At 47.2% G+C, this 71,866-nt stretch overlaps 1 protein-coding gene across 1 annotated transcript; it reads left to right on the top strand.

Moving 5' to 3' along the window:
• The first annotated feature begins 54,758 nt into the window (after nucleotides 1–54,758).
• Nucleotides 54,759–71,076, top strand: E2F8 (E2F transcription factor 8). Its single transcript, XM_037040371.1, has 13 exons — nucleotides 54,759–54,984; nucleotides 56,180–56,307; nucleotides 58,325–58,603; nucleotides 58,956–59,112; nucleotides 60,694–61,008; nucleotides 61,207–61,368; nucleotides 63,065–63,202; nucleotides 64,646–64,849; nucleotides 65,166–65,253; nucleotides 65,530–66,061; nucleotides 69,670–69,802; nucleotides 69,920–70,314; nucleotides 70,699–71,076. Exons 2-13 carry the CDS (start codon nucleotides 56,293–56,295, stop codon nucleotides 70,879–70,881), a joined length of 2,601 nt encoding a protein of 866 aa, XP_036896266.1. The 5' UTR covers nucleotides 54,759–54,984; nucleotides 56,180–56,292; the 3' UTR covers nucleotides 70,882–71,076.
• Nucleotides 71,077–71,866: the final 790 nt, after the last annotated feature.

Raw genomic sequence — 71,866 nt, 5'->3', positions numbered from 1 at the left:
AGCAGAAACTGCACATGCAAAAGCCTTCGGTACATGGCCTAAGAGAAGCCACCAGCAGCCACAGTGCTGGGACTGGGGGTTGGGGGTGCAGCCAGAGGCCGCAGATGAGGTTGGATGTAGGGGCAGCACCAGATCAGTCAAACACCTGTGTGCCATGTCAACAGACCTTATCTTTGGCCTGGCCCAGGGGCTTCCACTTTTCCAAAGAAATGTCGTCAGGCCAAAGGGTCCCTCATGAACAGAGAGTGCATTGTGTGAAAAGGTGACTCAAGTCCAGAAAAATCTCAGCATTCACCCATTTAGTCATTCAGAGACTCCGCTGAGCCGTGTTGTAGGTGTTGGGGACTCAGCCCCACCCTCCTGGAGCACATCAGAATCGTGCCTGGACAGGAAGCTCCCTGACACCTGACGTTTCCTTTCCTTCACTGGCACTGAGTGTGGGCTGTGGGCCAGGAACTGTGTTAGGTGCTGCATTGAAAGGTCTGGTTTGCATTTTAATTGACAAATCAAAATCACCAGTAGACTTCCTGGTCACCAAAATAAATGTCTCTTAATGATTTCAACAGCCACTTAATAGTTCACAGGATTTGGAACATTTCTTAAGAAGCTAGCATAGGATAAATCATTTTCGGTGGTTCCATAAAGTGAACTTTGCTAATAGAATCTAGGGAGATGAAATGAATGTCTGCAGACCTATAATTCATTCTGCATAACATTTATATACTGCATTCCGCTGAAGTCTTGTTAAACGACTTGAGTTGGCAAAGCTGAGCCTACAGAGGAGGTGTAGAACAGACAGATGAGTTCAAAGGGCCTTCAGAGAGCCTGTTCAGAATCTGTCTTCACTGCCTCTTGTTTTTTCGTTTTTTCTATGAAGTGGCATCACTGTGCGGATACCACTGACACCGTGACATCTTGGTCTCTCAGTGCACACCTGTTAAAAACTAAGCCCTCTCCTTTGTCTGTACGGCCTCACAGCACTTGGTCCCCCACTTGAGATACCATACTTCCTCCTCGCTCCCTTCTCCAAGCCACCCTTCTTTGTGCAACTCAAGTAAGCCAAGTTCATTGCCACCGCACAGCCTTTCTGTTGCTGTTTCCACACCGGAAGTGCTCTTCCCTCGGGTTCTGACATGGGTGGCTCCTCGTTGTTTGTCACTGATGTCACAACTCTAGGCCACCTCCTCAGAGAGGTCTTCACTGATCACCTGAAGATTCCCTACCTTGAACGCTTATCCACTCTTTAAAATTATCTTGCTTTTTAAATGTATGTCCTTGTTTTTACTTTAGTCCATCTCCCCCTACTGAAATAAAAGCACCAGTTAGAGGGAGGAGCATGTCTCAGCCACCATCCGTGGAGCAGACCGACCTGTGTGTGCGGTGCCTGGGTCCCTGCATGGCTGCCTGCAGGAGGGCTGCCAGGTGGTCAGGAGTAACCACACCGGGCTTCACGTGGGATGTGGGCTTGTTCCTGTTAGGTCAGACAGCACTTCCTTAATTCATCCAAAACAGGGAGACCGTTTTCTGTCAGGCTATTGGCACTCTTCTCATTGATTGGTTGAAGTCTTTCCTATCCTAGATAGAAATCCTCTCTGTTATGCAAGTGGCAAGTATTTTTCTCATGGTCTATCACTCATCTTTCACCTTTGTTCATGGTTATCCTTTGTGGTACAGACATCTAAGCTTTAGTCAAATCTCTTCTTCTTTTATACCATATTAGAGACTCCATTATTTGCTAAGAAAAGTTTCTTATATACCAGAATTATAAAAATTACTCTCCAATAGTCCTCCTGGTTTTTTTATTTTCAGTGGGTAGTTCATTGCCACAATGATAGGTAAGCTAACAATTATGGTCACTGTGGACTTAAAATGAGAGTTTTATTGTTTGTCTAATTCCTACGTGTCCTCGGTTCCGTCCCACCGGCACGGCCCCGCCTGCCCCCGGAGCGGACTGTGTGAACCACGGGAGCTTCACAGGGTGTGAGTGTGTGGTGACACACGTGTCTGCACATGGTGCTCTCTTTCCTCGACGTTTCTCAGCTGCTCTTTTACATGTATTGCTCCTGATTAATTCTAGAGTGAAATGATCTGATTTCACCAAAAATATCCCTTTGGGCTTTTCATACTAGATTTCACTTTTGTACTAATTTGAGAACTCCTATCGTTACAATGTTGGTCCCTCCCATGCATTACTATGGTATGTTTTTGTCATTTACTAAACTCTTCTCTGGCGCACATAAGGTTTATAATTTTCTTTATATAATTATTCCTATTTATTTTATTCTTTTTTTAAGATTCTATGTATTTATTTTAGAGAGATGGGGAAGGGAGGGACAAAGAGAGGGAGTGAAACATCAATGTATGGTTGCCTCTAGCACACCCCATTCTGGGGATATGGCCTGCAACCCAGGCATGTGCCCTGACTGGGAATTGAACCGCAATCCTTTGGTTCACAGACCCACGCTCAGTCCACTGAGCTACACCAGCCAGGAGATACTCCTATTTATTTTATAGCTATTGTTATAAGTGAGAACCTTTCCTATTGTGTTCCCTAACTAGATGTTAAGATAGGAAGGCTGCTATAGGTTTGCATATTTCTCTTGTATCCAGTGCCTCCACTAAATATTCTCAATTCTTGATCTTCTTAGATAGTTCAGCAGCATGATCTTGTCATCTTCAAATAATTATGTCTCTTTTCCTCCAGTATTTGCACTTCTTATTTCTTTCCTTATCCCATTGGTTTGGCTCAGGCTCCGGTACCATCTTCACTAATTCCAGGAATAGAAGGATCCTTGTATTGTCTTTGTCTTTGCTAGAGAGGCCTGTTATCATTCCATTAAATGTGATGTTTATCGTTCACTTCCTTAATTTTTTAAATATGCTTATTGATTTTAGAGGGGAAAGGAGAGAGAGAAGCATTGATGTGAGAGAAAAACATTGACTGGTTGCCTCTCATATGTGCCCCGACCAGGGATCGAACCTGCAATCTTCCGGCGTAAGGGATGATGCTGCTACCAACTGAGCCACACCAGCCAGGGCTGCTGCTCACTTCCTACGTTCTTACCGCTTTAAGACTTTCCTCCTCTTCAGCACTTACCATAAGTTTGAATGAGGAAAACACATTAAATTTCCTGAAATGTATTCCAATACTAATGAAGAAAATCATATGGTTTTTCTCCTTTAATCTATTAGTAAAATGAATTCATTAACAGATTTCCCAGTGTTGAGCCATATTGCCTCTCCTCTCTCATGGAAATTTGCACTTTTACTACTTTTCTGGATTTGATTTGCTAACATTGTATATAGAATTATTTGCATCTACGTACTTAATTATATACAGCCATTTGGGTCCAGTTCTCTGGGATATTAGAAAAACATGATATGGAAAATTGTGCATCCTCCTGAATTTGCGGGTTTACTGAAAGGACAAATGGCAGAAGGTAACATGATTAGTAGGCGAACCTGAGACCGGTGGTGAGGCTCTCCGCCAGGACAAGCTACCCTCGGCTTTGGAGGGATTACCCTGTCCTGGGATTGGGAAAGAACACTGGGGCACGCGAGACATGTGAAGTCTGGTGAACTTCACTGTGGAGGTGCTGAAGTGGTGTTCAACCATGTCAGTAAAAGGCAATAGAGGCTTAAGTGGCAAAAAAGGGAAGAAAAGAAACCCAGATGGCATCCAAGTACCTGAGAAGGGGCAGAAAAAGAAACCGTAGAGGAGGAAATCGTGGACATCTTTCCTTTGGGATTCTACATGCAGACGGAACTTCATCTTCAAATTTAACTTCTCAGCAGGATCTTAATAACAGGAGACAGTTCATGTTCAGATCTGAAATGCTCATGTTACTTTAATTTGGTTCACCATAGTAGACAGTATCATCGGGCCTGATTTGGAATAAAAATAGAATGTAAATGAAAAGTTGGATACTGTACAATTACCTGAAGTTTTCCTAAGAAAGAGTGGTCTGGAGTTAAGCAATGCTCAAAGCATGACTGGACCTGGCACCAGAAGAGCACAGAGGGGCAGGTCCCAGGTGAGTGGCTGTGCAAAGGTGAGGTGGGGCCCTCCTGATGAGCACAGCCTGGCTGCCCCTGAGCTGGGCCACACAAAGCAAGGGGACGCTGGGCCCTCCACGTCCATGATTCCAAGCTCTGCCCACTCCCACATCAGCCTCACCACTACCAAAAGGACTGTGGATTGGTGACCCCATGGGGCAGACCAGAATATTCAGTGGGAAATTTCTTGATAAAGTTACTTTTCTTTAAAGGTTAATAGCTATTCACAGAGTGCTCACTTCTGGTTCTCACCTCCAGTTGGGGCTTTCTATCCTCGGGGAAATCTGACCATAGCCTTCTTAGTCTCTATCTTCTCTGCACTTGAAATCAAACAATTAGAACATATTGATGGCTGCAGCTATCTCGATGGATGGATGGACCAACACATAGATCTCCACCCTCCAGCATAATTGGGCCTTTGAGCCTGCTAGTCTCAAGATTTACATCTAAACTGGAGAGGAACGTGGAAAAACCCCACTTCTAAACCTAAGCCAGACTACAATCCAGCTCTTGCCAGAAGACCCTGTCTGTGCCCAGCACTTGCACAAACGTCAATAAGGTTATGATTTCCTTCTCATTCCTCTGTTTCTGGGTGGCACACATGTTCTCAGTTGCACAAGCAGAGACCAGGAGGCAGCCACTGTCTGAAACACCAACCATCACATGGACCAAACATCCCCAACTGCAACAGGACAAGAGCCAGGATTTGAACCCAGGCTTGCCTCCCCACTGAGCCTGCTCTCCATCGCTGCGTCACACCATAGATATCCATGCTTCGTGGGTTTTGTCGCTCACCCCTCCTTCCCGTACACTTGCCCTCCTCTTTGTTGAATGCCTTGTGCTAATTCTTCTTCTGGTTAGCCAAAGACCTTCCTTAAGATGTTATTTTTAAGGTTATACAAGTAGCATACTTTCTCATTTCGATGTCATTTGACACACCATTTCCACCCCCACTGTGAGTCATTCCCCTGTCCAGGCTCAACCATCCTTGGGCCAGACTTCAAGGCTCAGCTTAAATATCACCGCAAAGGAGAACTCCTCTGCCCCCTCCTGTGTGCCTCCACAGCTTAATTATCTCAGGCTCGTGGTGGGCTCTAAACCACGGTATAAGTGAGCAAGTTTACAAATAAATGAATCCCTACTAAACTGTGATCCCAAGGGAGGAATCACATCTCCTTCAAGTTCACATCTCTGGTGGGAGTGGCACCTGGTACAGAACAGCCAAATAGTGTGGAACTGAACTGAACAACATGTGGGTATTATTACCCCCATGAGGGTATTTCCATGTTACTGTCAGACTCTACATCCAAAGTTCCTAAAATGGTGGAATCTCAGCACCATAAGCCCCCTCGGAGTCAGGAAAGGGAATGAAAGGAAATTCATTTTTATATGCCAGGCATTAGGGCTGGTGTTCTAATCATCTCCAAAGGGGAGCTGACAAGGACAATGGGGACAGACTCATAGATGGAGGGCAGAATGACAGCTAGTGGGGGGGATCAGGGGGTGGATTAAGCAAAAAGGAAAAAGGACTCATGGACACGGACAGCAGTATGGTGAATGCTGAGGGGAAGCAGTATAAGGGGACTAAATGGTAATGGAAAAAACACAATGAAGAGTAAATTTAAAAAAGAGGAGCTAGTATTTATTATTTACATATTGTCAAACAATGTTGTGAGTATTTTACATGTGGTACATCTTTGACTGCATGATGAGAAGGATATCATTGTCCTCACTTTTCACTGGAGTAAATCAAACCAAGAAGTGATGTAGTACGTTGTTCAAAACCCCACTTAGTGTGCACACCAGCACTGGTCGGTACTACTCTGCTCTCCCATTGCAGAGACCAGGGGACTGAGGCTCACAGAACATCCAATTGACATTCACAGGAGACCGAGGTTAGACACTGGCCCAGGGTGGGCAGCTAGGTCTGCCCAACTGCCAAGCCCACGCTGCCTCCCTTTCTGCCTCCCGGAAGTGCAGGGGCAGAGGGCAGCCCCCTGACTGAGCATCACACCACAATCCCCACGAGCATTCCAGGACATGGTGCCAGGAAAGCCAGGGTGCCAGTGACACCCCGCATCTTGGGAGTCCTGGCACATGGATGGGGACCTGGGCACACGGACACTTAGAGATACCAGTGAGCCCAAGACTTACAAGTTGACATTACAATGGCTTCTGTTTACTAAGCGCTGACTAGGGCCCCGAGACTTTACTTCTGGCTTCTCTCAATCCTTTCTATGGTCCCATAACACAGTTGTTATCCCCATTTCACAGATAAAACGGGTTGGGAAGCAGTTGGGGAGGTCACTTGGCCAGAGAATAAAAGAACTGGGGTTTTGATCCCAGGTGTGCCTGACACCAAGGGCCGTGATCATGACCAAGAAGTCTGTCCCCCTCCCTGCGTCCTTCCTGGAAGGGCACCAACACATGGAGGCCTGGGCCGACAAGAGTCCAAATTTCAGATTTGCACCCCAGCCACCCTCCGCCCCTAGTCATATAACCTTGGGCAAGTCACCTGACCACTCTGGGTCCATGTTTTCTCGTCTGCAGCGTAGGGTCCACCTCCCTTGAGTAGTCTTGGAGAGGATGGAAGAAAGGAGCATTCACAGGGGGCCGGCACCTGACGGGGTCTGGACTGAGTATTAACGGTTGCTCTCACTCTCTCCTATTCTTTCTCTTCCTTCCCATTTCCAACAAAGGCTTTTCTCCACCTGAAACCCAAAGAAAGTCTCCCTCCTTCCGGCCTTCCTTGCTGGGCTCTTGGACCACATCACTTGTGTGGACAAAAGTCTCAACAGGGTGAGTCCTCAAGGATTCACTTTCCAGGGTGGGTAGAAGATGGGAAGAGTTTTTCTGCTCTCAGGCTGCCCAGGCTCTGCTCTGCTCTCTGCTGCCCCCTGTTGGTTCATAGCCTAAAGAGCCAGTTGCCCACTTAGCCCATAAGGTTACACCTTCTATGGTGGTGATGATGATAGAAAGACAAATCCAAACAGTTAAAAAAACAAAATGAAGTTAACAAAGAAAAGAACCTTGGGGATTTGTAGACACGTGTCCCAGAGCCAGCCCTTTCCTGCCATGCTTGGCCGCTTTTGGTGCTAACGGCTCAGGTGCCCCTGTGACCTGAGGCTTTGACATACAGGGGAAACTAGGCTTTTCCTTTATCACTTGGGGGATCTTCACTACATTTCCCAGAGAGGATGAGTGTGAACAAGTTCTGGAAGAACCCAGCAGGCATGTTGCCCTTTCCTCCATTCTCATGCCTACATCTGGCATTGCCAATCAATCACTTTGTTTCTTTACTGCTGAGCACAGACTCAGCCTCGGGATCCTTCTTAACACAGCTGCACTCCACCACTGATCAAAGCTGATGCAGGAGATGAAACCTGTTTTGTACCTGGGAGTTTGGAGCTCAAAAGCTGGGCCTGCAGCCAGCCAGAGGATGCGCATCAAAACTTCTGGCCCTGGCCCTGACAGAACACAGTGTGCCCACTAATCTTATTATTTGCTACTACTAATAAAGGGGTGTATGTCAGACAGGCTCCATATACCAATACCAAATATTGGACATTTACCACAGGCATTCTGCTGTGCCCTCCTGGGTGGGGGAGGAAAGGTGGGGTCACAGCCAAGGCTTTGGGAGCAGCATGTCACAGAACACTAAAAAGCGCTGACATTCAAAATCAGACCCAACAGAACAGTGCTGGAGGCCACTTCAGGGCCAAGCATGACTCCTTCAGTTGCTGGATGGTGAAGAAGACCTAGGGGATTCCGGGGTAAAAGGGCAAAGGGCCAAGGTGGGGGAGGAGAAGTGGGGCCTCCAGGGTCCCAGGACACCAGCCCTTTAAGCAACCAATGTTAAAACTCTTTCACTCTTTTCACAGCCAGTATGGCCTCACCAGTGTGAGCTGGCTGGTCCCCTGCCCTGGCCACATCCACGGGAGCATCCTGTGCGTGTGAGCACCAGTGTCACGAGGCTGGACCCACCAGGTGACAGCAGCAGGTACAGGGGCTTGTTAGGCTGCCCCTTGGGTAGGTGTTCAGCATGGGTACTAGGTAAATGAAGAGCACAGGTTCAAATTGAGGTGGTACAGATGTCGGTCTGAATAAGTACCTTGAAATCAGCCTACCTGTCCCCTTAGTGCAGGGCCAGCACCCAGTCTGAATAAGCCCCTAGAAATGGGGCTTTGTCCTAGGCCCACCGTCAACCACTTGACCTTAGCCCACCTCTGGGGCTCTTGGATTCTGCAGTCCCCAAACCCTCCAGTGGCCTAATGCCCTGGGGGCTTCACTGGTGGAGCCTTACCTTCTACACGTCGGTTTCCATTTGCAATTGTCCCTTGAGTCGCATAGACTCCTGGAGAAATGACCCAGTCCAAAATAGTCAATCGGTCTTACCTTTTACATCAACTCACACTGGTTGATAATAAATAGGTCTTATCTTCTGTGTCAACTTACACTCACTGACAGTGCTTACCTGGAATTCAGTGTTTGGAAGGTGGCCAACCAGGGCAGTGGAGGGAGGATCATTTAGCACTGTCTGCCCCGGGGTCAGAACACAGAGGACGTGATAAGCGTGTGTGGTATGTTGGTTCTCTCGGCCTGGGATCCATCTGTGGGAGAATTGGACACATGGATAATTAAGAAGAACGAAGGGACAGAATTAAGCTCTAAGGGGCCCACGTTGTCACCAGAGATGGGTTCACCAAAATCTGGAAGCGATCACCTGAGCCTCGTTGGAGACCATTAACCATGTACCAGGCACAGCCTGGGATGCCTGTCTAGCCCCACCAGTCCTCAACGGGAGGCTGATGAAACTTCCCAGCTGGCCTGGAGCTGCTCGGTCTGAGCACTGAAAATCCTGCATCCCAGGAAACTCCCCAGTTCCAGCTGGTTGGTCACCCCACCAACAGGAGCTATGAAAGCCTTACCCCCACCCCTTCGTCTCCCTCTCCCTGGGAGCCCAGAGCTCATCCTGCAGCCTAAAAACCAGGAGAGCACCACCTCTCTTTAGAAGACAGCCGTAGGCCCTGGCTGGCGTAGCTCAGTGGATTTAGAAGATAGCCCTGAAGAGCCCATCTCAGGGCATACCCAGGGCCTCTTATATAGAATGTTTACCCGAGATCCTACGGACCTTTATTCATTCCCCTGATACTTTCCTGTGCGTGAGGAGGAAGTACGGGGACTGTGCAGAGACGGCCATCGGAGCCAGTGCACTCAGCAGCCCTTAGCTTCTGCAGGAAATAAAAGCTATGAGATGGCGTCCACTCAGCGCATGGGCTGCTGATGAATCGCAGAGAAAGCACAGATAAAACGCCAGATGCCCTGGCCGTGGGTCTGCGCAAGCATCTCTCCCCTACGGGGGAAGACACTCTTGGAGTCAGACTAGCTTCACTCACCCACTCCTTCCTCCTCCAGCGCTGCAGATCAATATGAGACCTCCCAACCCCTTAAATTCCCAAGTGCTCTCGCCCAATAAGCCAGAGGCAATTAACAAGAATCTTTCTCAGGTGCTCAAAAGACCTCTTCCCGTGGCAACCAGGAAAAAACACATTCTTTCTTGCTTCTCTCTGGGAAAAAAAAATTTTTCAAAGCCAAAAGGGCAGGAAAGGGGAAGAAAGCAGGATACAGAGTAAAATCATTTGCATTGGTCAAATGTTCAAAATAACCACCCAAAGGAAAGGAGAAAATTGAAAATTAACTACAGCTCCCTGGTTCGTGTCCCTGATGTCCCAGCTTACTAAGAACCATCCCTGATTGCACTCTGCTGTGCCTGCCCATGGTGACATCTGTCAAGTTGGGAGTTTAATTGTCGGTAATAGTATTTCCCTGTTATTGAGACACCACGCAAATAGCATAAATATGATTTAACCACCCTTGCCAGAAATCACAAATTTGCATCGTGCATGCTGAATGCTAAAGCTGATTAGCACAAAATTTAATTTGGTTTAATATCAGCCCAAGACAAGTAGAGCATGAAATTAACCTGATGTGTTAATATTGTGCTTCATAGTTCCAATTGTATCCTGTCAATGTTCTCACTGGAGGCAGGTGTCGCTCTGCCTGGGGAGGAACTCTGGCAGTCAGCACTGCCTCTGGGACAGCAGGAGCCGGCCCAGGGGGCGGGGCTCCCCGCAGCTGCTGGAGTTCAAGAAGGCATTGGATGACAACTGGATAGTATGTTGGGAACTAAGAACTAGCAGCCTCTGTGGTCCTTTTCAATGCTGGGGTCCTGGAACTTTAAATCTTAAGAAAACTTCCACAGGTCAGCTGCTATCATCTAAGACAGGAGTTAGCAAACTCCATGTCACACGATAAATCCAGCCCATTGCCTGCTTTTGCATGACCGGTGAGCTAAGAACAGTTTTTACATCTTTAAAAAGTTGAAAAAATCAAAAGAAGAATAAGACATCAAGATGTGAAAATTCTATGCAATTCAAAGTTGCATCTATAAATAAAGTTTGATTGGAACTCAGCCATGCCAGTCATGTTCATATTATTTACTGCCATGTCTGGTAAATCTAAATAGTTGCAATGGAAACCACGGGGGGCTGGCATCCTTAAATATTTACTATCCTGCTTATGACTGGGAAAGTTTCCCAACTCTGGGCCTGAGACAGTAATAATTTCCAAGTGGGCTGCTTGGAGAGGGGACCAAGCACACCAGGAAAAGAAGTGGGGCTCCAGGCTTCAGCTCTTCATCAGTTACACACAGCGAGCTTTCGACTGAAAAAGGGGATTGTAGCTAAAGAAAGGTTCAAGATACACATGAAAGTTCAAAAACGGTTTCCCTTTGGAGACCCTTCGGAGAGGCCCGTGAATGGTGGGCTGCCAGGGGGCTCCAGCTCTCCAGAAGACCCCAGCCCAGGCCCAAGTGTACCTGAAACAAAAGTTGGGTGTGTGCATGAGTGTGTGTGCACTTTGTGCACAAATGCACGCGCTCCTCCACCCAAGGGGTTGGGGTTGGGGGCAAGTACCCAGTTAAACATAAATATTATAATCCTCGTGGAGCATACTGCAGGAATTCCACACACACCTTCCTCTCCCCTTGTGCCGGCAAACACCTGCTTATTCATTTTAACAAAATGGTTTATGTGATTAATTCAATTAAACCATTTGGGGGAGGCCAATGTCTACATCAAATCCCGGGAAACTGTGAATGTGACCTCGTTTGGGTAAAAGGCCTTGAGAATGTGATTGACTTAAGGATCTTGAGACGAGATAGCCCTAGATTATCTGGGTGAACCCTAAATGCCAACCGAGTACCCTCATAAAAGAGGGAAAGGCAATGTGACAACAGAGACAGAGATTGAAATGACGTGGCCCCAAGCCCAAGATGCCAGGGCAGCCACCAGAAATTGGAAAAAGCAAAGAATAGGTTCTTCTCAAGAACCTGACAGGTTTCAGACGTCTGACCTCCAAAATTGTTAGAGGATTATTTTTTGTCGATGTACTAGACCAAAATTTGCACTATGTGACCCCATCTTCCTTCCTGGCCAATAGTGGCCAGACACAAGCATTTGGCCAAAGCCAGGTAAACCATAGGCCAGCTACCAACTGAGACCCCCTTGCATAGATTCCCCTCTCTCAGAAATGAAAGCAACAAAACAAAGAGAACGGCACAGTCCTCAATAGGAGCAAATAATGAAAAGCTGGAACGGCTATGATGAATCAATACAAAACAAAAATACGAGAAATTAAGAAAATGGAAGCTATAACAGAGGGGCAACATGGGGTAAGGTGGGAAAAAGCCAGCTGAGACCAGAAAAGAAAGAAGTGGATCCCATTAGAATAGCAGTGAACCAGAGCATAGAGCTCAAGGCCACATCCTAAGGTCAATAAAATGACCTTGGATCTAGAACCACCCTCCAGTTTCCAGCTCCATTAGGCACTGGAGTAACGCCTGCTCTTGAATCTCCATGATAGTCTATCTCCCTTTTCTTGCAACAAATACCATTAGCATAAACTCCTCTTCATTTTAGTTGAACTAACCTGAGTGAGCTTCTGCTTTCTGCAACCCAAAACACCCAACTATCATTCTTGGTACGCAGTATCAGTGGGTGTGCAGGTAGATGCTTAGCAACCAACTCTCTGGGCATGAAAAGCCCTGATCTGAAGTGCTTGCTGATATCTGTGGTGTAAATATTCTACCAAGGTCAATTCCCAGCTGCCAGTGTGACATCACTGAACACAGATGGGGAACAGCTCACCAGTATATACTATTTTCGCCACCCATTTATTGCAATAAATGTAAATACCCTGAAAAGCATAAATAGCAGGACAATAATTAGTTGAGTATTTATATCCAATGTGAGTATAATGGAGTATTTATTACCTGTGTTTTTAATGTAATTTACTTAGCTGTAAGTCTATATAATTTAAGTATTTATAATGGTGGTGTTTATTAACTAGCTTATAAAATTCCTGAAAATTTAACACCACTAAAGTAGATGCTCACTAAATGCTCACCAAGTATTTGAATCCTTTCCTGTCTTCTGTGCAAACTGCACCACCGCACATTCCTCACTGGCTCCAAAGCCGGGGACACATGCAAATATAAGCAAAACAAATCATGTGATCGAAGTGTTGTACTAGATTTTCCACTGGAGATTTCCGCCGGAGATATTATAAACCATGGAAATAGACATGTCATGGCTATATTTACCCAGACAAAAGCTCACAGCTTTTTGGTTTAGGAGTCTGGTTGGTTTGGTTTGGCTTGGTTTTGTCTAACAGCGGAACACAGGCATGTATGTTAGGTGGTCCCAGGAAACTCGGATGCACTGAAGTGGTCTCTGGTCAAAAATGCAGCAAATACCAGAACTCCTTCCCCATGCCTACCACTGTGCTGGGCACTGTGGGCACATAAGTGCAGTAAAGGCTATAGGCTTTGCCTTTCAGGGGCTTTCAACAATAATGATGCTGACGATGAGAGCTGACATTTATTAAGCGCTTACTCTATACAAGATTCTCCTGGCTGGTGTAGCTCAGTGGATTAGGCATGGGCTTGCAAACCAGAAGATTGCAGGTTCAATTCCCAGTCAGGGCACATGCCTGGGTTTTAAGCCAGGTCCCTGCCGGGGGGGCTCACAAGAGGCAACCACACAATGATATTTCTCTCCCTCTCTTTCTCCTTCCCTTTTCTTCTCTCTAAAAAATAAGTAAGATCTCTAAAAAAAAAAAAAAAGATTCTTTCCAAGCACTTTACATGCATAAACTCAATTAATCCTCAGAACAACCCATCCTGGTACTATACTATCTTCCCAATCTTACAGGTAAGGAAACTGAGGCATAAAGAGGTTATGTAGGAGCCTAAGGTTAAATATAGAAATCCAAGTATCCAAACTCAGACTGTGCTGCTAACCACTGGACAACCTCTCCTCAGGGCAGGAAGGAACCAGGGTTGTACTAGTAAATACAGAAGACACAGAGAGACTTTGTCTTAGTACATTAGAATCAGAGAAGGACGTGGCAAGCGTGCGCTGGATCATTCTTAAAGGATGACTTGAAAGGTCCTGTGAGCCATTTGACAGGTTAACAAAGGACAGACTTAAACGCTGGGCAGGATTTGGGCAGACCAGAAAGATGAGGTGGGTAGCTCTGAGTGGGGTGAAGTAAAAAGCAGAAATGAGCACCACGTAGTACAGGGACAAAGGAGGAAGCTGCGGGTGTGCCCAGAGTGGTGGGAGAGCAAGCTGTGGCCGGATGACAGGGAAGGATCACAGGGGAGCATGAGGACGTTTTTAGGGTGATGGCGATGTGCTCTATCTTGATTGTGGTGATGATGTCACAAGTGTACAATGGATTAAGACATTCAAATGTACACTTTAAGAATGTACAGTATATTGTATGTCAATTCCACCTCAGTGGTGCTGTTTTTAAACTGAAAAATAAAGGCCGTATGCTACACGATTCAGCTTGTATGTCTGGAAAAGGCCAATAGAGGCCACACAATGCCAGCAGTTGCTGGGGGCTGGGAATGGGACAAAGGGTCGGGTCGATGACAAAGGAGAATGAAGGAATTGGGGAGGGAGAGGAATGGAAAGGTTCTATGTCTTATGTTCTATATCTTGGCTGTGGTAATGATTACATGATTATATTCTGTGGCCAAAACTCATAGACCTGTTATGCCTAAAAAGGGTAATTTCACTGCATGTAAATATTTGTCAATAGACTTTTTTTAAAAAAGAAAACTACACCTGGCTGGTGTAGCTCAGTGGATTGAGCTTGGGCCTGTGAACCAAAGGGTCGAGATTCGATCCCCAGTCAGGGCACGTGCCTGGGGTGTGGCCAGTTCCCAGCAGGGGACATATGAGAGGCAATCACACATTCATATTTCTCTCCCTCTCTCCTTCTCTTCCCCTCTAAAGATAAATAAATAAAATCTTTAAAAAGAAAGAAAGAAAACTGCACACACACATACCTCTACATTTGTTTGTTTGTTAACAGAGGTCAATAGTTATGTCTTCCTCCTCTTACCTGAGAGGCTGGAAAACCCAGTGCGGCTGCCTCCCCACCCATGTCTGCCCTTTACTGGTTTTTTTTCATATCCAATATGTCATTTGATCTGGTTGCCAACCCCAGGAGGAAGGCGGCAGGAGGGATCCTGCACAGACTAGAGAATGAGGAAACTGGGAACAGAGAGGTTGAAAGTCCCTCACTCATCATCACACAATCCAGAGGTGACTTCTAGTCTGGAGCTCTTCCCACACATGCCTGCCCCCCACCGCCAGCTCTGCCAGTCCGTCCGCATCAGCAGTCCATGGTCTGGCAGCCCCAGAGGGAAGGACCCCAAATCCAGAGGCCCGGCTGGAGGGGGTTCCTCAGGGCCTTCAAAACCAGGGTGGAACCAGTGCTTTGTCACGCGCCGGCATGGGGGCACATCACTCAGGACGTGGTGATGAGCTGCCAGAGGTGGGGGCTGGGTGGGCAAAAAGGGTGAAGGGGCTCAAAAGAAACAATATTCTAGTCGTAAAACAAGTCATGGAGATTTAATGTACAGCATGACTCTACTTAATGATGGTGTAGTGAGAGTAGATCTTGAAAGTCCTCGTCAGAAGAAAAAAAATTCTGTGCCTATGTACGGTTTCGGATGTCATCATTTCACAACATTTGCAAATGTCAAATCATTATGCTATACACCAGAAATAAGTTTATAAACATACAAGTCCATAGGTTAATTATACCCCAGGGAAAAAAGTTTTTAAAGGATGTGATCAGAAGAACACTTTGCCTCAGTGGTCTTCCTCCCCGCAAAACTCATAACCCCAGTCTCCGCATGAGAAAGGCATCAGACAGAACCGAAATGAGGAATGTTCTATTAAACACCCCGTTGGTGCCCCTCAGAACTATCAAGGTCATCAAAAACAGCGACAGACTGAGACATTGTCACAGATCCTAAGAAACAGGAGAGACTACACTGAATACGGTATCCCTCACGGAACTCTGGAACAGAAGAGGGACATCAGTGAGAACCTGATGAGGTCTGAAATGCGGGCTGGGGCTTCGTTAACAACAGTAACGTGCCTCCGTGGGCAGGTGCCTTCGTGTGGACAAGTGTGCCCTGGTGATGTAAGACAGTGACAATAGGGAAATCTGAGACAGCACATGGAAATTGTCTGCACTATACTTGCAACTTTTCTATGAAGCTGAAATTATTCCAAAATTAAAACTTTACTTTAAAAAAAATCACTTGCAATAGATGCTTTTGTTCTTCTTATGGAATCTTTTCCCCAGATGTAAAGAGTATATTTTATTCCTTTAGCCAAGAATTAATTTGCAAGCCAAGGACAGGAGTTTCTCAGCTTTAACTCATAAAACTACCAGGGCAGCCTCGTGGTGGGAGTGGTCCAACTCTTTTCCTGCCCACCAAAACCCCTCTGCCTTTTCCCATCCTCGGAGGCACCTGGCTCTTTGGACTCAATAGAGGCATCCTAGTCACCCTGGGAGCCAAGGGTCAGAGAGCAATGTCAGCCTCATGTGCTGCTCTCTTGAAGCCCTACCGGTCAGATCTGCTCTGGGCAGGACCCCTGCTGGGGATGGGGGAGGGAGGTCCCATCTGAGGACAGGGATTCAGGTGATTGCCAGGGCTCCCTCTGAATAAAGGGGGGGGGGAGGTGAGAGAGAGACAGACAGACAGACAGAGAGTCGGAAGAAACTGAGCCCTGAGGAAGGTTATGGTGAGCGACCTGAAACAGGCCCCTGGAAATAATCTCTCAGCAGAGGAGCAGTGAATCCTTTTGGAAACCAACAAAGCAGGAAAGTGATGTTGGCCCACCTATTGTGCAGGCGTTTACTACGTGTAAATAAAGGAGAGGCTGACCTGTCCCCTGCTTCTCCCCACCCCCACCCTCCATCAGCCCTTGGTGACTGGTTTTCCACCTGGCATCTGCCATGGACACCCCCCTCACAGACCCTTCTCTTCCCAACTGGAGCAGTCACCACCGCTCTCCTGCTTTCTCTTCTAGACTTACCCCCTTCCCCTTCCTTCTCCTCTCCGCATGTCCTAGAGGATTATTCTGCTCTTCAAACGTGGCCACTCACACTGAAGCCTTAGCGCTGCCTGCCCCATCCCCCACCCCCCCAGCAGCCCTGGCCCTCAAAGCACAGCCATGCCCTGTGGCCCCGAGTGTCCAGCCACCAGGTGGCCCACTTCCCGGGCGCTTCTGCAGAGTGTGCACAGCGAGGGCATCAAGACAAAGGCCTGACATCCTCCGTTCAGAGCAACATCGGCACCTTCACCACAAAATGTGTCCTTTTCAGCGAACTTCTCAGGGAAAGTGAAGTCTGGGTTCTCAGAGAGGGTCCATTCAGAAAGCAAAAACCACGTCAGTTATTTTAACAGACAATTTAGTGTAAAAAAATGGCCACAGCTCATTGTGGTAACCAATACATACATTACACATGTCGATAATGTTGACATATAGTGGAATATTTCAATAGCTACATAAAACTGGGGGCAGGTGGGGGGGGGGGCAGTTGTTCGTTGGGGATTAGAGAACTGAAAAGGCAAACAGGGGGTACTGAAGTCTCCCTGAGACGACTGCAGGAAGCAGTGGCGGCCCCCATGGCCGGAGGAGCAACGGGAAGAGTGTGAGGCTGCTAGGACCTACGTGCGTGAAGGCGGTCCCCCCACAGAAGGAGCCCAGGCCTTCAAGGAAAGCAAACCGATTGGCCAGGGCTGGAGTCCCCCAGGAGGGACAATGAGACTGGTTTGGGGAGAGTGAGAAAAATAAAAACCAGCGTTACCTGCTCTATCGAAATAGTCAACTGCCACTGTGAAGGTAAGTAGGGGTGATGCTGCCAGGACCCAGGAGCAAACCTCTTCCCTCCTGCTGCCTTCCAGTCTTTATCTAGCACCCCCTGCTGGCAGAGCCTATTTTTGATCCAGCTGGCAAAAAAAGACGGGTTTACAGAGCCCCAGCCCAGAATCACAGAGCAGAGTATAAAAAGTAGGTTTGAATTTGGGACACACTAGTGCAATAACAAGCAAGAGCCAATAGAAACATAAGGCTAAAGAGGTATAAACTTAAATTTATCAAATTACTATTGCATAGACAAACTGTGTGTGAATGTATACACATGTGTGAGTGTGTGATGCGTGTCTCTGAACAGTAATGCATCATGTTTCATGGTAGCTCCCTATTTATAAAAACAGTATCTAATACATACTAAGAGGCTGCCAAATAAAAGGCAAGTACCAAACTCTTCATATCAATGATGTAATTCAACACTCGCAAGAACTCAAGGAGGTAAATACTAGAAGAATTTTAATTCGGAAGCACAACTACACAACCACAAAAACCAAAGGAGAAGCAGGAGTGCTCACAGACCCATACGATAGCACAATATGCAGGCAGTAAAAGGATGATGTAGAAATACAGGTACTGACATGAGAAAATAGTAACATTTAAGGAGAGGTTCCCAGGGGCTGTCTTATGGGCTTTCAGATTAATATGTTTAATCCTCAGTCCAATGTTGCAGACTCCATCATTAATATGCGCATTTCACAGATAATGACACTGAGGAACAAGAGGCCATACAGTGTGCCCGCAGTCACAGAGCAGGAACTGATGGCATCGGTATGTGACACGAGGCAGTCAGGGTTCAGGGCACACAATGCTGACACCACACCATCCTGACACCAGGAGGGTGTAAGAACTTTTGTGACATGCTATTCAGTTAAAAAGAAATCAAGTTACAGAATGAATAGTGTGGGTAGTGTTTCTCCATGTTTGAGATAAATATATGATTTTTTTTTGTCCATAAAGGAAAGTTTGGAAGGATTTATGATAAAATATTAACAATTGGTATCTCAGAGTGGTGGCTTCATTTTTTTTTTTTGCTTTCTTAATTTTAAATAACTGTATGCTCTGGTTTTTCGACAATAAAATGATTTCTAAAATAAAAAATGTTAAGATTTATTTCTAAAGAAATGAGTGTCATCTCAGGGGAAATGATCTAGCAATTTGAACAGCTCCTAATATTGGGGGTGGATGAGAAGAGGGCCCTTGTGTTGCCAATACACGCGTACAACAGAAAAGAGAGTCACAAGCCCCTACTTCATCCTGGCAGGGCCGTCGAACCCTCCCTGACAATCATCCCCACACACGAATACGCCAAATCCCAGCGTTGTTTTCAGCAGGTCCCCTTTTCCACTGCCTCTAAGAAGGGTTTGCAAATTACTGCGTGTGAGCGTGAGGATCCCACTTTGAAACTCATGCCACCTCAGTTCTAATCAGGATGACTCGGCTCCTCGGAACACCTGGCAGTTGCGTGCTGGATAGCATCATCGTGGTTGCCGCGATGTTATCCCTCTGCACCAAGACTGTTCTCTCCAATTTCCCCAAGCCATGTGTTGCCTTGGAAACATCATGATTCTCATAGAGATCTAAGCAAAGGGAAATAATAAAAATAATAAAATCTTACAGTTGAAGTCTATCTTTCATGCCACCAAGGCGCGTTGCTAAACCCTTCTTCTAGATGAAAAGACAGGCAGGCAGAGTGCCTCGTACCCTGTGTCATCCCGATAATTAACAATTACAGAAAACACATTGATCTCTGTTCTCTGGATAATTCAGGTCAAAGTCGCTTTCCACCTGAATTAAGAGGGTTGCCAAGGCCAACAATTTCATGAACGGGAAGATTCAGGCCCATGTCTTAAAACACTGGCATGAAAGAGGCCTCTGATCTGGGGCGCAACAAAGCCATCACAGCATCAGCTCCGCTGCTGTAGGGTGCGAGCAGCCGTAGATAAAATGGAAAGGAATGAGCACAGCCGTGTTCCAATAAAATATTTTGCATAGAAACAAGCGGAGGGGTAAGTTAGGCCCATGGACCATAGTTTTCAAACCCGCACTCCAGAGAATTTACTGAGGCCCCTTGAGGCGTGTCTACCACTGTGAAGGATTATCCTCGGAGAACTTCAACGCTGGCAGCCCTGTTCTCATTCACGTCTTCAGAGAGTGCATGTGGCACTCCTCTAGGGGGCCAGGCTCCAGCTGAAGTGCTGCGAATCAGGAGTAGGGAAGCAGATGCAGTCCCCAGCGTCTACACTTGATGGAGGAGGAGGCAGAGGAGGACATACCGAGCAAGTAAACAGACAAACACAAGAGACGTTCTGGTCATGATGAGTGACAGACGACAAATAGAGGTAATGGGTTACGTGGTGGGAGAGGGGAAGGTCCAGTCAGAATGAGGTGGGCAGAGAAGACCTCCTGGGGAGAAAATTTTGAGCTTACCTCAGAGTGGGGAGAAAGAGCTCAACCGAAAGGATCTGAGCAAAGAGCAGGCTTCAAGGCAGAAAGAACGCCAACAGGGAGAGCCCGGTGGTAGGTCAGACCAGGCAGGTATGAGGATATCACGAACAAGGGGAGTATGGTCTGAGAGCAGGCTGCAGAGGTGGGGTTGCAGCAGGCAGGGCCCTCCTGGACATAGGGCCCCTCCCTGCCTTTCTTTGCCATGGTCCTGCGGCTCTGGCTGCCACTGTAACCTCCATGGACACTCCCAGGCTCTGCACCTTCCTCACTGTGGGCAGAAGCAGACGGAAACACCTGCTTCCATCAACTGTGGTGAGTCTTGGGGGTGTTCTAGAAACACTGAGAGGGAACAGGTTCCCCCACCAAGGAAAACACACTTCTTTTCATTGGAGCCACTGGAAGACAGACAAAAGTAAAACAAATTAATGCAGTAGTAAGATTTCAGGCATCTGGTTAAATGTGTTCTATCTCCCTTTCTTAAAATCAATGATTAGATCAAGAAGAATAAGGAAGAAACTAGCTGAGTGCTTCAGGGCCATGTTCACAAATTTTTAAAAAAAGGGAAAAAAGGAAGAAAGAAAGAGTACTTAATTCCTTTAGCTCTGTCGATGACAATAGTCTTTAAACTAGAAAGCATAGAATAAACATGTTTAGGAAGACATTGAAGCACAAGGTAGAGAACTAGTAAGACAGTCTCAAGCTGTGTTCTTTTTTCATTTAAATTACATTTTATTGTTTATGCTATAACAGTTGTCCCAATTTTTCTCCCTTTGCCCCCCCTCCACTCAGTCCCCACCCACCGCCACCCCCTCAGGCAATCCCCATACTGTCGTCCATGTCCATGGGTCAGGCATATAAGCTCTTTGGCTACTTAAGAACCAGATCATAAATACAGAGAACATTTTGATGGTTGCGGGATGCAAGGGGCCGAGGAGGTGGGTGGAAAAGGTGAAGGGATTAATCTGTTTTAAACGAGTCGGGCCACCCATACCCAGCAACCCAGGGCAGGAGGCGTCTCCTGTGCCAGTATGACAGCGAACCAGGGTCTGTGAGACCAGGAGAGGAGCCAGAAAGGGCAACGTCCATCTTTTCAGAAAAGGTTGACTGGCAGATTACAAAAGCCATGACCTATGAATGGAATATCACTCCCTAAAAAGGACCTATCTGGGAATCACTAAACAATAACATTTCACGAGCCAGAGGGAAGTGGTGACAGTGTGACCAGCATGGGTTGCTAGGAACAAACGCCACAGAAGCAGCTCATTTCTTCCTTTGATATGATGGTTACATTAAACAGATGTTTATTATACCACTCTTACACTGGGGGTCGACGCGACATATGAGCAAGGCAGACAGTGTCTGTCTACACCACTGGGCTCTCTCCTGGAGTCTGTCTTGTTCAAAATCCTTATCAGTAAGTTGTATGAAGATATGGAAGGCATGACTGTCAACCATTGCATCACCAGACGGAGTCCAAAATAGTCTGAAATTAATGAAAAGAAGTTGAATATGAGCAAATATTCAATCTTGCACAAGTTAACCTTAGAGTACAGGGTGCAGTCTTCTAGTTTAAAGTAGTCCATTGATCACAGGCAGAGAGTGGGAAAGGGGACATGAGTGGATTGGAGATTTGAACAAATTTTGGAGGAGAAAAATTAGTCAAGTGATGGATGATGTAGAGGGTACAGAAAGGCATGCATTACAATGTTTACAGAGGAGCCCCGGCTGGCATAGCTCAGTGGATTGAGCACAGGGCTTCAAACCAAAGGGTCGTAGGTTTGATTCCCAGCCAGGGCACATGCCTGGGTGGCAGGCCAGGTCCCCAGTGGGGGCTGTGAGAGAGGCAACCACACATTGATGTTTCTCTCCCTTCCCTCTCTTTCTCCCTTCCTTCCCTTCTCTAAAAATAAATAAATAGCCCTGGCTAATGCTCCCTCTCTCCTTCCCTTCCCCTCTATAGATAAATAAATTAAATCTTTAAATAAATAAATAAATAAAAATTTTAAAACAGAGGAGAATAAGGCAAAACCATTGCTCGTCTGCCCCATGGAACCTTGGAGATGCCCAAGATGTGAGCAGGATTGCCGTGGAGGGCAGGGCCTGGGCCGAGCTGAGGGCCATCTGTGTGTGGACCCTGGAAGCCCTAGCCCTTTCGCTGGTCATGTTTCTACTGGAAGCACCAGCAGCTGGACATGCTCGTCACCGTCGCCCATCACCACCCCCCCTGGACCCCCAGGGTGGCAGGGGGAGATCAGGACAGTCTTCTGAGAAAATGGAAACAGTCTCAGAGAAAAGATTGTTACACACACTGTTACTGAGGTTCCTTCCAGTGCTCGTCTCCCATCAGGTCACCTAAGAGTCGAGTCTTCCTACTGACATCCGCCATTTCCATAGCCACACACAGAGCTATCTATCCATCGGCCCTGTAATGTTGCTGTATTGTTAGACAGGGACAGACCACCAAGATCTTTGACAAGAGTCATCAATGTAAAGAGAGGCTAAACGCAGTCTGTAGGAAAAAGGAAACATTGAAACAGAGGGCCCTTACCACTTTGATTAAATTCAGCTTTAAATCCTAGCTCTAGAAATGTCTTTCTCTCCCCTCCCCGCCCACGCCCCAACCAGAGACCTAGCCTTCCCCTGGATAATCAGCAGTCCCCGAGGCAGCAAATGATAGTAGCCCATATCTGACTAATGATCACAAGGTCTAGACCTCAGGCAGGCTGAAGATTACATCTCGGCCTAAGTTATGTTTCAGCTCCTGAGCCCCAAGGTGGAACAGACTCCCTGGTTACTCTCCCATGAAACCAGATGGAGGGACTCTGGAGAAGAAATGATTACCATTACCTCACCTCCGACCAATCAGCTCCCATAACCTATAGTGTCTTGCGATTTTGCCGTAGATAATCTGTAACCTCTATGCCCTCAGGGAGTTTGGGCTTTTGAGCATTAGCTTTCTATTCTCCTGGGTGGAGTCACTCACAATAAAATAGCCAATATTTCTCCACTGCAATTCTTGGGGGTTACTCTTTGGCTCTGCTAGTGCCAGGGGACAACTCTGTTTGATAATGTCATGAAGGAAGTAGACTTAACAAAGAAAAGTACATCTGATCAGTTTCTTCGGGGGGGCACAAAAAACTGACACTTACCTACCCCCTACCCCCCCAAAAGAACATTATGAAAAAGAGATCATCGAATAATAAGAGCTTTTGAAATTAAAAAATATGATAGTATATATAACTGAAAATGATAGACTACATAAGCAGATGAAATACTGGGAAGAAAAAGTTGAAGAATCTCACAAGAAGTAAAACAAAGAGACTGTCGATATGGGGACAGAATAAAAGATTTGACGTGTGAAGCAGGAGCCCCAATATCCGTCTCATGAGAATTCCAGGAAAACAGAGCAGAGCAAAAGGAGCAGGAAGAGAGCTGTGTGAAGCAGCGAGTCTCCGGATGGAAGGGCGCGTTGCAGGCCCCGCACAACGCGTGCTCCCGCGGAGACTCCTCACAGCGAAACCCCGAACCCTGGGGATAAAGACAAACCCTGAAAGTATCAGAGAGGAAACCGGGCTGCTCCCAAAATACCAAGATCAGACTGACAGAGGACTCCTCAAGAACGCAGCGCTCCGGAGCTTTGTTTTCAGCCTGGCGCTGACTGCTGCTTTTAGGAAATAGAGGACAGAAGAATTACTAGGAAAATTTTTTAAAAGACATATAAAAGCCCAAATTTTATTATCTGCTTCAATAGACACAAAAGTGACACAAATGAGTGTAAACGTTTGGAAACGCTTACTTTCGATTTCTGTACTTGACCTCCTCGCAGATGGGAGGCACATAGTTTGCAGGTGGACAGCGGCCCCTGGACCACACTTTGAGTAGCAAGGTGGTGGCAGAAATGCCTTCAAGATTCTAGTTCTCAGCCCAGAATTCTATAACCAAACTATCGATCGCGATGACAGCAGAATAATGGAATACTGAGACTTGCAAAAATGGAGACAGTGTATCTCCATGAATGCTTTCCTAGAAAGCTACTAGGAGGTGCTAAAACAAAATGAAGGAATAAATCTAGAAAGTGTAAGACAAGTCCAGGGGATAGGAAGTAGCCCTGGGGTCCTCCTGTCTCTCCGTTCCACCCTGGACGGCTGGCATAAGCCTGCCCCCTGCCGGCTGCTCCGGTCCCTGCCCGGCAGCACGCAACCCCTGCACCCTCCAAGGTTAACCCGCAGGTGCGAACGGCTGGTGGGGCTGTACAGGAGCCTGCGGCAGAGAGGAACTACCACAACCAGGCAAAGCAAGTGCCAGAGAAAGGAGGGCCTTGATTTCGCCTGTGCCTTTGCCGGACCTTTCTTGTCTGTGTGAGTCAACCCAGTGAGCCTTTGGGCTCCCACCCTCGCACGGAAATCCAGGTTGCAGTCTTGAGATCGCTGCTCTTTGAGGTTGTCAGAGGCAAGCGCAGGAAGTGACGGCGAGGCTCCCGGGTTGGTGTCGCTCTCTCCAGAGGTCCACGGAGGCTTACTTCATTCTTGTCTGTCCACTCTGGCGGTCCTGCAGAACAATACAAAATCTAAAATAACTTGCATTCCGTTTGAGCTAATACCACATTTTCTGAAATTATCCCCACTGCTAAAATCATTTTCTTGTGTGCATTCTGAGCAAGAAGGGAGGGGCAGGAGGATACATTTAATTCCTTGGCAACAAAAATCTAATTAATCAAAAACTGTTCTTTGTCACTCAGAACCTCTTCAGCCCATGAAAACAGCAGCCAAAGGGAGTGGGAACAGTTAGCTTGGTAGTCCCTCCAAAAACGGGGGGGGGGGGGGGGAATCGGGTGGTTCTTTACACAGCAGCTCCCCTGAATGTGCAAGCCAGAGGCGAGGTGGTACAGGAACCTGAGCAGGGGCTTTGGGGTCCCTCTGAGCTGCGTCTGGGTCCCAGCTCTGCTGTTTCCTGTGGCATAACATTGAGCAAGTCACTCTGTCCCTTCAGTCTTGTCTTCCCATCTGTAAAATGGGGATAATAATACTCGCTGGTAAGATCAGAAGAGAGATTGAAACGATATCGCTGAAACCTTCACAACTTTTCTCACATTAACAACCTGAAGCACTGAGGAGGAAGGAGCATCCCGGAGCATGGTTGCCATTGCAGGAAGTGTAAACTTTCAGAGGGCAGTTTTTGCAGATTCTTCAAAGCTGTTTAACATAGCTTTAATAAGTGTGTTATATTTTCAGAAACACATACTACAGAAAGAATAGGAGACGCATGAAGACAATTAGCGTAGGTGTGGTCATGCTGCTGACTCTAATAGAAAAAGGAAAATGATCTAAATGTTCTGAAATGGGAATTGGTAAAAGTAGATCGTGGTGCACCCATAAAATGAACGATCACCCTTCCAAGTGCATGTCAAAGAGCAGTTTGTGGGTGGGAGTGTGGGGGCGGGGGTGTTGGGAGCTGGCTACTAGTTTATAAAGCATAAACCATATTTACTGTATTCAAAATGTTTCCTATCTTTGTGTGTGTGTGTGTATAAAATTTTCTGTATGACAAAGATGGTTTTTCTCTTCTTTTTTTAGTATGTATTTCCTTCTTCTTAACCATCTCTATTCCCTAATTTCTTTACAGTGAACATAACTCTATGTGATTTAAAACTTTTGAAATTTTACTTTACTTTTTATAAAGAAAAACGCAGATTTCCTAGCTCAGCTCAACCTCATTGCTCTCTGGCCACGGCCCTTGAATGATGGAAAGCCAGCCCGGGGCTCCGTAAACACACGGGATGCGGTGCTCTGAGCCCATAGGCAGCCTGGGTTCCTGAGGATTTTTGCGATCGCCACCAGTGTTTAACAGGCAGTAGCTCCAGTGAAATAAATAATTCCACCCTAATGTTAACTGCAGTCACCAGCATTGCGTGCGGGGGTGGGGAGGGGGCATTGTTTGCTGAGCCGAATCTGCTTGCTTTGCTCCTCTTTGGGGAGGAGGGGCAGGGGACCCTGTTGGCTTGCCCTTTACCTTCTCCTCTGGGGAGGCTGTCAGCTCCCTGAGAGCTCTCAGGCAGGACTGGGCTGACAGCCTGCCCGCTCCCTTTCCCGCCAGCTCCCAGCTGCCCCCCTCCCACAAAGCCCTAACACTGCTGCAGGGTGGCAGCCTGCTTCTCCCCTCCAGTCCTCCTCTGCTGGGGGAAACGGCCATCCCTCCTCCTGCTCCCGCCACACAAATCCCTCCTTTCCCACCTGGGAGGACAGACAGGCAGACGTGACACCGATCACTTACAGCCACTATTGCATGAATTACCTCCACCCTCGGCTGCAGGGTGCAGATCGAAGCACCTACTCAGAGGAATAACCTCAGAGGTTCACACAGCCCTTTGGAGTGTGCGAACCCCTCTCCTCTCCAGGGTCTCCTGCAGCCCTTACAACAGCCCCTGGTGGGGAAGACAGTGATGCCGTCTCCCATTCTACAGATGAGGAGAGTGAAGTGAGGCTGAGAGGCGAAGCGCAGGTCTCAATCCAGCTCTCTGGATGCTCCATGCCAGGCCCTCCCATCGAGCTGGGATACCAAATCAGAGTTTCTTGCAGCAAATCTCATTAGCAGCTCACTGTACACTAAGACAGAAACAGACTTGGGATTTTTCACAGAATTTGAGATCAGCTTGGGGAGTACTGAGCTATAAATAACACCAGAACTATAAAGAAAGAAAGAAGGGGGATGGAGGGAGGGAGATAAAAAAGAGGGGGAAGAAAGAGAAGAAGGAAGGAAGGAAGGAGAAAAAAAAGAAGAGAGTGAGAAAAAGGGAGAGACAGAGAAGGAAGGGCAAGCCAAAAGCAGGTATATGGGCAAAAGCTCACCACCCAATCCTAGCATACTATCCTTGTGTGATTCAGACCCTACTTCCATGGCGAGTCTCAAGACTATGGTTTCAGGGTCCCCTGTCGCCTCCATGCGGCCCACAGAACTCCCAAGGGGAAGATCCCCAGGCTCTGAGCCTGGCTGAGCCAAGCACAAGGTGATGTTGTCCCAGGAGCTGAAGGCTCTGATGGAAATTTGAAGACATGCCTTTGGTGCTTTCAGGAATTGTCTGCCAGAGACTTGCAAGGTATGAACAAGTGCCGTAATAAAATGTCATCCTGTTGAATCTCAAATGGAAGAAATAAACCTTGAAGCAGAACAACCCTGAAATGGAACATTTCAGCTGCAGAGCTAAAGGAAAAAGCAGTAAATAAGAAAGTGGAAGGAAGAATAATAAAACCCCCCCAAACAGCTTGGCTTGGACATTCTGTATTATTCATTTAATCCAGCAAACACTACATAGGTCTCCGCAGGCTGTTCTGTGAGTGACACAGTGATTGGGACAAGATTGGACTGACCACTTCAGGACGAGTTTCTTCAGGTTCCTTCACATGACAGACTGCATCTTCCAAAACTCAGCCAGTAGCAGTAAAAGTGGAGTCCGATTCCTCTCCCTGAGGGTCCGGGGGGGGGGGGGGGGGGGGGGNGGGGGGCGGGGCTCTGTGACACAGAACTGACCCTGCCCATCTTTGGAGCCGTGTCGTGAGAGTCAATGTGCCCTCTGACTCTCTCTCTCTCTTTTCTGGACTCTCATTTCGTGGGTTGGGGGAGGCAGTGCCACCATGTTACAGGGAAGTTCAAACTAGTCCATGCAGAGAGAGTTCCTGGCAAGAGCCATGTGGAGAGGAACTGAGGCTCCAGCCTCAAGCCTCCACCAGCAGATGGGGGCCTGATGCACAGCCTTCCTTCCACTGAGCACAGCCTCCAGGCTTCGAGCCTTCCAGCCGAGGCTCCAGACACGCGGGGCAGAAACCAGCCTTCCTTCCTGTGCCCTCTCTGAATGTAGAGGTGAACCCCACGGTGGGTGTCTCCAGCCACTACATTTTGGAGAAACGTGTTACTCACAGCAACTGGGACATCTAGGGTTTTTAGAGCCAGGCAGACCTGTTTTTATGCCCCAGCCCTGTGATTCCCCAGTTGAGCGATGCTGGCAGAGTTACTTAATCTGTGTGGGCCTCACTTTTCCTCTCTGTAAAATGGGAATGACATCTATCTCATATGGATGCTTTGTGGAATGCATGCCACAGTGCGCATAAAGCAGCTGGCCCAGAACAGAGAGAAACTGCTGTGAGCATAGGGGTTTTCCAAAGGGCAAGAGGCACCAGACAGCATCCTTGAAAGAGGTGAGATAAGCCCAGCTTTGAACAGTCAGGGTCCCCTCACATCAACTCTGGGCTCTCTCAGTGTTGGGGAAAAGTACTACCTGAAAGAGTGTAAAGTCCTGTGACATGAGCTCTGGGTCTCCACCAGAGAGCATAAGGGGCAGTGTCCTATCAGCCCTGGGTCCCCTCTGAGACAACAAAGTTTTCTGTCCTATCAGCTTTTGGTCCTGTTAGTTTGGTATCAGTCCCACCTGAGAGAGTAGCAGGTCCTGCCGCACACTCTGGGTCCTACCACTATGGACGTATAAGACATCCTGAGTGTGGGAAGATGTAAGGTGCCTCTAGAGTAGACAGAAGGAGAGGAGGAGCAGGGCTTCCAGGTGGGCCCAGAGGGCGCTCTCTCTGGAGGCCCCCCTCTGTAAGCCAGCTCTAGGTGGGCCTGCCTGGCTGCCTGCCTCCAGGGCCCTGCTGTCCCTGATCCAGGGGCTACTCAGCAGGCATCTGGAGTTTCTACTCTGCTCTGGAAGCAGTTCTGTCCAAACTAAGGAAAGAGCAATTTAGATGCCCCAACTCAGGTGCCCCACTTCCTGCCCGCTCTACCCAGCCTCCCTAACAGACAGCTAATCCAGGCAGCTGCCGAGAAATACAAAACAATCCCGGCAACTACGTCAGGCCTCCCCACATCTGCCCCTCATTTCTGACCTGGGCTTTGTCTGCTTTCATCCATCCCTGCACCCGCACTTTGCATTTGTAGAAGACCCTGGTTTCCCCAACTTGAACTTAAACACTTTTGAGTGTTCTGGCTCTTCCCATCTTCTGGTTCTTTCCGCCTAACTTCAAAAAATAGCTACTGTGTATTGGCCTCCCAGGACGAGGCACCCCTCACATTAATCCTGCAAACACCCAACAATCCGGTGAGGTTAGTACCACCGGTATCAGACATTTAAGATGAGGAAATACATGCCACTCGGGAAGTTAAATCACTAGCCCAAGGTCCCCAACGAGCTAGTGCTGAAGGCTCTGGGGTCCCTAAAATCCACCTATTGTAAATAAATCCTGATACTGCATTACCTACCTTACTTGACTTACACGGTGGGTACACACCCACCCCACAGCCTGCAGTAGCGCCAGGTCATTGCAGGTCACCGACACCCCACAGTTAGCTGTCCAGACACAGACCTCTCCAATGCTGCCTGCTTATCTCAGCTCCCTACTCAGCAGCCAGGACACCCCCACCCCCAAGGGCCAGGCCACCTAAGAGGCTGCGGGTGTTTGAAGTGGAGTAGCCGCAGGTGGTGGGAAGATGATGGGCTGGGATAAGGGATTTCACAGTATCTGGAGAATGCAGAGGCAGCCCTGGGGGCAGCCTTCCCAGTCCTGATCTTTCTTCAGATACCAATGCAGGGCTTCTGGTGGTTCCTCGAGCAATCAGATAAGGCTTCAGGCCAAACGCTCTCAGAACCTTGTTCCTCGAGGTGGAGAATGAAAGTGCCCCGACTGCCTAGACAGTCCTCATTTGCTGCTGCCAATTATCAAAGCAGAGGTCAAGCTGTTTGTTGGAAACTGGCCCCCCCATTACAGTGAAGCTGGAGTGACTGGGTCAACTAGACGGAGGCCACATGGCAGGTGCTCAACAAAGACTTGACTAAATGGACACACACACCAAACTCTCAGTTCCATGAGGACAATGCCAGGGCTGCTTTGCCTATCGATGCTCCCCCAGGGCCCAGCACTGCCCATGTAATAAATTCTCTGGAGGACAGGGGTGAGTTGATGAGGCCTGGGCCTCAGGGGCAGCCCATGAAAGAGGCCCTGTGACAGGCACCTGAAGCCCCAGGGGACCACTCTGTAAAGTGCATGACTGTCTAACCCTATGCAGTATGCCTAAGATGGATACAGGGTAATATCAGATGTAAACTGTAATTGAAAATTATAAAAACAGAAAAAGAAACTCTTCCAGGAAAGAAGAAAAACCACTTTTCAATCACACCTATGTTTTTCTAGTCACACAAAAGGCGGGACCCGGGAATTAAAAATCGGCAGACTAGCTGATGGATTCGGTGTGGAAGGTAGTATGAAAGAGAGAGCCAGGATGTCCCTGTGTTTACAGCCTGGGATACTGGAAGGCAAAGGAGGGCTGGGCCAGCAGATGAGAAGGAGAGGGGATGCTGACGGGAGGGGCGCGGATCCCGGGTGAGTGCTCCGTGGGCAGCTGCTGCAGGACAGGAAGGCGTGTTGAGCTGGAAGAATCCTTAGGGGAAAATGCCCAGCAGGTTGCTGGCTAGACAGGAGCCATCCTCGAGGGAGGGAGTCGTCTGCAGAGGTGATAATTGAGACTGGTGGTGGAGGGAAGGAGGGGGGATCACTGGGGAGCAGGTGGGGTGCCAAGGAGCTGGGCTTGTTTACTGGGAGATAAGCCACTTTCAGCTAACGGAGGACTTATGCTGTGAGTGAGAGGTCTGGCGTGACATACTCGGGGACAGTCAACCCACTCCAGGGTCGCAGCAATTCTAACGAGAGCAACAGTGACACCAAGACCACAGGAGCAAGCAGAGACTGTGGAGACAGACCCGAGGGGAACAAGAAGGAGAATTTGAAAGGAAGTCAAACTATAAAGGCCAAAAGCAGTCTCAAAGCAGACAAAGCCAGGAGTCCAGGGAGGAGAGAAAAGCCAGAACAAGGAATCAGAGGACAAACAGGGGAGGTCTGGACAGTTGTCTGGGAGACAGGGGTTCAAAGAGCCGGAGCAGGCGTGCAGCTCAGCAGGGAGGAGCCAGGACCGGGGAGGTGAGCCAGAAGGATGCAGATTTTGGCCCAGCAGTGAATGTTTCTCACACCCAAGGATGCGACTTTCCTATAACTGGGGGTATGTGACCCTAGCTGAATGCCCCTTGGAAGGGACACGCAGAGGACACTGAAGCTTCACTAGGGCACTGGGCCAGAGGATATTTACGGTCTGTCGCACCCTGAGATGCTAATTCTCACCAGCCACCTGCCACTCGCCATCAGTGCCTCACCACCAGCCCTTTTCCTCCTTCACTTCTTAGGTGACAACCCCTCCCCCCATATTGTTATCCTTAACAAATGGTCCCAAAACCTACAGACTTGAAAACAACACTTAGTATCTCCTCATCTCTGTGGGTCAGGAACCCAGGGCTGCTCGCTGGTCCTCCTGCTCCGACTCCCACAGACTACGATTCGGGTGTTGGCGGAGCTGCCTGGTCCTCAAGGCCCAACGGGGAGGATCAGCTTCCTGACTCACTCATGTGGTCACTGGTAGGTTGGCTCGAGGCCTCAGTTTCCCAGGAGCTGTCAGTCAGAGGCCACCCCCAGTTCCTTGCCACATAGGTCTCTCCCCAGAGCCTCTCACAGGGGGCAGCTTGCTTCATCAGAGTGAGCAAGAGGGCAAAAGAGAAAGCGATCAAGTTCAAGCCACTCTCTTTTGTAACCTACCCAGAAGTGACGTCTCATCACTGGCTGTATTCTATTTCCTACAAGTGAGTCACTAGATCCAGCCCACACTGGAAGGTTGGGAATTACAACTGTCGGGGTGGGCGGCTGGAAGGGCCCCGGCTGCCACACTCCTCCACCGGCCCACCCCAGAGGCAAGCTCCATGACAGCAGGAACCTTCTCTGCCTTGCTCACCCGCTACCCCAGTGCCTGCACAGAGTTGATGTTCAATATATGTTCCTAAATGAACAACGTACACTGTAAATTCGTGAGCTCCCAGTCCTGGACTACGGAATACCTGCTCACTGAGTGAGTGAATGAGTGAGTGGGTGAATGAGTGAGAGCGAGTGAGTGAGTGGTCTGAATGCCACAGTAAACACAATATAGTACCTAAATCACCAGCTAAAATAATTTGGGAGACTGAGTGGCTGAGTGGGTAGCATGAAAAACGAGTTTTCAGGCATAATGACCAGGAAATCCTATTTCCCAAATGTACCCATGGGGCCATTTTGAAGATGCTTAATGACTTGGGGACCCCTCTGGAAGACACGTGGCAAGAAGGCCTGTTGCCCAGTAGAGAGAGGGATGGAAGGCAGACCTTTGTCCTCTGGCCAGGCTGTGGCAGGGGCTTCAGAGAGTTTCAGTTCGCGTAACTGTTTCCCCCTGACGGGCTCCCCTCCCTGCTAAGGCTGGTGTCCTGGGGATGCCGTTCCCAGTGAGAAGTGCACCGTCAGCACCAGGCCTGCTGACTGGCAGGCCTGTTAAAGCACAAAGAAGGCCCCAGACCAGCAGCTCGGAGGCTCTGGAGGAGGAGGCTGGCACGAACCTGTTTGCCCCGCTTCATCCCGACCACGGCTGTTCATTGTGAAGGGGAGTCTCATTAAATTATATGGAAAACAGATCAAGAACTCGAGCTGTGTTTATTAAAAAAAATAGTCAATGGCACGATGCCTGCACGGAGGAGCTTCGCTGTAATCAGTGCATTTATCTCACCCAAAAGGAAAGCCTGTCCGGGCCTCTTATAAGCCTGATTAAGTCATTATGCTAAGTTTCAGCCTCCATAAAACAGAGGCTTTTCTCCATGTTAATTTATTTTAGTAAATAATTGTCTGGCTGAGGGAATGCCTGTCTGCATAATTTAATAATTGGGAGGTTTATTACGTGTGATTAATAGGAATCATAACTGGATACTGAGAATATAATAAAGAGGGTCGATGGGAGAGATTCCTCGTCCCCCAAGACCCCTTCTTCTTTTCTTTTCAGAGTTAGGGTTTGGTATTTGGAACAGGAGAGGTTGCCTTTCTTCTCCATCTGAAATCCAATTCTGATCCAAGGCCCACTTCTCTTCGGAGCTCTGAAACGTGCCTCAGTGCATCGGCTCGAAGCAGATGAGAAAGGGGGAAGTCGAGAGAACCAGACAGCGAGATAAAGAGAGAGGCAGGAACTGAAATGACTGGTTCTTTCAGGCCAGAGGCTCCCAGATGCCCACCTGAGCCCTGACTTGCCCCCTCGCTATGGATCAGTGAAGTTTTCAGCAATCCTCAGAAATGAGAAATTCAAGAAAAGCACAGTGGTTTTCCACAGAGCCAAAATGTACCCCAATTTTTGAAAATTCTGAGCTCATCCTTTACACAGCTAGAGCGTCGAATATCCCTTTGTGCCATAAGGGTCATTGGTAACATCGTTCTCCATCTGCTTACTGGGGAAAATGAAAAGTCAGCAACTTCTGACCTCGTCCCTCTAAAATGTTTTGGCATTTTTAGCTTAGAAATTTCCAGTCTCTGAAACCCCACAGTCTTAGAACTTCTGCTTTACACCAGAGTCTCAAGAATGGAAGCCTCCTGGGGCCAGACTTCCAAATCTAATTTTTCTAGGTTACTTCCTTGTTTCTTAAATGGTGAAACTGATTTAACGATTCCAGCAATTCAAAAACAGTAATCGAGCATCAGCTATCTGACAAGCACCTGTGGCAGCACTGCTGACAAAGCAAAGGATGTATCCCAGTGAATAAGTTATCTATTTGGTTGAAGGAGCGTTACTTCTGTAGCTGTACAGGTTCACTGTATGTTAGTAAGGCAACAGCCACAACTCCTGGTTCTTAATAAGGAGTCAGTGTTTGTTGACTGACTGAATGAATGTACTGCTCATGGTTGTTATAATAGATATGAAGGCCCTTGGCGTATTTCAATACTGTTGTTGCTTCCATTGTTCCTTCCTGGAAACGGACCTTCTGGGCCACCTGGAGCCAACCCCTTATAGGCATTACACACGACTGCCACCCCATTATCATTTCACACATGCCAGCCCCCAGCTCCCCAGCTCCTCTTCCAATCGGCTCCTCACAGCTGCTTCCCCTCCTGGCCACCCGCAAGCCCAGACCCTGCAGTTCTGATCCTGATTCCAGCCTTTCCCAGCCCTGACCTTTCCCAGCCCTGCCCGCCCCCACCTGCTCTGGCCCATGGGTCCACAGTCCAGCCTCAGGGTGGTCCCCCCATCGCCCCTGCCCAGCTGGACTCTGCTTCCCAGATTGATTTGGGCAGAGGCTTTTGGGGATGAGGCTGCCTCTTGTGAAACAGGTATCCTCTATCCTAGGGCCCCATGGGAACATAAAAATGTACCCATCCTGAGGCCTTGCAGGCACCAGTGACCTAGGCCAGGGCCACTGCTCCTGTGAACACAGTGGACAGGAAGGTCAAATCTTCAAGATGCATACTCCATCCAACCATGCATTCAGTCTGTGCCACATATGCACTAGTCATTGGGCGAAGCACTGAGCAGACAGTGATGAACAGAACTCCCCGTGGACACACAGAAAAGCATAACACTCAGGAGTGAAGGCAAATAAAGCAGGGAAAGGGGTCAGGTCACAGAGCGAGCCTCTCCAAGGTGGTGTGACCTTTGAGGTGAAACTTCACGGTGCCTGGGGGAAAGGCATTCCAGGCAGCGATAACAGCAAACGTCCTGAGGCCCAAGCATGCTGGAATATTATAAAATGGCAAAAAAAGCCAATGTAGTAAGCCCTGGAGGGGATGCAGAGTAGCAGAGAAAAGATAAGGGGCAGCCAGTTCACGTGGTGTCCAACGGAGGGCTCTGGATTTGTTCTGAGTACTTGGGGAACTAATCAGAAAGGTTCTGACTGATTAAAAGCAAGGGGAGGCCCTGAGGCCTGGCCCGGCCTGGCCAACAGCATAGTCTCAGAAGAGGTCACCTGTCTTCTTAGACTTCCTTCCAGTCTTTTCTTCCTCCTATACCCCACCTGACACCCTTCCAACTGTCCCCTCCCCATGGTCTCTCGTTGTCTCTCATTCCCACTGCTCATCAGCCAATAACCCTGAAGGTGGCGGACAGAGCACCGTGCCCATGTTGGTTAGCCAGATAAACACCACCAGCAGGTAGCCTGGTTTGGTAGAGACAATACCAGATGTGGGATTGGAGGAGATGGTTCCAGTCCAGCTTTGCCGTTTAACAGCTGTGTGGCCTTGACCAAGTTAGTTAAACTCTCTGGGCTGCCCTTGTCTTTAAATGGCAGCTGAGATAACCGTCTGTGACGATGACCCAGGTTAACTGCAGCTTGTCCATTGCTTGTGCCAAGCCGACTATAATCATTAAACCCCCAGCCTCCACATGGGATCTCACCCTTGCAGCTAAGTGCCTTCATAAACACCATCCTTCCTGACTCCCAGAGCTGCCCCACCTCCATTCTGCCCTTTGAACTTTCCTGACCCATTTCTCAGCACTCTAGGAAACTCTGACCTTTGAGACCCCAGAGGTCAAAGGGAAGACATATGACACGTATAGGGCATGGTGTAGTGTCTGATACACCCAGCACAGTACTGGGGGTCCTCCCATTGCTTCTCAGCCTTTTGGCTAAGATCAAGTGTGCTGGGGGACCTCCTCCAGACACCTGCCTCAACAGCCTCACAGACAGACAGACAGACACACACACACACACACACACACACACACAGGGTCAAGAGGGCCCTTGAGCACACTTTTATCTTCTGCTCAGTTGGTCAGCTGATCTATACAATGGCAATAATGAAAAATCATGTCTATACATTCGTTCGGTCCGTCATCAAACATTTGTTCAGAGGCTTCTCTGGGCCAGGCTCTGGGCCAGGCCCTGAGGCTCCATCAGTGACCTGACTGGCTTATAGGGGCATACTCAGACAGTACCGCTTTGCAGCTGTGCCTAGCAGCGCCACATAGCAGCATGGGGAGCTGCTGGGGGGGTGGGAGTGGGGATGCAGCCCTTTGAGGAGTCAGGGTCGACTAGGGCTCCTCTGGGGAAATGTCCGTGTCTCTCTTGAAGACTGCCATTTTGTGGAGTGGCCCATGGGACAAGCCGCCTTTCTCCAAGGGAGTGGCCACCCCTGCAGCCTGGCAGTAGACGGCAAGTCAGGTGACCATGCCAGGCCAGCTTGTAACTTTGGACACATCCCTTCTGCGCTTTGGGCCTCCAGTCTCTCCATCGGTCACAGGAAGGGCTGCGGAAGCCAAGACTTCTTATGAACTTTAGCTAATCTGGAACCACCCCCATGACTTTGGCCCCATGCACCCCTGCCACATTCAGTCCCCTTACTGTTATTTAACAGTTACTTATATTGTGCTTAGTAGGAGCTGGGGAACGTTCTAAGTGCTTTGTGTGTATTAACTCATTCGACCACTGAAACAGCCCTACGAAGCGGCCCCCGTTTTTACAGGTGAGGAGCATGCAGCATGGGAAGGTGTTGCCCATCACCCCACAGCCAGAGACGCCCCTCGGACAGGGCGGCTCCCGAGTCCACCCCCTCAACTATTAGAGTACGCTAATGGTCTTAATATCTGTCTTTAAATTAATTCACCTTTTTATGTCAATTAATTTTTTAAAAACTTTGTATTATGGCCATCAATAGCAAACCTATGTGACTGGTCATAAATAGAAGACATTAACACACATGACCACCAATTTAAAACTCAGTGTTTCTCCATGCGACTCCCAAGATCACCTCTCGGACCACCAGGGGACACACAGGGACATGAGGAGGGAATGGGCTAATGACCTTTCCAACTCCATTATGCTGTGACTTTCTGTCACTTTCCAGGGAGGAGCTTGGGAGCAGACAGCCCTCTGCTCTCCGGCCTCCACTCAACCTGCAGGAGTGCCACCCACCATGCACTCTGGGAGGGCTTCCAGTGAACTCAGCTGCCACCAGCCTGGGGCTTCATTGACTCATCTGCCTCCTCCCCTGTGAGTGAAGCACCTCACCCAGGCGCTGGCCACACCCTAGCCTAAGGCTCCCTCTGCAGTCCGCTTTCTCAAACACCAACCCACCGAAGGTGTGTCCAACCTCCAGCTAGAGCAACAGACAACTCTCCATTGTCCTTGGTCCCCTGGACACCCGCAGGGAAAGCCAGCAGCAACTGCAGGGGCAGGGGCAGGTGAGGGTGGGTGCTGGCCTCGCTGCCTGGGCCTCCGCCAGAGAGGAACCCTCAGGATGGCCCGTTCTAATCACAGCTCCGCTGCTGCGGCTCTTTGCAGACTAGCGTCTCCTNGTCTACTCTACCCCCCCCCCCCCCCCCGCGCACACACACACACACACTGGGCTTTAAAAAGCCAAGGGTTTTCTTGCGCTGACAGTGGAAAGGAGGAAAAGTGGGGAATTGATGACACAGGACAAAAGAGCCCCTCCACTGAACAGTTTTCTTTCATTTGAAGTACAAGTCCTCTAGGGGAAGGTGTAATTGTTTGGACAATGACACTCTGTGCAGCAGGCTGGCTGCTTGGGGTGCCCAGTGGCCACCCTGCAAAGGGTGAAGTCAGGGGAGTCACAGATACGAGAGAAACTGACTTTCAGAAAATAAAGTGTGAATCCTGTCTGTACCTCTCAAACAAGTGTGTGTGTGTGTGTGTGTGAATGAGAACAAGTCATTTATCCTCTTCAGCCTCCATTTCTTCATCTTTAAACGGGAGATGTCATCCTGGGCTCCCCCAGCTCAAAGGGTCGTTGTTGAGACTCAGTGAGACGGAGGCTCAGCATGCGTCCTGGAGACGTATTCTCCCTGTGCCTGTGGAGGTCTGAGATGACCAGGCACTAGCCACCGCCCCCTGTGACACCAAAACTAGCAGCAGGAGTGAGGGTGGATGGTTTGGGGTTTGCCCTCCGAGAACGAGGGCGTGGTCTTGCCCACCTCTGCAAGTGAGGCATCGTTTAACCTGTCAGATGGGCAGACTGCCAGGAGGGCAGGGTGCCGATGAACTGAAGTCTTGGCTTACGCAGGGTTGAAAGCACTTTTCAAACTCCTTCTTTTGTTCTAGAATTAAACATAGGTTTGCCTCCTGTTGTGAGTAGTTTACCAAGTGAAATTGAACATGGAGGGTGGGGAGGAGACAACTTCATTTCGGTTGGAAAGTCCAATAGATGGCAGATTCTTGGGTTCCATTTAGGTTGCACGCAGGAGGCTTGTTTGCCCTCATCTGAGTCTGGAGTCTGTTACATTTGGAGTTCCCTGACCTTTTGTAACGGGGTTTGGCTGAGCAAGTGACATTCATCACACCCTGCCTTCCCAGTATGTTTGCAAGTCAGAATTAATTTGACAGATGACATTCAGATTTGGCTAAAACGGCTAAGAGAATAAGCTGGGGAACCGTTTACCCAGACACACAGAGGGAGCAGCCACACACCGCTCCATTCATTCACTCATGCATTCACTCAACAAACATTTATTACACTCCTACTGTGCCAGACCCTCTCCCTAAAGCAGGGAAAATAAAGATAGGACTTAGTCTCTGATCTCAAGAAGCTCACAATCACGTGAAACACAAGCCCGTAAAGAAATGCATTCCAGTGCAGCACGGCAAGAGCTACTGTCAGATCTGGCTGCGGAACAGGACGAGGACAGAGGGTTGAGGCAGCAGTGCAGGCCAGGGAAGCCATCAAGGAGGAGTGGCCCCTCGTCTAGGCCTTGAGAGACAAGAAGCTCACCAGCTACATGACACTTACTACATTCTGATTCCTATGTTTACTAGTGGGCATGTTTAGTTCTACCCAAGCATGCGCGCACACACGCACGCACACACACACACACACACACACACACACCCCTAGGACATCAGCGCCACGAGGGTGGGGATTGATTTTGTTCACTGCTTCATCCCCAGCCTCCAGAACATCTGGATGGCACGTGTCTACTCAACGAATGATAGGAAGGAAGTATTCCAGGCGAAGAGCAAAGCGTGTTCAAAGTGGTCAATTAAGAGGAACCACATTAAAAAGAGCAGAGAGGACAGTTCTCACAGATGTGGAAGAGGAATCAATCAGGCTGTGGGCTGGCTCAGGCAGCTGCGCAGGCCCCCAGCTGGCAGGCGGTTTGCCGAGGAGGGAGTTACCTGATAAGAGGCTGGGAATGGAGCTGAGGCTTTGAAAGTGGCTTTGTTTTTCAGAATGTTTCCAGTCACCCACTCCACCTGTCCGCACGGAGACTCAATATTTACACTAAATTCGCTCAGAAGTTGGTAGACAAAGAAAGCTGCAGTAGCCACAGGGCAAGAGCATCAGCCAGACAAGACAAACAGAGCAAAAAGAAGGGGGTATTGATACTGCACAGAATCCTGCTTTCCCTGACCAGCCATGGCCCTGGGACAAGCTAAGGGGACAGGACAGAGCTAAGGAGGCCATTCTCACGGAACAGCTGTGGGGTAGGAAGTCACACCAGCAAATAAAGTTCATTTCTGCGGGGTGGCTTGTGACGGCTGAACAGCTGCGACTTGGAGGGAAAGCAAGGAGTCTGATCCGCAATACCACACTTGCCACTTATTACTGAGCCAGAAATGTAATCAGGGCACTCAGTCTGCAAACGGCAAACAGCAAAGTGATGTCTGATCTTGCCAGAGGGTTGTGTCATGAGAATGTGCCAGCCACTGTGAGCTTGATTTACACAGGATCAGAGGGGGAGGCGAAGGGAAGGACTTCATTCTACAGGGGAAGAGGCAGCGTGGCAGGCAACTCAAAGTTTTGCGCTCTGCACACGTCAGAGGTCAGAGTGATGACCTGAAAGCCCAGTGAGTGTGGCTTTGGAGGCTACACATGCATTTTAGCAAGTAGGTGAATTTACAAATACAGAATCCGCGAAAAGTGAAGATCAACTGTGTCTATAGAACCTAAAATGCTCATGCACCTTAAAAGGACAGGTGACACAAATCTAGACTTGACTTCACAAGGCCACCTGAACTGGTGCCATTTCAGATGAAGACCCATCTGAGCCCCACAGTGGGGGCTTGACTGGTAAGAACCACTGCGTGTTTCAGGCTGAGAACAGCAGCAAGAACAGATAAAGTCCCCTCCAGTTGGATCTGGGGACAAGATCACAAAGGCAGGCACAGGCGACTCTCCCCCCACAGACACAAGACTCTGCCCTCAGGGAGAAAGTTGCCACCAAGGACTAAGCCATTCTCTGGTTTTTGCTGAACCCATGGGTCTCGGGGTGGCCAGTTAAAGCCCCTTCTCCCCTCAGACTGAGCTCCCGCCCTTCTCCCCATCTCCACTTTATTTCTGTCACACTGCTATTTGAAATTCAAATTTAACTGGATGTTCGGGGGGGGGGGGTTGCTTCTCAATCTGGTACCACTACACATTTTATACACAAGGAAACTGAGGATCCGTGTGCCGAGGGCACACACCAGTGGAAGCTGGAACTTGCCTCATCTGATGGCCAACAAGCAGTTCGCCCCTCGCCCTCTAAGACCCTGTGCTTCCGTGAAACTGTGGCCAGCTCTCTAAATCCAGGTACTCCGATGGTTAACTTGCCGTTGAAATGTCTCCTTGACCTCCAGGAAGGAAGCAGTTTCCATGCCTGTGTTTAGTCATGTTTAGTAACTTGTATCAATTGTAAAAATATATACCTGCAATATATTCGTAATGGAATACTATACACCGGTGAAAAAGAACAGACTTTTGCCACACACAACAGAACAGATTGGTCAGTGTTTATGTATTTATATACATCAATGTAAAAAATAATATTGAATAAGAGTCCTGGTACAAAAGACAATATCCTGTATGCTTCCATTTATGTGAAGTTCAAAACTAGGCAAAAGTAATCTACAGTGACAGATTAGTGGTTCCTAAGGGGCAGTGGGGGGAAGACAGAGGGGCTACTGGAAAGTGACTTGAGGGGACTTTTGGGGGTTTGGTAATATATATCTTAATCTGGGTTACACATGGGTACAAATATATAAATCCAAAACTTTTACTTAAGATATGCATACTTTTCCACTTGTAGGTTCTACTTGAGTGAAAAACTAAATACAAACAATAAAATTAATACATGCTCATTGTAAAAAACAAACAGTACAGACGAGCATTTAAAAAAAAATCTGTAGTCCCACCCCTGGGAGATACCATTATGAACATTTTAAAGTGTAACCTTCCGGATCTTTTCCCAATAGCATTAACTTTCCATGAGAATTTCCTAAGAAAGGCATCCAGGCCCTAGTACCAATCTCTGGAGAAACTAATTTATTTAGGAGTCCAAATATCCTAGACATGTCTTTCACTTACCTGGAAAGCCTTGATACAACTAGATTTAATTTGATCACTTTTAGAAGAGCATGTTACAAATTAAAGGCAAATAAATGGAATTAAAATCAAATTGAATACAGCCTTTCAATGATATGACTTAAAATCTGATTTTAAGTCCAGTAATGAATATAAAATTAAAGCTTGGCGTGGAAGGCTGAAAAGGGCTGAGCCGCCTGAGATCCAGAGCACCACCTACTGGTCATAGTCTGCAATTACATCCCACCACTCCATCTAAGAGCATGGCATTCCTCCAAAAGGTGCAAATGAGATACCTCCTTTATTAAATGAGTTTGTATACTTCTCTCAAGAGCTTCCCAGACATTTCTGCTTCCCTAGTGCATTACACAGAACCTAGCACATAGGTAGATTAATAAAAAGTCTGAATGAATAAATGGATGGATGGATAAGTAGACAAAGGGGTAGAAGGGTATTCTTGAACATTGTGGAATGAGGAAATAATCCATCCTACCCATCTCTATTTTGCTTTTTTTAAATAAAAATGATATTATATGTGTTTGTATGTATATGCACATACATACATATATATACACACATATATCTATCTGGAAAAAGTTCAACCATTGTTCCTGTAACAAGAATGGTTTGTGTGACATCCATGCAACCTGGCAGCATGGGGAGAGGACCAGAATGCACATGTATGAACAATGACTACTTATTGTACTAGTCAGTGGGGACAGTAGACACCACTGAGTGAGCATGTGTACTGTGTGGCTGTCACATTCAAAATGACTGAGAGAATAGAGCAACAAAGCTGCATCAAATTTTAAGCTTGAACATTCCTCATGGAAACTATTCCAATGATTCAGAAGGCTGCAGCTATCAGCAACTGGTGACTGGCAGCTTCATCGTGACAACACACCTACTCACGCATCATGTCTTACACAGAGTATTTTGGTGAAACATCAAATCACCCAGGTGACTCAGCACCTGCAACAGCACAGATTTGGTGCCCTGCGACCTCTGCCTTTTCCCAAAACTAAAATCACGTTTGTAAGGGGAGAGATTTCAGAACATTGATGAGACTCAGGAAAATATGATGGGGCAGCATGGTGATTGGGAGAACTGCCTGAGGTCCCAAGGTACTTACTTTGAAGGGGACTGAGGTGTCACTGTCCTTTGTACAATGTTTCTTGTACCTTGTATCTTCTTCAATAAATGTCTCTATTTTTCACAGTACATGGCCAGATACTTTCTGGACAGACCTGTGTGTGTGTGTGTGTGTGTGATTATTGGTCAAGACAATGTATATATTGTCTCCTCATAGTTAGATAGCCCTTCTGTGATAAGAACACCTGAATTCTACTCTTAGCACATGTCCAGTGCTCACTAAAGGGTTAAGAGCAGCCATCACAGTGCACATTAGATCTCTAGACTATTCACTCTACATAATTGCAACTTTGTAGCCTTTGACCAACACCTCCCCATGCCCACCTCCCCGCTGTTCTACACTCTGCTTCTATATATTGGACTTTATATAATTCCACATATAAGTGAGATCATGCAGTTTATTCCTTTCTTCACAGACTTTTTTTTGAAAAGTGGATAAGATAATCCCTGGGGGAGACCAGCTACCTGCGAGGAATTATTATGACAACAAAACGCCAGGAAGCAGAGTCGTCAAGTGGTGACTGGGCTGAGCAGTGAGGAGGCTGCAGAGACGAGCACTGTGTTTAGAACGGGAAACAAATATGTGGAATGTCCTGAGCCAGACACTAACTAGGCACCAGACAGCTGCTAGCTTTTCCCCTTCCCTCTTCCTCCTTTACAGTCCCCCTTACGAGTCCTTTCCGTAGGACCTGAGGACCTGAACGTGGAGATTTGTCCTTTCCTGGGCTCACTCCAAGGGGAGGTAATGTTTGATGTTTTTCTGTTGTGTTTTGAAATGGATCAGGGTCACCGTGCTCACAGGCACAAGCTGGCCTGTCAAAGCCCGCCTGAATTAGAAAATGTCGTTTCTGAGGTGTCACCGTCAGGCTGCCTGATGAGGTGCCCCTCTGAACATGTCCACTGTTGACAGCACTCGATGAGAGTCATGCTGGCCTTGCTTCTGGTTGCTGCACAGCAGGGGCGCTGGTCCACATAAAGGCGACATGATGCAGGAGAAAGGATACGGGCTGGGCTCTGCCACTGCCAGCTAAGTGACCTTAAGCAAGTCAACTTGCCCTTGCCAGTACATAAACCATCTTATTAGGGCACAGTAACAAGATAAAGCCTGGGAAAACACTTTGTAAACTAAAGTACTGGGCCCAAGTTAAGGTGTGGCTGTTAGTAGAACCCCAGATGAGCAACACGCCCCAGCAGTGGCCTGAGCAAGCTCAGACGCCACAGGGAGTGTCACCTGCATTGGTCTGGACCCGGCTTCTACTCGCGGAATCCAACCTGTTATAGCAGCTGCACCACAACCTTACTTCACATGGAGCTTATGGCCCGACACCTACCCACTCCTGCTTTTTAAAAAAGATGGATGCACTCCTTTGAAGTATCACCCACTCTTTGGACAATCGATTTTTTGAAACTAAATTGTACACTTTGTGTTACATTTGCACAAGGTAAATTTAATCTCATCGTTCTGGTCCATCCACATAGGCAACAAAAATATTTTAATACTACTTTGGCCGTTCCATTTGTTCTCTCCCTGCCGACTTGAGGACAGCCATACCTTTCAACAGTGTACAGTGCACCCATGCATTCAACATACATTTGCTGAGCACCTACTGTCCGCTAGACACTGTGTCGGGAGCCAGAAGATACAGAGGGCATGCCGGACAGAGGGTGGCAGTGCCACCGTGGAGGTCTGTCCCGGCTGCTAGGGGCTCAGAGAACAGGGCATTCCCAATGCTGTCAGCTGCTGTAGGATGGTCCCCTAGTTCTGGAGATGTGGCAGAGGCCAACAGCTATTCTCCTCTTCTTTCTGAGAATACATACCACTGGACTATTATCTTCCAGCCCTGATGATTCTTAGTGCTTGCACATTAATGACCAGGTGTTTCTTCCCAGGCAGGTGGAGATGACCTGCCTTCCCAGGCAGGTCACTGCTCACTGTGACAAGTCTGTCAGAATTTCCTCTGCCTTCCAGGCAAAGGAACTGCAGGCAGCAACAGCTGGCCTGCTCTTATCTGCCTAACCTCACTGCCCCACCCTCACCCCCTTGACAGCACACATTCATTCGACAAATATCAGCGGACTTCCTTCCGAGGGCCAGTCCTGTGATAGGCTCTCAAATCCAGAGTTCAAAATCTCCACAGTGGGGAGCAGGCACCTCCTCCACGTGGGTGAATCCCCTTCCCTAGCCCTTTCATCCCAACCACGACGAAGGTCTGAGCCTCTGCCTCCCTATGCACCTGGTTTAGTATTTCCAGGCACTATGTTAAGTGCCAGGAGAGGGAGGGAGTGCAAGGAGGCAAAGTACGCCTCGCCTTCTCGGTCTCTTCATTAGCAGAGCTCTGTAGTGAGTAAAACCTGGACTGTGAGTAGTGACACAGACCCAAGTCCCAGGTCTGGGACCAACCAACTTTGCGACTTTAGATACAGCCCTCTGGGCTTCCTTATAAAACAACCTGAGTACAGCAGGTCTTTGAGTTCCTATTCAGCTCTTAACATTCAGATTCTTTCTATATGAATCCCTAATTCCTGGATGAACTTTCCACTCTTTTCTAATCCAGCTTTATAGAGGAATAAAGAATTTTACAAACAGAAGGAAGGGAAGAATCTCACCAGCCTTCTTTAGAATGAAAACATCTGCTGGGAATTAGCAGCCCGAAGCTGGTAAACAATTGTTCAGGGCAGCAATTTTGGAACATCCCAAGATTCTTCCTTGCCCATGACCTGATTTCTTTCAGGTCCAGCCTAATCTTGAGTCCAGACTCAAGTTCCATACTAATTGTCAAGATTGGCTTGAATTATTCGTGGAATTTCTACAATGGAATGGTTTGGGAGATATTTTTTGCCGACATATTTATCCTTTCATGTCTTCAAGAACTCTTAATAATGATCCATTTAAATAGGTGAGTCCCTTCACTGTCTTGGGCCTTTGTTTCTTGACCTGTAAATATAGAAGGTAATTCCTCCAGCTCTGGAATGTCTCTGGTTCCGTGTCTGCAGGTGCCTCAGCCTGATATCGCACAAGCTGCTCCTAACCAGCAGCAAACCACGTAGACAAAAAATAAAACGAAAACGAAGGATGCCATCTGACGGTTAAATGCAGAAGAATTATGCAATTAGCAAAGGACGTGGGTCACACAGCACGTGAGCCTAATTGCTGCCCAGGCAAACGTTTGCTGAATTAGATAAATACGGGTTTTCAGTTACTCTGGTTACACAGACTGAGCTGTAAAGTTAAGGAAAATATTAAAGTTAATTATGAGATGGGAGTGATAAACATAGGGTTTATGCAGGAGGCCAATTAGGATTATTAGCTGAGTAATCAATCATCTCATGCCTAGAAAGGAGTGTTATAGGCATCACTGGCCCATAGTCTGACTACTGTGTAAGGAAGTTACCACTTTTCACAGGACATGGAAAACACACTTTATTTTCACATAGTAGATATCACCTGGGGAACCCCAGCACTCAGGGCTGGTGGTATTGGCTCACCAACCTGCCCAATGCACATCGCCAAAGCAGGCAAGGCTCTGCACTCTGGCTTCGAGAAGAAATGCTGGGTCCTTACCATTCTCAAATGACAAATCTATAAGTCCAGAAATAGTTCTTATCTGAGGTCACCTATTAGCCCCCCATGGAAAGGTAAAGAGTCCTGGAGAGGCAGCCACAGCAAAAACCTCAGTCCTGGAGGCAGGCTGCTCGGATCCTGGGCCCATGGCTAATTCTTTGACAAGTTAGTTGGGCTCACTGTGCCCTGTTTTCCTCGTCTCTGTCATGGGGACAATAACAGCACCTACCTCTCAGAGTGGTTACAGGGATTAAAGTGTTACCTATGAAAGCACAGAGAACATGGTCTGGCACATGGTAAACACTCCATACGACAATTTTGTTTCCCTTACTTATTAATCCATTCATTAGTCAAGTAAGGGTCCACCATGTGCCTGGTAGTAGGCTAATGAGAACGACACAGTGGGGGCTGCACTCACACACAGGCTCCATCCTCTTTTAGGGATAGGGAGGAAATACCGACACCAACAACTGCCGTGAGGCAACGGAGATGGGAGATGTACTTCGTAAGTGTTACACTCAGGGGGGCGCCATCCCTGCAAAGCAGCCGGAGAAAGTTTCCTTGAAGACAGGCCACTGTGGCTAGACCACGATGACAGTTTAACAGAGGGGAAGCTGGGTGGAACGATATGTGACATTCTAGGCAGAGGATACCTCATGGGCAAGGATGCTGAAGTAAGAAAATCCAAGGCAACACCAAGTGGTTTCGGGAAGGGAAGGGTAAGGCCGGAAAGCAGATTTGAGGTCAATCGTGGCTAGTGTGGGCGGGGAGTGGAGGGGCGTTTCGATGTCAGGCCCCGAGCACCCACTTTATCCTGTGAGTCAGAGAGAGTCCATTTTAAGTGAAACATTTTAGGACAAAGCAGTGTTAAAGGAAGCCGAATCTGGCAGGGTAAGCAGAAAGGAGAGAAAGGAAAAAGACTGGTAACTGTGAGCAGGACCATTCCTACTGCAATGGTCCAAGTGTGTAGTGCAAGGGTAACAGTGAAAAGAAGTGCAAGGGACAGTGGAAGGACAGACCGACAGGACTCAGTGGCCAAGAAGATGTGCAGTGCCTTCCTTGGCGACCAAAGATCCTGATTCCTAGTTACCCAGCACATTATCTGAACGGAGCTCTACCAGTAGACAGCGTAGAGCAGAAGTTCTGAACATGAGCTTGTGCTTCAGACAGCGAGGGGTCCCTGCTAGCTGTGTTAACCCTCAGCCAGTTTTGACCTCCCAGAGCTTTCCTCATTTGCAAAACGGGAATAAAAACAACGTACTTCTCAGGGATGTGGTGAAGACTGCATGAGAGACTGGTGAAAATAATGTCAAGCACCTGCAAAATGCCTGCCCCATGGGGAGCTCCCAGTAAAGGCCGGGGGGAAGGGAACCAATGCCCCCAAAGAGAGACCACTACATAAGTAAATATCTGCACTCGCATCCTCCTGAACATGGTTTGGTCATGTTTTGACAATTCAGAAGCTCTTTCCAGATCTTGCAGACCCACCAGCATCACCAACATCCGGCTACCACGTGAAGCCTCAAAGAAGCACTGGTTGGCACATATCTGAGTCCAGTTAAAGACCAGCCAGCTCCATGTATTGACTTGAGCCAGAAGGAGAGAGAGCCATGAGAAACAATCCCAGATCCTATTGATGGAACTGGACCACAAATTTGGGTGTATTTCTCCCATATTTTCATCCAGGACCCCATCATTTTCCTTCTCACCTCTCAAGCCATGCTGACGTCCCACACGCCTTTCCGGATTTCCTGTGACAAAGGTGCTGGAGATGCTCCCAGGGGCTGGTGTGTGTGGACTTCAAAGACCCGTCAACACAGCTGGGAGCGGGCAGGGGTGCAGGCAAGCCTGGCTGAAATGCTCAAGCCACACCCTGAGGGCAGCAGCACCAGCAGCAGGGAGACCAGTAAACCGCCCCAGCTTTTGGAGCGCTGTTATTTAGGCAACAAAAGTACAACATGAAAAAGCAAACCACGTGGGCCACTGGAGTGTGGAAATTATAGACGCGAGTCTTGGCCTGATCCACTTGCCATGACTGCAGAGCTCTGCTCACAGCTGATGTCTTACTGCAGGAAAAGTTACTCTTCGGCCAAACTGCAGTTAATTTTCAAAAATACCCAAATCCTCTGAGACAAACCTTTATGGGCCCAGAAAGAAAAAGACAGCATGCTGGGAAGGAGGGCATTGGCCACGGGCTGTCAAACTTCAAAGCCTGTGCTTTCTCCCAGTTTCCAAGGGAAACCCAGTATTGGCATAAAATTATACAACGTTGGGCCATTTAAGTAATCCAGTCTGTGTCCCCATATCACAGGGGAGACAACTGCTGCTCAGAGAAGCTGAATGGTTTCTCGAAGATCACACAGCACATGACAGTTTTTGCTGTGGAAATGAATAAACTAGAAAGAGATTTGATCATATTAATTAAACTATTTCCTTATAATCAAATAGCAATTAATGTTTTCAAACATTTTTTGGCATCCACTGCCTCAGTTGGTCCACACTATCAATGAAGTCTTTGTCACGAACATAAGCAGATTTTCACAGGTGAAACTGAGGCTCAGAGAGGTAAGTGACTTACCCTAGGTCGCAGAGCTAACAGGTGCCACAGCCTCCGCTAAGGCCAGTGTCCTTGAATTCTAAGCCAGTTGGCAAGTATTAATTGAACCCAATTCTATGCCCAGGCCTGTGCTTGAAGCAATTACAATGTTTGTGTGCTGGTAGCAGAGGCCAAAGAACAAAGAACAGGAGAGGCAACGTGTACTAACAGAGCCAATAAACTAGACGGAGGAACCTTAAATTATGATGCACTTACTAATTGTACTAAGAGATAAGTGTACACTATCTTAGGCTATTTACACATCTTCAACACATCTTTCTCAAGCATTTCTATAAACTAAGTCCTAAAAAAAAAAAGATAAAGCAGGCCTCTAGTTGTAAGGCTTCCAAAGACACTGGACACCTCCTCCCACAGCTGAGCACTGAGCCCAGCCGCACCTGCGACAGGGGTGGCACAGGAGTGGCGGGAGGTAGGAGAAAGAGGGTGGAGGACTGATTAAGACTTGGTTGGTCAGGAGGAACAATTTCCTGGCCAAACAATCTAGGGACTGGAAATTTTTTTTCTCCAGAGTGATTAAAACCAGAAAAAACAATTAAAAAATGAATCGATTCATCTGGATTACAATAATATATTACAATAACTATGACTGAATACATACCATAATGTGCTAACATTATGCTAAGTACTTTACATCCATTTATCTCATCTAATCCTCAAAACAACCTTTCAAGGAGGGTATTTTGACCCTAATTTTAGTGAGGGGGAAAAGTGAAGCTCAGAGAGGGTAAGTAATTTGCCTAAGGTCACACAGCTCTAATGATGAGGTGAGCTTTTGCCCAAGGTCTGTATCAACCCAAAATCTTGAATTTTATCCACATCTTATCCTCTATCAAGAAAGATAATTGACTAGCAGATGTCTTTCTGTTTCTAGACCCCAAGTTTTTCTAAGAAGCAACCATCTTTGACATGATACAGACAGGACATTATTCTCACAATGATGCCAAAACAACCGGCATCTAAAAATTTTGATTAACTTTCTTTTTAATAAAAAAGTAATGTCATTTCAGATTATTCAAACTAACTTGAAAAAAACTATAGATTTTTATTTTAAAGGCTGAATTTATAACAAACCTTAGCACTACTTAAAAAGCACATGTAGAGAGCCCTGGCCAGGTGGCTCAGTTGGTTGTAGCCTTGTACTGTACACCCAAAGGTTTCAGGTTCGATCCCCAGTCAGGCATGTATAGGAGGCAATTAAATGATCTTATCTTTTCTTTTTTTCCTTCCTTCTCACATTCTCTCTTTCTTTTCCTTCCTCCCTCCCTCTCTTCCTTCCTTCCTTCTTTCCTTTCTCTTATCTGGTATCACGATGTATATTAGGGCAAACCTGATTCTAGAAACCATGACTGACTTTAAGGGAAGTTCACAAGAGCCAAGGGTGATTTAGAAGAAACCCGCTTGAGGAAGAAGTGGGTGGTCAGAAGTTTTGGTGACTGTCTCTAACCCTGAGGGGCGTGATGCCCCCACCTCAGCCTCACTTGGCTGGTCAGGAGCCTGTTCTGTCCTCCTGGCTCTGGACTCCACCCGAGAGCTGGTGGAGGCTTAACTAACCCACTTGAGCTGACTTTGGTGATCATTCTAGCAGAAACCAGGCTGCCTTCGGTGACTCTGAAGCAGCACTGTGAAAGACTCAGAAAAGTAGACAACTTGCCCAGATGAAGTCCATGTCCCCGGAAAAGAAAGACAGAGAGAAAGAAAGAAGGTAAGTGAAAGTTTGGCTTTGTTGCCGCGACCCAAGGGCAGCCACCACGTCCTGTGGCTGGTGCCCAGCACAGTCCCTAGGCTCAGATCAAGTAGTCCATGCACACGGGCTGAAAGAAGGAAAGGACAAAAATTGGGCTCCTAGGGGGAAAGAAGTACACAAAACTAAAAATAAAAAAATAATGTAGAGACAGAACACGGAAAAAAAAGGCTTTTGCCAAATTGAGTGATAAAGAAGTCTCACATTTACAGGAAAAAAATAAGATGTCAATAGTAATATTAATAGCAGTTAACACTTTGTGCCAGACACTGTTCTACTGCTTGACTGTAAATTCCAAAAGGGCAAGGACTCTGCCTCTTTCACTCACCTGTATCTACAAAGCATCTAATTCAGTAGGCATTCAGGATACTATGTTACAGCAAGTGAATAGATAAAACAGTCATGAGTAAAGGGGGTTAGAAATAGTACTTAGCTGAAGTAAAAACATTTTTAAAGGGATGGTAACTATGGTAACTATTTTTTTCCTGACATTATAGAACACCAAGTAGAGGCCAGGCATTGAACTTGGCCCTGAAAATAAAGAAGAGACAAGGTATCTTCTGAGCTTGATGATATGGCATTTGGTGATAGGGCTTACTCAATCAAGTAACATAGTTACTAGTACCCCAGCTGGGCACTAGGGTGGAAGGGGGCACAGGAAGCGGATAGAAATAAGAAAGTTCCCCTCCCTGCCCTCTAGGAGCTCACAGTGGGATAGAAGGGGTGTTTGTAACAGATGCACACACAGGGTCACCTGAAGGAAGTCTGCGCAGTTACACTCAGTACCAGACTTCAACCCAAGGATGGCAATCATGGATCAGGGAGGTTATGGGATTCCAGCATTGGCTGGGAATTTTTCACCCCCCCCATTCCCTGTATGTGTACTTTTTTAATGTTCTGGAACCTAGGTAAAAGGGTTCTTCCAACACACTGGTAAGTGCTAAGCCTACGTGATCCGCAGCTCTGTGACAATTTGAAGACCAGACGATGCAGTAAGGTAATGAGGACAGAGCTCAGACTCCAATTCCATAAAAGGGTCCTCAGTAGTTTGTGCTCTATTATCTCCAAAGCACTTTCAAAATTTAGACAAGGTCATTACTCAATAAAGAGCAGCTATTCTTGCAGCAGTTGAATGCAGGGCTGCAAGTACCCACCCAGGTCTCATCAGCTGAGTGGACTGCCCCACAGGAAGTCACAGGAGAGTTGGAGGGACACACGGCCCAGCTGCAGCCACCATCAGGCTCTGGCCAAGCCAGCTCCATGGGCAGCATGAGCCAGCTCCCAGGCACTCCCATCTACTGCATCCCTTGTCATATCCACTTTCTTTCAGCTCTGCCTAGATTGGACCCACTGCAATTCATTTTTGAGCCCAGTAACCAATGAGGTAAAGGGACCAGGAGGGCTGAGATACAGTGGTGAGCAGTCATGATCTAACCCAGCAAAGCACATGGGGATTTGTGCAATTTAAAGCTCTGGACAGCTGTTTTGTGGTGACTGTGCGTGCACGTGCTGCAGGAACAGTACAGCCCCACATCGCCCCACTGGGTCAGGAAATAGAGCTGGTGATGAAGCACTAGGGGAGGAGGGGACAAGAGAGCAAGAAGGAAAGAGCTAGGAGCCTACCAGCTAGAGTAATTCTTTCCTTAGCCCCTCAGTCAGCCTGTCAGTCACTGGGAGAAGGGCCTGATCTTTGTGCACACCCTGTGTGAGGCTCTGGTGATGATGAAAACGGACAGGATTTTGAAATGCTAAAAGTTACCTTCAAATCTAGACGCCTCAGATGACGCCCATCTTCCCTTCACCTCTGATAACTTTTTCATTTTTTAGTGCCAAATGTGTTATGTAACATCCCAGCTCTGTAAGGTGCACAAACCGTAAGGGAGGCAGAGCAGAGCTGAAAAACCGGTCTGGCTTCAGTGACATGCACATTACACAGCGTGATGAACGAAAGACCAGAAACAAATGCACGGACATTTCCTTGGGTTATATAACTAATAACTGAAAAAAACATGTTTGATGGGAAAATAGGGGGAAAAGACTTTCAACCTGTCCCCTGGTCCTTCTTTCTTGGCTGGATTGTAAACATAAAAGTTTTCAATAGATTCAAATATCTTTGTTTCACACTCATGCTGAATTTCAAATCTACACACTAAAGAGTGTTGAGTGGAACTGTTGCAGCTTGTTTGTTGTTTTCATTACCATTAGCTGAAAAGGGTTAAGATCTCAAAACTATGTCACTTCACTCTTAATAGAGCCACTTTTCATCACAGTTAGGGATCTGGATTAAAATTTCACATGCTTCAATAAGACATGACAATTGTCATTAAAATAAGAATAACATATAATGATTTTTCTATACTTTGTTATGCTGGAAGAGGGATTAGATGGTTAAGGGCTGGTCTAAGATGTCACCAATACTGCTTTTTTTAAAAGAAATATTTAGTAAATTTTTTAGAAAGGGGAAGTGGGGAGAAAGAGGGGTAGAGAAACATCAATGTGTGGTTGCCTCTCATACACCCAATACTGGGGCCCTGGCCCACAACCCAGGCATGAGCCCTGACCAGGAATCAAACCACGACCCTCTGGTTTGCAGTCCCACTGAGCTACGCCAGCCAGGGCACCAATACTGCTTTTATAGGAACTTTCAGAGGCTGTGAAAGGGGATACATGAACCGGGACAAGGTAGACCTGGATTATGATGCCCTACAGCTAACTTGGCCAACTGAAATCTTTTCTGTGCCTCAGTTTTTCTCCTCTATAAAATGGGTACAACAATCTTGCAAAGAAAGTAAGAATGAGCACCATAAAAAACATGGCTTTCTATTAAAAAACCACTTAGGAATAAACACTTAACTTCAAGTCTCAGCATTGCCTCTTACCCTAAGACTTTGGGTTTGTTCAAATCGCTCTGCTTCTCTTTCCGGATCATAACCCATTGGTGAACGTCTTCGCTGAAAATTAAATGAAATGCCATCTGAGCAGTGTCACCAGAGATGGCTGTTCCTTGCATTACCGCCTGCAAGTATTTGGCACGCAGACACCTGGGGCACGAATGGCCGTAGGCCACAGATGTGAGTGCACCAGTCACCAACTCTGAACACATCTGCTGCTTCTGAAAAGAGTCCCTTTAAAGAAGACCCCCCCGGCTGTAAAAACTTAAGGCAGGCGGGGCAGAGCTAACCAGGAGCACTCCAGTAGGTGCAGGAGGGCGGGGCAACACAACAATCTGTGAAACAGTGGCTAAAACAGAAGCACCAACTGCCCACTTTCACCGATGTATTCACAACCGCACCTTGCTCCAGAAAAGGTGCGCGGGGCTCATTAAGAACCCCTGTTGGGGCTGGGGGCCTGCCCTGTGACCCTCGTTTTATTTTAAGTCTGAGAGTTACAGGCATCACACCAAGAGCCAGCTTTCAGGTCCAAGCACTTTCTTCAGCAACACTTGCCTGAAGCCCAACGGCACGGCAGGCACCCGGCTGGCAGCGAAGGGAGGGCAGAGACACCGTTAGGGGCGGTCACCCTCTGCGCCCTGAAGTCCACTTGCCCTGAAGTCCACCGGGGGAAGAGCCACTGCTTTTCACCCAGACCTCTGGGCCGGCGGCCGGTCGCTGTGCTGCAGCGACTGTATTCTCCGTATCACACCATTCCAGCCCTTATATTGCATCCGGGAATATAAAACGTCCCGCGCGGCAAGCCAGCGCGAGATGATTCACTGACACGCAAATCTCAAGTGGGATTGGGGGATCCGCAGCCCTGGGTTTGCTGTAGTTTAGAGACGTGAGATTACAAGAGAAGGAAGCGCTCAAACCAAACAGTTGATAGACGGGCGCCCTGTTCTAGGTGCGGTTAGGCAATATATGCGACCCCCAACTCCAACACAGATGCCCAGGAAAGGGGAAACACTTTAAGGCAGATGACAGAGGAGCAAGCCAACGAAGGCGTAAAGGATCCAGGTACAGGCGCGGCAGCGCTGCCAGCCAAGCTTCGGTTCCCCGTTTGAAAAACGAAGTGCTTGGGGCTACAGCGTCTCCCAATCCTAATAGCAATCTAGAACTCTACAGTATTTCATGATGAAGCTGCCCTAGGCTCGGAAATAGGAAAAAGAGGGAAAGAGAGGGAAGGCGACAGGGAGGGAAACGGGAGGAGCGGGTGGGAGACCGGGAGAGGGAACCGTGGACACGCAGAACAAGCTCCGCGAGCGTGCAACCTCCATCCTCCTCTTCACACACCTGAGTTCTTTCGTCTGGGACAAGACCCCGCGCCAACCCAGTATGGTCACCAGTTGGCCAAGCCTCTCTCTCCACACACCAATTTCTTCTAGAAACCATGGGGCAGATAATGGACAGAAAATTAATGCATGCTAGGGATAGAAGGGGGAACGATTCTGGCTGGAATCCGAAGAGCAGGTGATTGGGTTTCGGGCTGGGCAGGCATCGCAGAGGGCCAGCGTCCGTGCCCGCGTGCGTGCCCCGGGAGGGCCAAACTTCACTCCCCAAACTTGAGCGAGAGGAGGGGGTGCTTGCAAATTCTAAAAAAGTGGGGGGAAGTTGCTGAACTTTTCCCCAACACCATCTCAGAGGCGGGACCGGAGGGTGGCGCCTGCACAGTGATTCGCGGCGGGTTCGGGTCCGGAGGCTCGGATTGGCGCGCTATGTCCGGGGCTGGGCAGAGTGGGCGTGGGGGAGGGGAGCGGCCCGCCCCGGCCACGGGATCGGCTCGCGCGGGGAGCGGGTTAATTTCAAATCGGGGGCTTGACTACTCCTGGGCAGTCACGCTCCCTCTGCCCTCCCGCCGGCCCGCCAGTGCCGGGCTCGGCATTTCCCTCTGGCACCCACCTCGGCGCACCGTAAGGACCGGCTGAAGGCCAGACTCGCGGGCTCCGGAGCCTGAGCGGGGAAGAGGTGCCAAGGCGTCCCCACTCAGATTCCGCCCGCTCCAACTGCGAGGTGAACTGACAGGTCAGCGGGACACAGAGGGAAGCTGTGCCTGGCAGAACCAGCACTGGGAGAAAGCTTGGGAGAGATACGGCAGCAGCAGCAGCAGCAGCAGCAGCGGCCGTTTCCCGCCTCTCGCTCCGCTGGGGGCCGGGGAGGGAGGAGCTGAGCTCCCGCGCAGAGGGGAGGGGGCAAGCGAGGGGGAGGGGCTGGGATGCCGTGGTTGGGGCGCGGTTTGCCCGCGCTCTAGCTCAGCTTAACCAAGGGGCGGTGCCGGCCACGTCCGGCTTTCCGCGCCAAATTTTTAAATCGAAGGCGGAAGGTCCAGACCGCCCCGACAGCGCCAACGAATCGCAGGCCTGTGGCTAGCTCTCTGATTGGTCGGGGATCGTTGCTCTGGAAACCTAGGGGATGCTGTCCGGAAACTGTAGCGCGGGCTGTGTGCGGATGGGGTTTGGGGGGGAGGGGTAATCGACCAGGCTTCGGGGAAGTGCTTTGAGCACCAAGCGTGGACAGTACCTGGTTACCTTACTGAGCAAAGGCAATCAGTCTTCCAGGGTGGGTTCCAACATCGTGGTGTGAACTGGCTAACTGAATGGCGAGCGCGTAGCGCTTTGCAACTTTAGGGAAGTCTTAATTAAAAGTTTGAACCATAAGGCGTTCTTTAAATACTCAGATCAGGTTTGCAGTTTAAGGACTGAGTTTGGAAGTTTCCTGTGAAGCTATTTCCCAAGACTTCACTGCTGAACCTTATGCACGTGCGTGTCAGGGGGGAAATGCAAGCATCTAAATGCAGACTTCTCTCCCAATACTTAGGGTCGTGTCAGTTCAGCGGGAACCTGGGCTCGCGAGCTCAGTCTCAAACCCTGATCTGTGACTTAGGTGGGTGCTTGTGCTTATTACAGTCCGTTCAGTGGGGTCCCGAGAATGGCCTGACTTCTCTAAAGGTGGGAAAGGGCTGTCATTGGAAATTCTGTGGGTTGCTTGAAGTCTCGTGGCAACAGATCAGTTTCCTGAAAGAATTTGCCGGCGTTTGGTGTAGTTTCCTGCCCAGTGAGGCTATCTCTGGTCTGGAATAAAATGTAAGTGCAGTTTGTCAGTTTTCGTTTGTCTTTGTTTCAGTAGCCTGTTGTGTCCATGAAGGAATTTTCAGCAAATCTCCTGCTTTTATTTTTCTTTAATTTTTCTATTTCCTTTTTTCCTTAAGGATACTAAACTTTCTAACAGAATTGATTGAACTACTTGAACCATCAGGATATTGGGAGGAACTTCGGATTTTTTATTTTTTAAGAAATTCTAAATGTATGAGAAATTTACAGGATGGAGAACGAAAAGGTACCTTTTAAACTTCAGTATTCCTCCTTGCAGTTTTAAATGAAATATCATCCTGATTTAACTAGTAATTTTTCGATATCCAATCTCTTATTAATGCCACATCCCCTTCTAGTTAGCCTTTAAAAACCCAGAAGGAAGAAAAGTTTAACTTTTGAAGAGGGAGAGAATCGCCCAGAGTTAAAGTAATCTTTCTAGTTTTCAATAAAAGATTTGGTGGAAGTCTCAAAGAAATAAGCAGAAAGAAAAGTTATTTTTAAGATTAATAAAATTTGTTAGTCTCATGGTTTTTCTGAGAATTCTTGAACAAAAGGGATTTAGAAGAGGGCATTTGACATGATTTGATATTAGATTTCTTTTTTAAGATAATTTCCTCCCAAATCCCCAGCTTCTGGAACTATGGGGGCTGCAAACGAGGAAAGAAAAACAGTTCTGTAAAATTACAAAAGAATTGTCAATTTCGGGGCTGGAGGGAGTGAATTGACTGGTGTTTTAACTACTGCGAGGTTAACAAAAAAGAAATATGCAACTTTCCTACAAGATTTATATGTCAGTCAAATAAGAAAATTGCTGTTACTTTGATAGCCTGAGGTAAAGGACAGCAGCCTTCCTTGGGTCAGCACCTCCCAGGTGCTCTTGCTCAGGAGCATTTCCCATTGGATAACTTACACTGACTTCCATGCAACAGTACTGTAGTTGGGTTGATGGTTGAAGTCCCATGCCGCCTCTCAACCTGGCCGTCCTATTCTGCAGAATAGGACTTTAGAACTTGGTGAAAATACAAATGGAAAAGCACTTGATAAATCTTGAGGAGTCACAGACATACAAAATAGTCCCATCCATCTTTGTTTCAAGGAATTAGTCATTGAGGAATTAGTGTGTGAGCCCTGGCTGGCATAGCTCAGTGGATTGAGCGCAGGCCTTCGAACCACATGATCGCAGTTCGATTCCCAGTTAGGGCACATGCCTGGGTTGCAGGACAGTTGCCAGCAGGGGACTCATGAGAGGCAACCATACATTGGTACTTCTCTCCTTCTCTCCTTCCCTTCCCCTCTAAAAAATAAATAAATAAAATCTTTAAAAAAAAGGAATTAGTGTGTGTCTTAGTATTCTTCCACTTAATTGTCATTCCAAGCATTTTCTTTAAAATAGACTAGAAGGATGCATGAAGTCCCTAGTGGCCAAAAGAAGAAACATGGTCTCCATTAATCTAATTTAAGAACTACTGTAAATTCACCTTCTTATGTCTCAGTGGCAGTCTTTGTTGAGTTGCATACACCTGCTCTGCCTTCCCGGTTGCAAGGAAGTAACCCTGGGGCTTTGAGTAACTAATTTTACTTCTCCATCTGTAAAGTGAAGAACTAGATAGTTAAAGGACAGCCTTTCCCAATCAGAAACCCCACTCCTTGGCACTCTGGATTTGGCTCCCTACTAGATTTGGCCAACAAGTGTGAGCCCATTCTAGCCCTCACCCTCACCTCCAGGGCTCTCTGACTCTTCTGCATCAATGGTGTTTTATTGAGCACCTACTGCATGCAAGCCATTGTGCTAGATGGATACACAGATGAATGGGACATGGCTTCTGCTATGGAGGCCTTTACTCAGTACAGTTTCATGAGTGAAAGTAACTCCTAGAAGTTTGGGATCATTTAAAATGATCGCTTCTGTTAGGGGAAACTGAACGAAAGATACATAGAAACTCTATGCTATCTTTGCAACTTTCCTCTAAAGCTAAAATTATTTCAACATAAAAAGTTTAAAAAACATAAGTTTTGATTTTTTTAAGTCCTTGAAATAGAAGATGAAAAAAATTAAGTCCATGCTTCGTTGCATAATTAAAAATGGGAAATTTAGTTTTTAGAATGGACAAGTATCAGTATAATGACTAAAATAATCAACTCTACAACCTCATTAGGTGTTCTTTTCCTTAGCAATATTTCATTTATTGTGTAATTTCTAGAGTCAAAGGCTATCTGATCAATCTTGTTTTATAGTAAACTTAATTATTGTTTTAAACCAGGAAAATCTCTTTTCTGAGCCACATAAAAGGGGACAGATGAAAACACCTCTGAAAGAATCCACTGCAGCAAACGCAGTGTTGACGGAGATCCAGTCTGACTTTGGCCCTTTGACCACGCCCACCAAGCCCAAGGAGACCTCCCAGGGAGAACCCTGGACACCAACAGCCAACCTGAAGATGCTCATCAGTGCCGTGAGCCCCGAGATCCGCAACAGAGATCAGAAAAGGGGGCTGTTTGACAACAGGAATGGATTACCAGAGGCCAAAGACTGTTTGCACGTAGGTTTGCAGAGGACTGGAGGGACCTGGGGGGTGTGGAGAACAGCAGCTGAGTGGCAGCAGTATAAAGCATCGCCGGCCACAGACTATCAGCCTCCTTCAAAGCACCAAAAGGTTTGGAGCCCACCCAGTATAGCATGGAATTCTGAACCTTTGACTTACTTTCAGTTCAAGCTTCCCTTTTAGATCTTCCCAGCAGTGTATACCAGCTCCCTACCTTTTTTCTCCCCCAGATTTTGCAGCTGTTGAAGTGAAGCAGTCATACCAGTGTTAGTCCTAGAGTGCAGAGGCCCCCAATGAATCTGTCAAACTTTATTTCAGAATAAGACATTGTTTACTTCTTCCTTTGTAGGACCCCTTATCAGGAGACGAATATGAGAAATCCCAACCAAGTCGAAAGGAGAAAAGTTTAGGATTGTTGTGTCATAAATTCTTAGCACGATATCCTAAGTATCCCAACCCTGCCGTGAATAATGACATCTGTCTTGACGAAGTAGCTGAGGAGCTTAGTAAGTATGCAAACTGCTTACTGAAATGGTTAACAGTTAAAGTGACATTGTGGCCTCACTCCTTCAGACCCACGCCCGTCTAGCCAGTGTTTGTAGTGACACAGACTAGGCCACAGGGAATTATAAATCTCTAAAGCAAGCCCTATTAATGTAAGAATAAAGGCATATAGTTTTCACAGTGGAGATTGCTTCTGAGGGCATTTCAAAAGCGCCCACAGCCTTAGAGGAAGGCGACATTGTTTTATGACTTGTTTCATAAGAGCCACGAGTTGGACCTTCTCTCTGGGTTCTGCGGTGAAAGAGCCTGTCTGTGGAACGGTGCCTGCGCGGTTCATGATCATCCGCTGCTGTCTAGGAGCAAGGCTTTGGTGCTCCCTGCCACTCAGCACTACTCTGAGGGCCAGTGCGTTTTCTGAGTGCTGAGCAAAATTACCTTGTCCCTCTGCCTCCTTTTATTCCTCTCTTTATAGATTTGAAGTTAGTTACAAATAAAAAGGTCTATGGCAAATGTGGCTTACCTTTGCAGTCATGAAAATATCATAAACTGGGAAGAGATATGCAGGATATTTTTATATATAGCAAGTATGCCATAAAGGTTTGCCCTTCTAATACCTGTTTATAAATGTCAATGTTACTTCATTTTAAGAATATGCTATTGAGATTCACCTATTCACATACACTCCATTGTAGCTATGTAGGATGGACCTTGTAATTCAGCAGGTGCCTTGACTGCCTACTGTGTGCCAGGCAGTGTGGTAGCAGTTTGTGATCACATCCGTGAACAAAAGGGACAAATGCCTGTCCTGTGGAATCTACATTCTAGTGGGGACATGAGATAATATTCAAAGGACATAAATTAGAAAGTAATACATGCTATGGAGAAAAAGAAAACGTAGACCAGGGTGAAGGAGGATCGGTCGGGAGCACTGGGGGCAGGCTTGGCAATGTTCAATTAAGCGGTTGGGTCAGACCTCAGTTTGAGAAGGTGACCCCTGAGCAAGGACGAGATAATCGAGGCAGAGAGCCGTGAGACGTCTAGGAGAGGGATTCCAGGCAGAAGGCATGACCCAGCACAGAGGCCCTTGGGCAAAGGCATGTCTGGCAGTTTCCAGGAACAGCGAGAAATCTGAGCACTTGGTACCTATCATATGACAGCCGTGTGTGTGTGTTGGGGAGTAACATAGTAAACAGGTTGTAAAGTGTGGGATTTAGAGTCATAAAGACTTGGTTTTGCCTCTCATTGGCGCTGTGCCCTGGGGTGAGCCAGTGAGCCAGCCTGAGCCTCTGTGTGCTCATCATGAAAGTGCAGGAAATACCTACCTCTCAAGCTTAGGCTGGAAATTTTTTAAAGCTATGGCACACAGTAGACCCTCAATAAATGGCACCTCTAATTCATATTAATTAATTTGTACCCTTTGAGGGCAGGAACATGTCTTTCTCATCTTCCCCTTTGTTGAGTGTAAGTAAAGTTGTATCATCCAGAACCTACTGACAAAATAAGCCGTGGGAGAAAAAGTTATTCAGTCCTGTACACATTACAAAATCTGATCCTAGTAACACACAGTTGCTCATCCTTTGCAGACGTTGAGCGTCGACGCATTTATGATATTGTGAACGTCCTAGAGAGTTTACACATGGTGAGCCGCCTGGCCAAAAACAGGTACACTTGGCACGGGCGACATAATCTCAACAAAACCCTTGGGACTTTGAAAAGCGTCGGGGAGGAAAACAAATACGCCGAGCAGATCATGATGATCAAGAAGCGAGACTATGAACAAGAGTTTGACTTCAGCAGGAGTTACAGTTTAGAGGATCATATCATCAAGACAAACGCTGACCAAAACGGACACCCGGACATGTGTTTTGTCGAACTCCCTGGAGTAGAATTTCGGGCAGGTGAGAGATGCTCGTGAACTCTGGGGTCTGGAGAAAAGCCTCCGTAGAAAACACTGCTGGGAAGCCACTGCCGCCTTTAACATTCAGACGCTGCAGTTGTCAACTCTGATCAGGTGGTAGTATTTTTAGCCTTGTTACTCTAGAAGTCACTTGTCCCTTGATGCATTTTAATTCATTAATCCTCGTCCTTCTTCAAAGCTTCTGTAAACAGCCGCAAAGACAAGTCTTTAAGAGTGATGAGCCAGAAATTCGTGATGCTGTTTTTGGTGTCGACGCCTCAGATCGTGAGCTTAGAAATTGCTGCCAAGATTTTAATTGGGGAGGACCATGTGGAAGATTTGGATAAAAGCAAGTTTAAAAGTAAGTGTCAAGCCTCCCTGGGCTTTGGGACCTACTCTTCCTTAAACAATAAAATCTCAGTTACAAACGGGTTTCCAGATACAGTTGCTATATAAACAAGTCTTCTCTAATTGTGCTTTTGTATCTTTACTTCTCCCCAGAAGCCATGATCATGGCTTTAATTAATGGGCAGGATTCAAACATGCATGTAACTACTCTTGTCGGTCTGACACTTTGACCTATAAACAGTCCCTTAAAGGTTACCTCATTTGATATTGTAGCACTGTCCTTGTTTTACTCATAAACAATCTGTAGTTGCCTGCAGTCTAAATGAGGAGTAAATTGTAAAGTAGGACTGGAACCCTGGTTTCTGCTCTTTATACTCTCTTATATGTACAAATACAAATAACTTCTAAAATTGTCACCAGAAGTCACCTGCGGCACAGTTGGTTTGCCCGTTGGAAAGAATGGCTATAGGCAGAATATTTGCTCGAAGTTGGAATGGGATTATATAGGTTGGGTCCCTGATGCAGACTCATGTCCTCACCTGTCAAACAGACTTTGTAGGAATTTCCACAAAGAAACAGGTAGGGAAAGGGTGTGGAAAGACGATCTCGGCAGATGGGGAGGGGTCTGCTGCACTCCCTCTCTCTGCTGGAGACATCAGCAAACCTCCAGGGAGGGAATGAGGCTAGCCTGAACAGGGGACACTTGGAGGACCCGGCTGTGTGCTGGGGAAAAGCCACCTTCAGCAACAGCAGAGGCTGTGGGAGAACCTGGGAGCTGTCACACACCCTTTCTGTCCCTGAAGAGCTGTACCAGTCCTATGAAAATACATTCAGACATCCCCACGTTGGTAGTGTCTCTATCAAGACAAAAATAAGTGGAGAGAAAAACAATAATGCCGGCAATTGCCTTGGGAAATCTGCGATTTCAGAAAATACACCCCACTACCACCGACGGGCTGCCTGCTTTTCTGAGTCACCAGCCAGCTTTCCGCTCTCCGTGTCCCTGGTTAGTCACAGCCCTGGAAGCCATCCCTGGAACTGGACCTGTGTAATTGATTAAACCCCCAGGGAACTCGGAACCTTCTGGCATGGCTATGGAGAAGGGGCTCAATTTATAATTTGGTACGATCAAGCTGGAAGTAAAAGCAGACTTTCTAACAAAACTTTTTAAGATACCTAAGCTCTGTAGAATTAATAAATCTATGCTTTGCATATCACATAAGGACAGTATAACAGTTTACAAGTTTTGATGGTCTCTGGAACTTTCCATGCCTGTGATAGTAAATCGATCTCCATTCATAAAGTATCACAAGCAGGAAAGCAATGCATTTATCACTGGTGCTTTATTTCTTTTAAAATTCTTCTGAATCCTCACTAGAAGATGCCTAGCAATAGTGATTTTCTGTCAAAAAAAATCTGTAACATAGTCCCTGATAGGGTGACCTCATTAAGTTATTTTCCCTTTCCTGGTGTGTGCTTTTGTCATTTCACAAGTTAGTACCAGCAGTAACTGATCCTTTTCGGCATTTAAAACTGCTTGTTTTAATCACAGCTGTAGCACTAGCGTACCTCTGAAAGATTCACGTTTTGTCTGTCTGACATTGATGTCTAGGATGGCTCTTTGAATATACGAAATCCTTATGAAGCAGAGGCCTTTGATCTTTCGTTATTCCATTAACTGGTTTATTCTATAAACTTTTCTCCCCCAGCAAAAATTAGGAGGTTGTATGATATAGCTAATGTTCTGAGTAGCCTGGATCTTATCAAGAAAGTTCATGTGAATGAAGAAAGAGGTCGAAAACCAGCTTTTAAATGGACAGGCCCAGAAATCAGTCCTAATTCCAGTGGTATGTATTTGTTTTCTTAAATTCTTTGCTTCATTGTTTTTGAATTAATGCATATTTAGAGATATTCTTCCAACCCACACCCCTGTGTGGAAAGAACACATATGAGTGATTGAAAAGACAAAGATGAGTGTCAATAGGGAAAGTCTGGCTTCTGGCTCCATCCGCAACCCAAGATCCATACCACCTCCCGTACGGTACCTAGGAGGTAGAATCTGTATGTGAAAGGACTTGGAAAAAGTCGAAAGCATCACATAACATGAGATACTGCTGCTGTCATTACTATGCTTCCCAATGACTATAACAGAGCTTATGCATATTGAGAATATGAAATGAATTCTTTCCAGTATCAATATTCTAATCCCCTCTATCTCAACTCTGGGATTCTGACATTTTGCATTCCACCAAAGCTCCCACACAGAAGTGCTGGAAAGTGGCAAGAACATGGGCCATGGGGGTAGAGGGAGGCTTAGCTTCCAGACTCAGCTCCAGCACTTAACTAGCTGTGTGGCCTTGGGCACCTTACTTCTCCGAGGCTGTGTTTCCTCACCTGCAAAATAGAAAGAACCATGGCGCCTTTGTGAGGTTACTGTGATTTGGGATGTAATCTTAGAGAGAACTCCTTTGGCACAGGGATTTGGAGTGCAGGCTCTGAGGCCACAGTGATGGAATTCACATCCCAGGCCTAGCAGTCTACTAGCTGAGATCACTTGGTTAATATCCCTGAAATGGGGATGCATTTCTTGAGAAGTGCTTCCCTGGTAGAGGTGTTGAGAGTGTCTTAGTGTGTTCAGGCTGCTGTCACAGAATACCATAAACTGAGTGGCTTATAAACAACAGAAATTTCTTTCTCACAGTTTTGGAGGCTGGGAAGTTCAAGATCAAGGCATCTGTATATTCAGTGCCTGGTGAGCACCTGTGCTCTGGACAACCTTCTTTTTGCTGTAACCTCACATGGTAGAAGGGGGGACCTCTGTGGGGTCTCATCCGTTCAAGAAGGCTTTGCGCTCGTGACCGTAGCACCTCTCAAAGGCCCACTTTCTAATATTATATTGAGCATTAGAGTTCACATACGAATTTGGGGGAGGGCACAAATATTGGGTCGACAGCATTGAGGGTCACCATATTTCATTCTATCAAGACTCCACTGATTATAAGATGCACAACTTTTTATATATCAAGGAAAAAAACCACTGACAATTACACTACAGCACACCACTGGTTATAAGCTACAATGGATTTTAGAAATGCTAAGTGTGAAATTTTGTCTCAGAATTCATTTAATGAGATAAACAAGGTTTCGTGTAGATAAAAGTCCTTAAAACGGTGTCTGGCACATAACCAGTCCTCTGCAATGGTTGCCACTTCATTCCTAAAGTCATTTTAGAACTATGCTTTGACTTGACGTCCCAAAAGGAAGACGAGCCGCCATGTTCTCTCTTTCAGGTCTCAGCCCCGTCATTCCCTTCGCCCCCTCAGACTCGGAAGGGGGGCAGCCTTCAAAGGAGAACTGTGCCAAAAACCTCTTTTCCACACGTGGGAAGCCAAGCTTTACTCGACACCCGTCTCTTATCAAACTAGTTAAGAGCATCGAGAATGACCGGAGGAAGATAAATTCGGCTCCCAGTAGCCCTATCAAGACCAACAGAGGTGCGTTTTCAATCATGTCAGGGCTCTGCTTGCAAGGATTCCTTGTCATCTGATTCATTTTTAAGTTAACAGGTTTCTGATGGGGCTTGTGAGAGAACTGTTTCCCTATCCATATACCTAACCCCACCTGAAGCCTAACTCATGTATAAATTAAAGGATAAAAAGTCGTTTGTGGGTTTTTCCATTTAATTTCTGTGTGATTTCAGGGGAGGTGCATGTTTTCCGTTCCTTGGGCTTCGGTGATGTGTCATCTGCGTGAGCATTTTTTCATTTGCTTTGACCAACCCCACCCCCGCCTTTCTCTCTGTTTTCCCAGCTGAGAGTTCGCAGAATCCTGTGCCCTTCCCAAGTAAAATGGCTCAGCTTGCAGCTATTTGCAAAATGCAGTTAGAAGAGCAGTCAAGGTAGGTTGGCAGGGCTCTTCAGTAACGGGGTGAACTACCTTTAGTTGCATCATTAGGATTCCCCATTTTATGTAAGAACAGGCACTAGCCCTGGAAATTGGTGAGATAATCTTTTCTTTAACTCATACGCAATTATTATGGAGACTATCTGCTAGCTTCATAAAAGCTGGGCTTCAATCCGGAACTCTATTATAAAGTGGTAGAACGTTTTAGAGAAAATGTGTTCATGTTAGAACATTTTAGAAAACACGTTTTGTTTTCAATCTTGTCTTTTAGTGAACCCAGAAAGAAAACGAAATTACAGCTGGCAAGATCCGGGCACTGCCAGCCAGGGGTCCCCCTGGACTTCCCAGTGAATGCTGAGCTGGAGCTGACAGCACCAGCCCTCCTCCAGCCCCTGGGCGTGGTCCCTCTGATCCCCAACACACTGTCATCCGCAGTGCCCGTGATCCTACCTCAAGGTCCTTCGGGCCCATCCTATGCCATCTACTTGCAGCCAGCCCAAGCCCAAACCATGACGCCGCCCCAGGGCCTGAGCCCAACAGTCTGCCCTAACCCCTCTTCTAAAGCTACGAGATCGAAAGACTGCCCAGATGCCACCACCGAGAAAGCAGCCACTGAGGCCACAAAGCCCAGTGCTTCCACCAGGCCCGGAAGCCTGTTCCTGGTGCCAGAGAGTCAAGGTGCCCAGAACCAGGACAGAGAACCTGCAGGAGAAAGAGGCTCAAAGAGGACAGGCACCGTCGAGGACTCTGGTTCCAAAAAGAAATTTAAAGAAGACCTAAAAGGACACGAAAATGTCCCCACGGTAAGTACACCCTTGTACTTCACAAAGCTTCAGGAACTCCCCGATTGATTAAAGGAGGATTTGGGGGCTTGTGAAATCCACCAGGGCGAAGAGCAGAGCCGTCCCTCAGAAGACAAGGAACTGTTTTTTTAGCATCCGTAATCCAAACAAGGTCCCCCGGACAGCTAATCCCCCCGCCTGGATGACAGCAGAGACATTTTTAACCTTTGGAGGAAGGGATTATTTGCTCTCTTTTTAAAGCACCACGGGTGGTTGTCCTTAAGTCCATTTCTCTACCACACACTGGAATGCAAACACCTGTCGTGAAAGTCTCAAATAATTTACAAGCAGATGTAACCCCAAATGAATGGATGGATACACAGGGCTCTGGTGACTCGGCTTTCTGAGTCATTACCTAAAATTGTTCGATGTCGCACAACTGACATCTGTTGCCTGAAAGTTAAATTGTTCCCCCTCCTTTTACTTTCTAAAATTTAAACCAAAATTTCTGTTCTGTATGAATAGAAACATTTTACCCTGGGCAATCGTAGGTGTATTTGACGGGACACTCTGGTTTCTAGGGAGTGGGGTGTTCCAGATCTTTTTTTTTCTAGGTGGAGTTTATCAAGAAGGAGTTAACATTTATTGGATGCCTACCCACACACCAGATGGCAGAAGGATTAGGCACTTCTATACACATTGTCTCGTTTTCCTCCCTTAGGACACTTATACGTGAAAGCCATGATCACCACTAAATGTGGAAGTGGAAGTTAATCTCTTATTTTGTCCCTGCTGTTAGCTCAAGTTATTTTATTTCTCTACATCTTGTTTCCCCACATCTCTGAAGAATTTGTTCCACCAGGGTACATCTAGTGGGTGTAGAGCTCTGTGGCCTGGACCAAGTCACAGCCAGCACCACCTGCCTTTGGCGATGGTTGCTTTTGAGTGCTTGCCTCAGGGCCGTGTTGCGGTTTCTGTGAGGCCAGGTGAATTTGTTGCGTGATGATGATACACACCAAGGGGTTGTGATTCTTTTAAGGTGCAGTGTGAGATATAGGGTATTATCTGTAACCGCTATTAAGGAAGCTTTAGAGTTTGTCAAGTCTTCCCTAAGGATGGCCTCATGGTAACCATTCAAAATATCTTAGTGCAGCATCATCTTGCACTTAATATCCATGCTAGGGGGGAAATTGTAAGGCTTTAGACTGATTGGATTTTCTGGGAGGTCCATCATCTCAGGCCGGTGGGGGAATTTAATGGTGGTCTCCTGTTGCTCGCTTAGATATTCAGGATTAGGGTTTTCGGTGGATAGATTTTCCATGCTCCCTCCTTCTTTTTTCATGTCTGTGACTTCAATTTAACCATTTTTTTAAGCACGAACCGAGCAGAACAAAGAAAGTGTGTCAATTTGTGTTAGTTCATTCGGTGAAGATTTACCGAGAGGCTACAGGTATGAGGAGACAGCGTGCAAATAACACAGACGTGTCAGGTAGTGAATAATAAGAGCCATAATGAAAATCAAATAGGCTGTGGAGGCAGGTGGAGGGCTCATGTGGCCTAGATGAGATAACATGCAAGTTGAAATATGTCAGATTCATCCATCCTGCTAATTTAACAGTTCTCAGGTGAGAAAAAAAAAGGAATCAGCATTGTAGGTTAAAGGATGCTGTGATGAATGTAGTTAGTAGAAAATTGAAAAGTAATACCTATTAGAGTACTACAGGTTTTGCTGAAGAATTGAATTAAACCATCAACCAGAGTAACTTGTACCACAAGGAAGTAGGATTAGCAAAAGGAAGTAGGATTAACAATAGCAAAGTGGATTTGTAAAATCCCTAAATTGACTGTTAAAAATTTCTGTTCCTGCAGCTTTCAAGGAGCCTTCCAGTAAAGATTATGAACAGTGCTAAGCATCTTAGAAACAAAATTTGAAGTCTGTGGTACACTTTTAGCAGTGTGGATTTTGGATTTAATGGTTCCCAAGGAAAAGACAGGACCTGTGACCTGCCGCGTCAAAGTGTAGACTATTGTCTTAACAATGTCCAGAAGGATCCAGAGGGAGATTAAAGGAGGGTCCCCAGTTTTACAAGAGCTGCATTTAGTTTTTGCCGGTCCTGCTCATGGTAAGGCCGAAGCAGACTTTTCGGCGGTTCAGCCACCCCCGGCTCTCCCCATTTGGTAAAACCCAGTGCTCCAGCAGGCGGAGAGAGGAAACACACAGCCCCGCATTCTGGCCATTTCCATTGGGTCTATAACTTAATTGCCTAAAGCTTTTGCTCTGTGATAGTTGGGCCTGCTAATGTGAATCAATCAGTTCTCTTTTTTCACCAGTAGTCTGTGAATCCCAGTGCCGTGCCCTTTAGTGTATGTAAGTGTGTTTGCTGGGTGTTGTTAGAACCTAAAGCATTAGAAACAAATCTGTGGTTGTGCAGCTCCTTTGTTCTGAGTCAGGGGTCTGTAAACATCTTTCTGTAGAGGACCATTTAGTAAGTATTTTTGCTTTGCGGACCATATGGCCTCCGTTGTACCTGTTCGACTCCGCCATTGTAAAAAAACCAACAGGAAAGCAGCCGCAGATGGTACATAAACAAGTGGGCACATAAACGAGTGGGCACGGCTATGTCCTGGTGTCCTTACGTTCACACAGACAGGCAGGAGGCTGCATTTGGGCCCGTGGCTTGGCGGTCCCCTTCTCCACATCAACATTTCTTTCTTTTTTTTTTTTTAAAGGACTCAGCAATTCTTTTTTTTTTAATTTTATTTATTTATTTATCTTTAGAGGGGAAGGAGAGGGAGAGAAACATCAATGTATGGTTGCCTTTCATGCGTCCCCTGCTGGGAGTTGGCCTGCAGGGAACCAGCCTGCAACCCAGGCATGTGCCCTGACTGGGAATCGGACCGCGATCCTCTGGTTCACAGGCCTGCGCTCAATCCACTGAGCTACACCAGCCAGGGCTCACATCAACAAAACATTTCTTGAAATGTTTTCCTTGAGTTCTCATAACTACCAAAAATACAGCTGCCAGTGGCCTGGGGAGCGCTACGTGCCCGACACCCCCTTGGAGATTTACAGTGCAGGCCCCTCTTAGACCCCCAGAGCTTCTCTAATTAAAACACCATTTTCCTTTGTTGAATTCACCATTTCCCAAACGTGTCTGAGCAGGATTTGAGCAGTGCCTGCTTGCATCCCATGAAGCGAGGGTCCCTTGGAATACTCTATGGGAACTACCATTCTATGTAATTCAAGAACTATCAGCAGTAACACAGCGGCACCATTATGGTGTCCCACAACACCAGTTCTGATGGTCAGCTCCACGGCACACCAAGCAGTCCAAAAGCAGGATTTAGGGCACCAGTGTGAAGGGGGCCTGCTGGGGGACTACTACTGTATGCAGGCTCAATAGTAGTTTTAGGGCATTTCCTAAGACCACAGAAGGCATTTAGAAGCACGTGGTTTGTATCACTCAGGACAAGTGGGAATAGGAGGGAGGTACCTGCCCGCAGCCTGTATCATTGGGAAGCATTAGTGTATTGAGACAACCACCAAGGTGTATTAGTCCTGAAGAGGCAGGTGCCACTTTTCTTCCACTATTCGCGTGTAAAATAAAGCCCTCCTCCTTGTTTTCTAGACCTTGTTCCCATCAGGATACCTAATCCCTCTCACCCAGTGCTCACCCCTGGGGGCAGAGTCTGTCCTGCACAGTAAAGAAAACTCAGGTACGCTTTCTCCGAACCACAGGATCTACAGCTCCCCAATCGCAGGTGAGTGTACGTAAGATGCCCTTCCATCATGGGGCAGTCTCAAGTTCTCTTAAGCCCAGTAAGTTGCTCAGACAAATGCCTGTGTTTTAAAGATAGTTTCCTCCCTTTTATTTCCAGGTGTTATTCCGGTGACATCATCTGAACTCACCGCTGTTAATTTTCCCTCTTTTCATGTAACACCCCTGAAGTTAATGGTCTCCCCAACATCCATGGCGGCCGTACCTGTGGGGAGCAGCCCGGCTCTCACTTCGAGCCACCCCATTCCTGTCCAGAACCCAAGCTCGGCCATTGTAAACTTCACCCTGCAGCATTTGGGGCTCATCTCCCCCGGGGTGCAGGTGTCTGCCAGCCCCGGGCCTGGAACGGTCCCCATGTCTCCAAGATTAGAGGTCGTTAGTGTCACACCAGAAAATGCAGGCCCTCAGCAAGGACGGGCCACCAGGTATGACTCTCCAGCCCTGGGCCAGAGCCAGCCAAACGGACAGTCCATTGCTGTGACAGGGGCACAACAGGTAAGAGTTTTTTCATTTAACTTATTTCTTGCCTTGGGTTATTCAGTCTCAAATGCCAGTGTCCTGGGAGACTTGCTTTTGCTTTTCTTCTCTGGGGAGGGAAAGGATGGGCAAGTGAGGAGAGTGAAGGCCTACCTCCTCCCCAAACCTGGGGAGGGGGTGCAGGCAGGCAGTCCATATGACTGAGCTCCTGTGAGCCTTTTCTCTCTCCTTAACCAAAAATACCTGAGAATGTAGAACTCATCCAGGCTCACCGAGCCGATTTCACAGTCGTGCTGGGCTCCCACATGTGACATGTTCTTCCAGTCCCGCCTTCGAACGACGCCACAGCCCACCTGTCTCGGTTTGACTTCTTTTTTCCCCCGTTCCTCTCTTTCCAATCAGCCTGTTCCAGTAACGCCTAAAGGGTCACAATTAGTGGCTGAAAGTTTCTTCCGTACCCCAGGCGGACCAGTGAAATCAATGGGCTCCTCCTACACAGATTTCGATGGTGCTAATAAAACCTCTGCAGGGACTCTCTTCGTCCCCCAGCGAAAACTGGAAGTCTCAACAGAGGATGTCCGTTAATTGACAAATTCAGCTTCATTTCATTTTCTAAGGAATTGCTTCAGAAAAAAGGTGTACTCAGACTGGTTTGGAGAATACAGTCTCTGAAAATACTATAAGTATGCTGAGGATTTTCTTAATTTCAAAACAAAGAATTGTTTTTACACACACACCCACATATATATTTGTATTAAAGTAAATTCACCCATCAGTCCTGAAAAATAAAAGTAAAATGTTGAAATAAGGTATATTAGCTTCTAGGGGGGAAAGAATGAATTATTTCACCTGTGCCTATACTATGCCATTATGCAAAGTAACTGTATTAAAGTTTACATCTCTTTGAATGAATATGTGACATGCCTAACACAGCATTCTCTTAAACTTTGCACAAAGAAAAAGCTGTGATTTATAATGTATTTTTAAATAGGAGGGCTAGAGCTATATTTTTTGTAATTTTAATGTTTTTGTTGCAGTATGTCTTTTTGTAAAGTTTGCAACAATCCTCAATCAAGTCTATGGAAAAATTATTTATAAAATGTATTTTTAATCATAAATTGTTGAAATTAAAACTTTTCTAATATGTATTTAACACTTTCATTTGGCCAGTTAGGGCACTGTTGGGAGAAATGAAAATTTGCCTAACTAAACTCCAAGGCAAATTCTTGGTACAGAGAATACATCCTGGGTTCTCTTAGATATGCAAAGTTTACAAAATGTTCCTACCTTCTGCTTCCCTTTTGATCTTCCCTATGGCCCATTTTTACAGAAGTGAAAATGGCTTCAAGTCCCTGTTGCTTGGGCAAGGTCGCACAGCTCGGTTCCAAGTGCTTCCCTTCACACCCTGGGAGATTAGAAGTGAAAGGAGGAGCTGGGTTGCTCCCTGGCCCACCCTGGCCCCACCAGCACCTTCCCCAGGCCCCCTGCTGTCTACAGAGGGGGGTGCTGCAGGTACAGTCCTCTCACCACAGTTTCTGAATGGCCCAGCTCCAGGAACGGGAAAGCAGCA

This window comes from Sturnira hondurensis, unplaced genomic scaffold, assembly GCF_014824575.4.
Source record: "Sturnira hondurensis isolate 20B ecotype Veracruz unplaced genomic scaffold, ASM1482457v3 Scaffold0002638, whole genome shotgun sequence".
Lineage (NCBI taxonomy): Eukaryota > Metazoa > Chordata > Mammalia > Chiroptera > Phyllostomidae > Sturnira > Sturnira hondurensis.
This window is presented reverse-complemented; position numbering and strand designations above follow the sequence as displayed.

Bases quoted from the DNA above. Each gene is read 5' to 3' on its own strand.
- E2F8 (XM_037040371.1), top strand. The intron at 58,604-58,955 runs GTAGGTTTGCAG...CTTCCTTTGTAG, and splicing joins AGGCCAAAGACTGTTTGCAC to GACCCCTTATCAGGAGACGA. The intron at 70,315-70,698 runs GTAAGAGTTTTT...CTTTCCAATCAG, and splicing joins CTGTGACAGGGGCACAACAG to CCTGTTCCAGTAACGCCTAA.